This window comes from Salvelinus fontinalis, unplaced genomic scaffold (genome assembly GCF_029448725.1).
Source record: "Salvelinus fontinalis isolate EN_2023a unplaced genomic scaffold, ASM2944872v1 scaffold_0007, whole genome shotgun sequence".
In the NCBI taxonomy this organism is placed as follows: Eukaryota; Metazoa; Chordata; class Actinopteri; order Salmoniformes; family Salmonidae; genus Salvelinus; species Salvelinus fontinalis.
Window position 1 is genome coordinate 1,385,881 of NW_026600216.1, and position 58,712 is coordinate 1,444,592.

Consider the following 58,712-nt stretch of genomic DNA (forward strand, 5'->3'; position numbering starts at 1 on the left):
TATGGTGGGGGTTAACATTAGGGTTATGGTGGGGGTTAACATTAGGGTTATGGTAGGGGTTAACATTAGGGTTATGGTGGGGGTTAACATTAGGGTTATGGTGGGGGTTAACATTAGGGTTATGGTGGGGGTTATGGTGGGGGTTAACATTAGGGTTATGGTGGGGGTTATGGTGGGGGTTAACATTAGGGTTATGGTAGGGGTTAACATTAGGGTTATGGTGGGGGTTAACATTAGGGTTATGGTAGGGGTTAACATTAGGGTTATGGTGGGGGTTATGTTGGGGGTTAACATTAGGGTTATGGTGGGGGTTATGGTGGGGGTTAACATTAGGGTTATGGTGGGGGTTAACATTAGGGTCATGGTGGGGGTTAACATTAGGGTTATGGTGGGGGTTAACATTAGGGTTATGGTGGGGGTTAACATTAGGGTTATGGTTGGGGTTAACATTAGGGTTATGGTGGGGGTTATGGTGGGGGTTAACACTAGGGTTATGGTGGGGGTTAACATTAGGGTTTTGGTGGGGGTTAACATTAGGGTTATGGTGGGGGTTAACATTAGGGTTATGGTAGGGGTTAACATTAGGGTTATGGTGGGGGTTAACATTAGGGTTATAGGTGGGGGTTAACGTTAGAGCCCCATCTGCCACATTTCAAGCTAGCTGTGGAGTGAGTTTACGTCACGTTCTGACCTCCGTGAGCTTGAACAGGATTGGATTGCACCACCGGTAATATGACTACAATCTGTAACCCAAGGATGGAACTCAGTACGATCAGCAGTAGAATTGAACTCGGGTTTATTATTGAAGGAATGAACACGTGTACACAGAACAGAAATGTGATTGGATGAAAATTGTAAACGTTAAAACATACTTCATATAGACTGTGGCACAGGGATGCAAAAGTTGGAGGATATGTGAAATGAATTACAGAACTATATTTAGTAATAGTTAGAGGATATTTAGCAATTTGGACAGTGTGACTGGATATGAGTATAGAATACAGACTGCTCAAAATTATAATGTAGCATTATTCAGTACACAGTATAACATTTTAATACACTGGAGTATAATCAGATATGTGAACATTAACATCCAATTTGACAATATACATTGAGGACCTTATTGATTCGATTTCACAAAAAACATTTCTTCAAGAATTCCCTGAAAATAAAACATGGACTCACATACAGCCGTCAGTCACACACAGCCGTCAGTCACACACAGCCGTCAGTCACACACAGCCGTCAGTCACACACAGCCGTCAGTCACACACAGCCGTCAGTCACACACAGCCGTCAGTCACACACAGCCGTCAGTCACACACAGCCGTCAGTCACACACAGCCGTCAGGGACACACAGCCGTCAGTCACACACAGCCGTCAGTCACACACAGCCGTCAGTCACACACAGCCGTCAGTCACACACAGCCGTCAGTCACACACAGCCGTCAGTCACACACAGCCGTCAGTCACACACAGCCGTCAGTCACACACAGCCGTCAGTCACACACAGCCGTCAGTCACACACAGCCGTCAGTCACACACAGCCGTCAGTCACACACAGCCATCAGTCACATACGCACTCACACACACACACTCAGCTGCACAAACTCACAGATGCACAAACCATCTCCCTTACACTATACCTGTAAATGACTATGGTCCCTCACACTATACCTGTAAATGTATATGGTCCCTCAAACTATACCGGTAAATAAATGTGGTCCCTCACTATTATCTGTAAATTAATATGGTCCCTCACTACTATCTGTAAATGAATATGGTCCCTCACTACTATCTGTAAATTAATATGGTCCCTCACTACTATCTGTAAATTAATATGGTCCCTCACACTATACCTGTAAATTAATATGGTCCCTCACCACTATACCTGTACATTTATATGGTCCCTCACACTATACCGGTAAATAAATATGGTCCCTCACTATTATCTGTAAATTAATATGGTCCCTCACTATTATCTGTAAATTAATATGGTCCCTCACTATTATCTGTAAATTAATATGGTCCCTCACTATTATCTGTAAATTAATATGGTCCCTCACTATTATCTGTAAATTAATATGGTCCCTCACTATTATCTGTAAATTAATATGGTCCCTCACTATTATCTGTAAATTAATATGGTCCCTCACACTATACCTGTAAATTAATATGGTCCCTCACTACTATCTGTAAATTAATATGGTCCCTCACTACTATCTGTAAATTAATATGGTCCCTCACCACTATACAAAGTTAGAAACATTGTCAGGCAAAGCAGCAAAAAGCAACAGTCATAATTACTAGAGAACATCATTGAAGAAAAAGGTAAACATACACATTCACTAAGAAGAAAAATAAATATATAATTTAAATAAATGTATATAACATTTATATTAAATGCCAATGTTAACTGTTGATTGTCTGATCAAAATAGTTGGTGAAATGGTGGGCACTGTGGGAGGGGAAGGCTTCTGGTTGGTTGGTACTGGAGAGGGTTGTTATGGTGACCAGCCGTGCTGAGCTGTGATTGGTTGACAGTCATTGACCACGCTCAGATTAGTCCTTGCCGGCATCGATCTTCTCCTGTCGTCGTCTCATGATCTCTTGGAGCTCTGAATCCCCACTGCTCTTCTGGAAATAGATTTTTAGGGTTGAGTATTTTTATATCTCTAAACATCAAAAAGGCTCTAAACGTGTGGCATGTCAACCTGTTGGACAACTATTTCAGTCTTAACAACATCAGACTAAGTTCTTTCCTTGAGTGAATAAAGTGATAAAGTTATAAATAAAGTTATTAAAGTTATAAAGTTATAAATTAAGTTACTTACCTTAAAATGCTTGAATAACGTGTCTGTGTGTGTGTGTGTGTGTGTGTGTGTGTGTGTGTGTGTGTGTGTGTACATTGGTTCGTCTGTCAGTATGTATGCATGTGATACAGACCTCTAGCTGGGCTTTCTGCACGGTGGTCTGGCTGTAGACCCTGGCTCCCTCGTCTCCACACACTGCCTTCAGTTCCTCCTTGTTCAGAGAGAAGAGCTGAGCACCCGTCAGGTTCCCCAGGCACTCCACCGTCCTGTAGGGAACAGAGACTACGTTACCCATAATGCTCTATACCCAGGCAATCCACTGTGCTGTAGGGAACAGAGACTGCATTACCCATCAGACCTGGGCAGGAAATAGTTGTATTTTGTAGTTTATTTTAAAATACCAACTTTTGAAATACTCTAGGTAGTTTAATAACGAGTTAGATATGTAGCATTTTCAAAGGCAAATATTTTATGTGATATTCAAATACAGGTCTCAGAAAAACGAATACTATTTTAATGTATTTGAATATATGCAAGTTATTTGAAAACAAAATCAAAAAATTGTATTTAATGGCTACCCAAAATGTAATGAAGAACCAAAAACGACAACAAGTAGCGTGTGTTAATGAAACATGTGAGGGACATGGAATCATCTCAAGATCAACCGCTTTTCCAACCTCAAAATGACTTACACATATTTTCATAACGAGTGAGACATAACGTACCACTTGACATCACGTCATTATACATGTGTAGTAACTTTGTGATCATTACAATAGCAACAATACTGTTGCATAAGATAATTCCAGAATAACAGAGTTATTACATAAGTGGAATAAGGAACAGTCACTATTCCTCTTGTGTACTGTAGTTACAAAAACTCTTACTCTTACAATTAAAATGCAAATTACTGTCACGCCCTGGCCTTAGTATTCTTTGTTTTCTTAATAATTTTTTAGTTAGGTCAGGGTGTGATATGGGGAATGTATGTGTTTTTTGTAGTGTCTAGGGTGGTTATATGGTAAAGGGGGTGTTGGGTGTAGTGTATGGGTTTGTGTTGAGTGAATGTGTCTAGCTGTGTCTATGGTTGAGTGTAGGTATCTAGGAAAGTCTATGGTTGCCTGAATGGGTTCTCAATTAGAGACAGCTGGTTTCGGTTGTCTCTGATTGGGAGCCATATTTAAGGCAACCATAGGCTTTAGCTGTTTGTGGGGAATTGTCTATGTCGAAGTGTTTTGTGTCAGCACTGATGTTTGTATAGCTTCACGGTTGTCTGTTCTGTTTGCTGTTTTGTTTTTTCCTTCTTTAAAAATAAAGAAGATGTACTTTCCACGCGCTGCGCCTTGGTCCTCTCTCAGTCCCGTTGACGATCGTGACATTTACTCAAGAAATATTTAACAACATACTAATTCCGGCTCCTGAAGTAATTACAGTTTAACTACGCTGGCACAAGGACACTTTAACGTTACATCGTTTTAAATATGTCTATTAGGTTAATAAAAATATTTAAAAAAATATCCATTTGGTTTGACTTGATTACGGTAGAAATGGACATCGTGGGGCAATGGACACTCAGGAGAAAGTTCAGATAGAAATGTATGATCTACTGTCAGATAGATGGGAATAGTGTCGGAGATTGTGTGCTCTATTCATTCTGTTTCTATCTTCAACATGCAGTTCTAGATACAGCCCTGTCATTAGTAAGAAGAAAGGAAGACTATAGAGCATAATACCATGAGCTAACGGAAGACCATAGAGCATAATACCATGAGCTAACGGAAGACCATAGAGCATAATACCATGAGCTAACGGAAGACCATAGAGCATAATACCATGAGCTAACGGAAGACTATAGAGCATAATACCATGAGCTAACGGAAGACCATAGAGCATAATACCATGAGCTAACGGAAGACTATAGAGCATAATACCATGAGCTAACTGAAGACCATAGAGCATACTACCATGAGCTAACGGAAGACCATAGAGCATAATACCATGAGCTAACGGAAGACCATAGAGCATAATACCATGAGCTAACGGAAGACCATAGAGCATCATACCATGAGCTAACGGAAGACCATAGAGCATAATACCATGAGCTAACGGAAGACCATAGAGCATAATACCATGAGCTAACGGAAGACCATAGAGCATAATACCATGAGCTAACTGAAGACAGGCATGATAATACCATGAGCTAACTGAAGACTATATAGCATGATAATACCATGAGCTAACGGAAGACCATAGAGCATAATACCATGAGCTAACGGAAGACCATAGAGCATAATACCATGAGCTAACTGAAGGCAGGCATGATAATACCATGAGCTAACTGAAGACAGGCATGATAATACCATGAGCTAACTGAAGACTATATAGCATGCTAATACCATGAGCTAACTGAAGACAGGCATGATAATACCATGAGCTAACTGAAGACAGCACTTTGTCAATTATCTCTTTATCAAGATTGTAAAAGTATATAACCTTAACTGATATCTGTCTGCCTGTGTGTGTTTACGTGTGTTTTATGTTTGTGTACGCAAGTATATCATGTCTTCTTAACACACAGCCAAGTATGGTGACTCACGGTTTAGAGAATCCCTTGGCATTGAGCCAGGCGGTGACCTGCGGTGGGCTGGAGTCTAATGTGAGAGGAGGAGAGGAGCTGCTGTCTGAGGGGCGTTCCACCCTGAAGTTACGGCCCGGAGGATTGGACTTATTAGTAGTGATCCTCTTCAACAACTCATCATTCACCTCATCCATCTGGTGTGTCCGAGCTGGGGGAAGGGAGGGAGAAGTAACGTGAGAACGGAGAGACAGTGACAGGGAAGTAACGTGAGAACAGAGAGACAGAGAAGTAACGTGAGAACGGAGAGACAGAGAGAGAGAATTAACGTGAGAACGGAGAGACAGAGAGAGAGAATTAACATGAGAACGGAGAGACAGAGAGAGAGAATTAACATGAGAACGGAGAGACAGAGACAGGGAAGTAACGTGAGAACAGAGAGACAGAGAAGTAACGTGAGAACGGAGAGACAGAGAGAGAGAATTAACATGAGAACGGAGAGGCAGAGAGAGAGAAGTAACGTGAGAACGGAGAGACAGAGACAGGGAAGTAACGTGAGAACGGAGAGACAGAGAAGTAACGTGAGAACGGAGAGACAGAGATAGAGAAGTAACGTGAGAACGGAGAGACAGAGACAGAGAAGTAACGTGACAACGGAGAGACAGGGACAGAGAAGTAACGTGAGAACGGAGAGACAGAGACAGAGAAGTAACGTGAGAACGGAGAGACAGAGACAGAGAAGTAACGTGAGAACGGAGAGACAGAGACAGAGAAGTAACGTGAGAACGGAGAGACAGAGAAGTAACGTGAGAACGGAGAGACAGAAGTAACGTGAGAACGGAGAGACAGAGAGAGAGAAGTAACGTGAGAACGGAGAGACAGAGACAGAGAAGTAACGTGACAACGGAGAGACAGGGACAGAGAAGTAACGTGAGAACGGAGAGACAGAGAAAGTAACTGTTGAAGCGGTATTCCTGCTCATCTATAGCCAAGATGAGGAAACTCGTAAAAACTTTGATCTCAGATAGCTCAGATAAGCAGTTATCTAGATTGTGCAGTAGTAAATGAAAGCTATGAGACTCACATTCTTTGAAGCGGCCCAGGTCAAAGCTCTCCCCTCTACCTAGAGAGCTGGAGGGAGAGGTCGGGCTGTAGGGCTGGCCAACCAGAGGTGACACAGACACACACACACACAGAGACAAAAGAAAGACACATGAAAGGATGGTTAACAATTAATGAATAGATTGGATTTATATAGTGCTTATTCAGATGCTCTTACATAATGTCAAATGTGGAAGGATGTTGCCAGGGAGAACAGGTTAATCTTTCCAAACATGTTTGACAATGTGTTCAACTGGTTTCCCGGATGTATTGGTAGGTGGGTACAGGGCTTGTAAAGTACGGAGGTGGGGGGTGGTATCATGAAGATGATGTGTGTGTGTGTATGCTAGATACATGTGTGTGCATATCATATTGTGTGCATGTGTGTGTGTGCATGATAGTGTGTGTGTGTTTGTGTGTGTGCGTTTATGATAGTGTGTGTGTGTTTATGATAGTGTGTGTGTGTGCGTTTGTGTGTCTGTGCGCGTACGTGCGTTCTAATGTGTGTGTGAGGTCGGGTGTGTTTATGTGTAATGTTACCTGGCTATAGAGAGGTTCAGCCATGCCGTGTGGTTCCTCTAGTATGACCACATCCAGGATGTAATGTTACCTGGCTATAGAGAGGTTCAGCCATGCCGTGTGGTTCCTCTAGTGTGACCACATCCAGGATGTAATATTACCTGGCTATAGAGAGGTTCAGCCATGCCGTGTGGTTCCTCTAGTATGACCACATCCAGGATGTTGTGGGGGACGTATCCTGACTGGCCACTCCTGTTCCTCAGTTTCCACCACTGTTTATCGTCCTCTATCACCTGCAGGGCCACAATGACACAACCATGACCTTTAACCCTTGTTGAATTGTATTGACTCCACTGTTTATCGTCCTCTATCACCTGCAGGGCCACAGTGACATGTCACAACCATGACCTTTAACCCTTGTTGAATTGTATTGACTCCACTGTTTATCGTCCTCTATCACCTGCAGGGCCACAGTGACATGTGACAACCATGACCTTTAACCCTTGTTGACTTGTATTGACTCCACTGTTTATCGTCCTCTATCACCTGCAGGGCCACAGTCACATGTCACAACCATGACCTTTAACCCTTGTTGACTTGTATTGACTCCACTGTTTATCGTCCTCTATCACCTGCAGGGCCACAGTCACATGTCACAACCATGACCTTTAACCCTTGTTGACTTGTATTGACTCCACTGTTTATCGTCCTCTATCACCTGCAGGGCCACAATGTCACAACCATGACCTTTAACCCTTGTTGACTTGTATTGACTCTACTGTCTATCGTCCTCTATCACCCGCAGGGCCACAGTGACATGTCACAACCATGACCTTTAACCCTTGTTGACTTGTATTGACTCCACTGTCTATCGTCCTCTATCACCTGCAGGGCCACAGTCACATGTCACAACCATGACCTTTAACCCTTGTTGACTTGTATTGACTCCACTGTTTATCGTCCCCTATCACCTGCAGGGCCACAGTGACATGTCACAACCATGACCTTTAACCCTTGTTGACTTGTATTGACTCCACTGTTTATCGTCCTCTATCACCTGCAGGGCCACAGTCACATGTCACAACCATGACCTTTAACCCTTGTTGACTTGTATTGACTCCACTGTTTATCGCCCTCTATCACCTGCAGGGCCACAGTCACATGTCACAACCATGACCTTTAACCCTTGTTGACTTGTATTGACTCCACTGTTTATCGTCCTCTATCACCTGCAGGGCCACAATGTCACAACCATGACCTTTAACCCTTGTTGACTTGTATTGACTATATACTATCAGCACCAGACTATATACTATCAGCACCAGACTATATACTATCAGCACCAGTCTATATACTATCAGCACCAGACTATATACTATCAGCACCAGACTATATACTATCAGCACCAGACTATATACTATCAGCACCAGACTATATACTATCAGCACCAGACTATATACTCTCAGCACCAGTCTATATACTATCAGCATCAGACTATATACTGTCAGCACCAGACTATATACTATCAGCACCAGACTATATACTATCAGCACCAGACTATATACTATCATACTATCAGCACCAGACTATATACTATCAGCACCAGACTATATACTCTCAGCACCAGTCTATATACTATCAGCATCAGACTATATACTGTCAGCACCAGACTATATACTATCAGCACCAGACTATATACTATCAGCACCAGACTATATACTATCATACTATCAGCACCAGACTATATACTATCAGCACCAGACTATATACTCTCAGCATCATACTATATACTGTCATACTATCAGCACCAGACTATATACTGTCATACTATCAGCACCATACTATATACTGTCATACTATCAGCACCATACTATATACTGTCATACTATCAGCACCAGACTATATACTGTCATACTATCAGCACCATACTATATACTGTCATACTATCAGCACCATACTATATACTGTCATACTATCAGCACCATACTATATACTGTCATACTATCAGCACCAGACTATATACTGTCATACTATCAGCACCATACTATATACTGTCATACTATCAGCACCATACTATATACTGTCATACTATCAGCACCAGACTATATACTGTCATACTATCAGCACCAGACTATATACTATCAGCACCAGACTATATACTATCAGCACCAGACTATATACTATCAGCACCAGACTATATACTATCAGCACCAGACTATATACTATCATACTATCAGCACCAGACTACATACTATCATACTATCAGCACCAGACTATATACTATCAGCACTAGACTATATACTATCAGCACTAGACTATATACTATCAGCACCAGACTATATACTATCAGCACCAGACTATATACTATCAGCACTAGACTATATACTATCATACTATCAGCACTAGACTATATACTATCATACTATCAGCACTAGACTATATACTATCAGCACTAGACTATATACTATCAGCACTAGACTATATACTATCAGCACCAGACTATATACTATCAGCACCAGACTATATACTGTCAGCACCAGACTATATACTATCAGCACTAGACTATATACTATCAGCACTAGACTATATACTATCATACTATCAGCACTAGACTATATACTATAAGCACTAGACTATATACTATCAGCACTAGACTATATACTATCAGCACCAGACTATATACTATCAGCACCAGACTATATACTGTCAGCACCAGACTATATACTATCAGCACCAGACTATATACTATCAGCACCATACTATATACTATCAGCACCAGACTATATACTATAAGCACCAGACTATATACTATCAGCACCAGACTATATACTATATACTATCAGCACCAGACTATATACTATCAGCACCAGACTATATACTATCAGCACTAGACTATATACTATCAGCACCAGACTATATACTATCAGCACCAGACTATATACTATCAGCACCAGACTATATACTATCAGCACCAGACTATATACTATCAGCACCAGACTATAAACTATCAGCACCAGACTATATACTATCATACTATCAGCACCAGACTATATACTATCAGCACCAGACTATATACTATCGTACTATCAGCACCAGACTATAAACTATCAGCACCAGACTATAAACTATCAGCACCAGACTATATACTATCATACTATCAGCACCAGACTATATACTATCAGCACCAGACTATAAACTATCAGCACCAGACTATATACTATCATACTATCAGCACCAGACTATAAACTATCATACTATCAGCACCAGACTATATACTATCAGCACCAGACTATAAACTATCAGCACCAGACTATATACTATCATACTATCAGCACCAGACTATATACTATCATACTATCAGCACCAGACTATATACTATCAGCACCAGACTATATACTATCAGCACCAGACTATAAACTATCATACTATCAGCACCAGACTATATACTATCAGCACTAGACTATATACTATCAGCACCAGACTATATACTATATACTATCAGCACCAGACTATATACTATCAGCACTAGACTATATACTATCAGCACCAGACTATATACTATCAGCACCAGACTATATACTATCAGCACTAGACTATATACTATCAGCACCAGACTATATACTATATACTATCAGCACCAGACTATATACTATATACTATCAGCACCAGACTATATACTATATACTATCAGCACCAGACTATCATACTATCAGCACCAGACTATATACTATCAGCACTAGACTATATACTATCAGCACCAGACTATATACTATATACTATCAGCACCAGACTATATACTATCAGCACTAGACTATATACTATCAGCACCAGACTATATACTATATACTATCAGCACCAGACTATCATACTATCAGCACCAGACTATATACTATCAGCACTAGACTATATACTATCAGCACCAGACTATATACTATATACTATCAGCACCAGACTCTATACCATATATACTATCAGCACCAGACTATATACTGTCATACTATCAGCAGCAGACTATATACTATCAGCACCAGACTATATACTATCAGCACCAGACTATATACTATCAGCACCAGACTATATACTATCAGCACCAGATTATATACTATCAGCACCAGACTATATACTATCAGCACCAGACTATATACTATCAGCACCAGACTATATACTATCAGCACCAAACTATATACTATCAGCACCAGACTATATACTATCAGCACCAGACTATATACTATCAGCACCAGACTATATACTATCATACTATCAGCACCAGACTATATACTATCAGCACCAGACTATATACTATCAGCACCAGACTATATACTATCATACTATCAGCACCAGACTATATACTATCAGCACTAGACTATATACTATCAGCACTAGACTATATACTATCATACTATCAGCACCAGACTATATACTATCATACTATCAGCACCAGACTATATACTATCAGCACCAGACTATATACTATCAGCACCAGACTATATACTATCAGCACCAGACTATATACTGTCATACTATCAGCACCAGACTATATACTATCAGCACCAGACTATATACTATCAGCACCAGACTATATACTATCAGCACCAGACTATATACTATCAGCACCAGACTATATACTATCAGCACCAGACTATATACTATCAGCACCAGACTATATACTATCAGCACCAGACTATATACTATCATACTATCAGCACCAGACTATATACTATCAGCACCAGACTATATACTATCAGCACCAGACTATATACTATCATACTATCAGCACCAGACTATATACTATCATACTATCAGCACCAGACTATATACTATCAGCACCAGACTATATACTATCAGCACCAGACTATATACTATCAGCACCAGACTACATACTATCAGCACCAGACTATATACTATCAGCACCAGACTATATACTATCAGCACCAGTCTATATACTATATACTATCAGCACTAGACTACATACTATCAGCACCAGACTATATACTATCATACTATCAGCACCAGACTATATACTATCAGCACCAGTCTATATACTATCAGCACCAGGCTATATACTATATACTATCAGCACCAGACTATATACTATCAGCACCAGACTATATACTATCAGCACCAGGCTATATACTATATACTATCAGCACCAGACTATATACTATCAGCACCAGACTATATACTATCAGCACCAGTCTATATACTATCAGCACCAGGCTATATACTATATACTATCAGCACCAGACTATATACCATCAGCACCAGGCTATATACTATATACTATCAGCACCAGACTATATACTATCAGCACCAGACTATATACTATCAGCACCAGACTATATACTATCAGCACCAGACTATATACTATCAGCACCAGACTATATACTATCAGCACCAGACTATATACTGTCAGCACCAGACTATATACTGTCAGCACCAGACTATATACTGTCAGCACCAGACTATATACTATCAGCACCAGACTATATACTATCATACTATCAGCACCAGACTATATACTATCAGCACCAGACTATATACTATCAGCACCAGACTATATACTATCAGCACCAGACTATATACTATCAGCACCAGACTATATACTATCAGCACCAGACTATATACTATCAGCACCAGACTATATACTATCAGCACCAGACTATATACTATCAGCACCAGACTATATACTATCAGCACCAGACTATATACTATCAGCACCAGACTATATACTATCAGCACCAGACTATATACTATCATACTATCAGCACCAGACTATATACTATCAGCACCAGTCTATATACTATCAGCACCAGACTATATACTATCAGCACCAGACTATATACTATCAGCACCAGACTATATACTATCAGCACCAGACTATATACTGTCATACTATCAGCACCAGACTATATACTATCATACTATCAGCACCAGACTAAATACTGTCATACTATCAGCACCAGACTATATACTATCAGCACCAGACTATATACTGTCATACTATCAGCACCAGACTATATACTATCATACTATCAGCACCAGACTATATACTATCAGCACCAGACTATATACTATCAGCACCAGACTATATACTATCAGCACCAGTCTATATACTATCAGCACCAGACTACATACTATCAGCACCAGACTACATACTATCAGCACCAGACTATATACTATCAGCACCAGACTAAATACTGTCATATTATCAGCACCAGACTATATACTGTCATACTATCAGCACCAGACTATATACTATCAGCACCAGACTATATACTATCAGCACCTGACTAAATACTGTCATACTATCAGCACCAGACTATATACTGTCATACTATCAGCACCAGACTATATACTATCAGCACCAGACTATATACTATCAGCACCTGACTATATACTATCAGCACCAGACTATATACTATCAGCACCAGACTATATACTATCAGCACCAGACTTTATACTATCATACTATCAGCACCAGACTACATACTATCAGCACCAGACTAAATACTGTCATACTATCAGCACCAGACTATATACTGTCATACTATCAGCACCAGACTATATACTATCAGCACCAGACTATATACTATCAGCACCTGACTATATACTATCAGCACCAGACTATATACTATCAGCACCAGACTATATACTATCAGCACCAGACTATAAGCTATCAGCACCAGACTATATACTATCATACTATCAGCACCAGACTATATACTATCAGCACCAGACTATATACTATCAGCACCAGACTATATACTATCAGCACCAGACTATATACTATCAGCACTAGACTATATACTATCAGCACCAGACTATATACTATCAGCACCAGACTACATACTATCAGCACCAGACTATATACTATCAGCACCAGACTATATACTATCAGCAGCAGACTATATACTATCAGCACCAGACTATATACTATCAGCACCAGACTATATACTATCAGCACCAGACTATATACTATCATACTATCAGCACCAGACTATATACTATCAGCACCAGACTATATACTATCAGCACCAGACTACATACTATCATACTATCAGTACCAGAATATATACTATCAGCACTAGACTATATACTATCAGCACCAGACTATATACTGTCATACTATCAGCACCAGACTTTATACTATCAGCACTAGACTATATACTATCATACTATCAGTACCAGACTATATACTATCATACTATCAGTACCAGACTATATACTATCAGCACCAGACTATATACTATCAGCACCAGACTATATACTATCAGCACCAGACTATATACTATCAGTACCAGACTATATACTATCAGCACCAGACTATATACTATCATACTATCAGCACCAGACTATTTACTATCATACTATCAGCACCAGACTATATACTATCAGCACTAGACTATATACTATCATACTATCAGCACCAGACTATATACTATCAGCACCAGACTATATACTATCAGCACCAGACTATATACTATCAGCACCAGACTACATACTATCAGCACCAGACTACATACTATCAGCACTAGACTATATACTATCATACTATCAGCACCAGACTACATACTATCAGCACCAGACTATATACTATCAGCACCAGACTATATACTATCAGCACCAGACTACATACTATCATACTATCAGCACCAGACTATATACTATCAGCACCAGACTACATACTATCAGCACCAGACTACATACTATCAGCACCAGACTATATACTATCATACTATCAGCACCAGACTATATACTATCAGCACCAGACTATATACTATCAGCACCAGACTACATACTATCATACTATCAGTACCAGACTATATACTATCAGCACTAGACTATATACTATCAGCACCAGACTATATACTGTCATACTATCAGCACCAGACTTTATACTATCAGCACTAGACTATATACTATCAGCACCAGACTACATACTATCATACTATCAGCACCAGACTATATACTATCAGCACCAGACTATATACTATCAGCACCAGACTATATACTATCAGCACCAGACTATATACTATCAGTACCAGACTATATACTATCAGCACCAGACTATATACTATCATACCATCAGCACCAGACTATATACTATCATACCATCAGCACCAGACTATATACTATCAGCACTAGACTATATACTATCATACTATCAGCACCAGACTATATACTATCAGCACCAGACTATATACTATCAGCACCAGACTATATACTATCAGCACTAGACTATATACTATCATACTATCAGCACCAGACTATATACTACCAGCACCAGACTACATACTATCAGCACTAGACTATATACTATCATACTATCAGCACCAGACTACATACTATCAGCACCAGACTATATACTATCAGCACCAGACTATATACTATCAGCACCAGACTACATACTATCATACTATCAGCACCAGACTATATACTATCATACTATCAGCACCAGACTATATACTATCATACTATCAGCACCAGACTATATACTATCAGCACCAGACTATATACTATCAGCACCAGACTACATACTATCAGCACCAGACTACATACTATCAGCACCAGACTATATACTATCAGCACCAGACTATATACTATCATACTATCAGCACCAGACTATATACTATCAGCACCAGACTATATACTATCAGCACCAGACTACATACTATCATACTATCAGCACCAGACTATATACTATCATACTATCAGCACCAGACTATATACTATCATACTATCAGCACCAGACTATATACTATCAGCACCAGACTATATACTATCAGCACCAGACTACATACTATCAGCACCAGACTACATACTATCAGCACCAGACTATATACTATCAGCACCAGACTATATACTATCAGCACCAGACTACATACTATCAGCACCAGACTACATACTATCAGCACCAGACTATATACTATCAGCACCAGACTATATACTATCAGCACCAGACTATATACTATCAGCACCAGACTACATACTATCAGCACCAGACTACATACTATCAGCACCAGACTATATACTATCAGCACCAGACTATATACTATCAGCACCAGACTATATACTATCAGCACCAGACTATATACTATCAGCATCAGACTATATACTATCAGCACCAGACTATATACTATCAGCACTAGACTATATACTATCAGCACTAGACTATATACTATCAGCATCAGACTATATACTATCAGCACCAGACTATATACTATCAGCACCAGACTATATACTATCAGCACCAGACTATATACTATCAGCACCAGACTATATACTATCAGCACCAGACTACATACTATCAGCATCAGACTACATACTATCAGCACCAGACTATATACTATCATACTATCAGCACCAGACTATATACTATCAGCACCAGACTATATACTATCAGCACCAGACTATATACTATCAGCACCAGACTATATACTATCATACTATCAGCACCAGACTACATACTATCATACTATCAGCACCAGACTACATACTATCATACTATCAGCACCATACTATATACTATCATACTATCAGCACCAGACTACATACTATCAGCACCAGACTATATACTATCATACTATCAGCACCAGACTACATACTATCAGCACCAGACTATATACTATCAGCACCAGACTATATACTATCAGCACCAGACTATATACTATCAGCACCAGACTATATACTATCAGCACTAGACTATATACTATCAGCACCAGACTATATACTATCAGTACCAGACTATATACTATCAGCACTAGACTATATACTATCAGTACCAGACTATATACTATCAGCACCAGTCTATATACTATCAGCATCAGACTATATACTATCAGCACCAGACTATATACTATCAGCACCAGACTATATACTATCAGCACCAGACTATATACTATCAGCACCAGACTATATACTATCAGCACCAGTCTATATACTATCAGTACCAGACTATATACTATCAGCACCAGACTACATACTATCAGCCCCAGACTATATACTATATACTATCAGCACCAGACTACATACTATCAGCACCAGACTATATACTACATACTATCAGCACCAGACTATATACTATATACTATCAGTACCAGACTATATACTATCAGCACCAGACTATATACTATCAGCACCAGACTATATACTATCAGCATCAGACTATATACTATCAGCATCAGACTATATACTATCAGCACCAGACTATATACTATCAGCACCAGACTATATACTATCAGCACCAGACTATATACTATCAGCACCAGACTATATACTATCAGTAAAAGACTATATACTATCAGCACCAGACTATATACTATCAGCACCAGACTATATACTATCAGCACCAGACTACATACTATCATACTATCAGCACCAGACTATATACTATCAGCACCAGACTATATACTATCAGCACCAGACTATATACTATCAGCACCAGACTATATACTATCAGCACCAGACTATATACTATCAGCACCAGACTATATACTATCATACTATCAGCACCAGACTATATACTATATACTATCAGCACTAGACTATATACTATCAGCACCAGACTATATACTATCAGCACCAGACTATATACTATCAGCACCAGACTATATACTATATACTATCAGCACTAGACAATATATACTATCAGCACTAGACTATATACTATCAGCACCAGTCTATATACTATCAGCACCAGACTATATACTATCATACTATCAGCACCAGACTATATACTGTCATACTATCAGCACCAGACTATATACTATCAGCACCAGACTATATACTATCAGCACCAGACTATATACTATCAGCACCAGACTATATACTATCAGCACTAGACTATATACTATCAGCACCAGACTATATACTATCAGCACCAGACTATGTACTATCAGCACCAGACTATATACTATCATACTATCAGCACCAGACTATATACTATCAGTAACAGACTATATACTATCAGCACCAGACTATATACTATCAGCACCAGACTATATACTATCAGCACCAGACTATATACTATCATACTATCAGCACCAGACTATATACTATCAGTAACAGACTATATACTATCAGCACCAGACTATATACTATCAGCACCAGACTATATACTATCAGCAACAGACTATATACTATCAGCACCAGACTATATACTATCAGCACCAGACTATATACTATCAGCACCAGACTATATACTATCAGCACCAGACTACATATTATCATACTATCAGCACCAGACTATATACTATCAGCACCAGACTATATACTATCAGCACCAGACTATATACTATCAGCACCAGACTATATACTATCAGCACCAGACTATATACTATCAGCACCAGACTATATACTATCAGTACCAGACTATATACTATCAGCACCAGACTATATACTATCAGCACCAGACTATATACTATCAGCACCAGACTACATACTATCAGCACCAGACTACATACTATCAGCACCAGACTATATACTATCAGCACCAGTCTATATACTATCATACTATCAGCACCAGACTAAATACTATCAGCACCAGTCTATATACTATCATACTATCAGCACCAGACTATATACTATCAGCACCAGACTATATACTATCAGCACCAGTCTATATACTATCATACTATCAGCACCAGACTATATACTATCAGCACCAGACTATATACTATCAGCAACAGACTATATACTGTCATACTATCAGCACCAGACTATATACTATCATACTATCAGCACCAGACTACATACTATCATACTATCAGCACCAGACTATATACTATCAGCACCAGACTATATACTATCAGTCGTACCTCAAGCACCTCGTCCTGCAGTACTGACAGTTCGTTGGCATTGCGGGCCACAAAGTGGTAGCGGATCTTGGCATATTTACGGGACAAGGAGGTCAGCCCATTGTTGGACCTGGGACAGGAGAGAAATGTATGAGTTATTTCTCATGGATCATGCACGAGAAATATTGGCCCAGATTTAGCTGTACCTCAGTTACATGGTCTGTATAAACACTACAACAGTGTATACGTTTTATAGCAGCTGAAGAAATAACAATTTGAGAAACATTATTGTTTAGTAATAGTAGTAGCAGCATGTAATGTAGAATCACAGTAGTAGTAATCTGGGAAATATAATCCATTTACCCATTCGATGAGTTTAAAGACTGGGTTCCAAAAATCTGAAAGAGAGAGAAAATTTCATAGGGCGGTACACAATTTGCCCAGCGTCGTCCGGGGTAGGGGAGAGTTTGGCCGGGGTAGGCCGTCATTGAAAATGTGTTCTTAACTGGCTTGCCTAGTTAAATAATAAAAATGTGTTCTGGACTAGTTTCTGTCTGTAACACACTGAACTAGTATGTAACACAAAGTATTTCAAACCTGCATCAATGAAGAAATGTAAACAAACAAATGAAGAACTAACAATGGATGGCTGGGAGAATTCTACTAGAATGACTCAAATGGACAGCAGTCTAAAGATTTATGAGTATAAAACGTGTGTGTGTGTGTGTGTGTGTGTGCGTGTTTGTGTGTGTACACACCTCATCTGACTTGAAGGGGGACATGAGGTTGGATATGGGGGACCTGGGAGGTTCCCCTGATCCCTCTGTCTCCCACGGGGAGGTCCTGAACAGCTCAGCTGGGGGCTCCCACCCGTTCCTGAATTTAGGGAAGTAAGTAGGAGCACACTGGTCCCGCGGCCAGTCCGCCCTGCAGGGATCAGGGGTCAGGGGGAGGTTGTTAATGCTGATACAGAGAGAACAAGTGTATAACAACTTATAAAGAATTAGAACAGCAGGCTGAACCGTTTAACAGCAGGCTGAACAGTTTAAGAGCAGGCTGAAAAGTATAAAAGCAGGCTGAACAGTTTAACAGCAGGCTGAAACGTTTAACAGCAGGCTGAACAGTTTAACAGCAGGCTGAACAGCAGGCTGAAACGTTTAACAGCAGGCTGAACAGTATAACAGCAGGCTGAACAGTATAACAGCAGGCTGAACAGCAGGCTGAAACGTTTAACAGCAGGCTGAACAGTTTAACAGCAGGCTGAACAGTATAACAGCAGGCTGAACAGTTTACCAGCAGGCTGAACAGCAGGCTGAAACGTTTAACAGCAGGCTGAACAGTTTAACAGCAGGCTGAACAGTATAACAGCAGGCTGAACAGTTTAACAGCAGGCTGAACAGTTTAACAGCAGGCTGAACAGTTTAACAGCAGGCTGAACAGTTTAACAGCAGGCTGAACAGTTTAACAGCAGGCTGAACAGTTTAACAGCAGGCTGAACAGCAGGCTGAAACGTTTAACAGCAGGCTGAACAGTTTAACAGCAGGCTGAACAGTTTAACAGCAGGCTGAAACGTTTAACAGCAGGCTGAACAGTATAACAGCAGGCTGAACAGTTTAACAGCAGGCTGAACAGTTTAACAGCAGGCTGAACAGCAGGCTGAACAGTTTAACAGCAGGCTGAACAGTTTAACAGCAGGCTGAACAGCAGGCTGAAACGTTTAACAGCAGGCTGAACAGTATAACAGCAGGCTGAACAGTTTAACAGCAGGCTGAACAGCAGGCTGAACAGTTTAACAGCAGGCTGAACAGCAGGCTGAAACGTTTAACAGCAGGCTGAACAGTATAACAGCAGGCTGAACAGTATAACAGCAGGCTGAACAGTATAACAGCAGGCTGAACAGTTTAACAGCAGGCTGAACAGTTTAACAGCAGGCTGAACAGTATAACAGCAGGCTGAACAGTTTAACAGCAGGCTGAACAGTATAACAGCAGGCTGAACAGTATAACAGCAGGCTGAACAGTTTAACAGCAGGCTGAACAGTATAACAGCAGGCTGAACAGTATAACAGCAGGCTGAACAGTTTAACAGCAGGCTGAACAGTATAACAGCAGGCTGAACAGTTTAACAGCAGGCTGAACAGTTTAACAGCAGGCTGAACAGTTTAACAGCAGGCTGAACAGTATAACAGCAGGCTGAACAGCAGGCTGAACAGTTTAACAGCAGGCTGAACAGTTTAACAGCAGGCTGAACAGTATAACAGCAGGCTGAACAGTTTAATGGGCAATGCCAAGCATCGGCTGAAGTGGTGAAAAGCTTGCCGCCATTGGACTCTCGAGCAGTGGAAACTCGTTCTCTGGAGTGATGAATCACATTTCACCCTCTGGCAGTCAAACGGACTAATCTGGGTTTGGCGGATGCCAGGAGACGCTCCCTGCCCCAATGCGTAGTGCCAACTGTAAAGTTTGGTGGAGGAGGATTAATGGTCTGGAGCTGTTTTTTCATGATTGGGGCTAGGCCCCTTAGTTCCAGTTAACGGAAATCTTAATGCTACAGCATGCAATGACATTATAGACGATTCTGTGCTTCCAACTTTGTGGCAACAGTTTGGGGAAGCCCTTTCATGTTTCAGCATGACAAAGCCCCTGTGCACAAAGCGAGGTCCATACAAAAATGGTTTGTCGAGATCGGTGTGGAAGAACTTGACTTTCCTGCACAGAGCCCTGACCTCAACCCCACCAGCACCTTTGGAATGAATTGGAACGCCGACTGCGAGCCAGGCCTAATCGCCCAACATCAGTGCCCGACCTCGCTAATGCTCTTATGGCTGAATGGAAGCAAGTCCCCGCAGCAATGTTCCAACATCTAGTGGAAAGCCTTCTCAGAAGAGTGGAGGCTGTTATAGCAGCAAAGGGGGGACCAACTCTACATTAATGCCCATGATTTTGGAATGAGATGTTCGACGAGCAGGTGTCCACATACTTTTTGGTAATGTATAGGGCCGTGGCGGGCACTAAATTTCGTCAGCCGGTGATTGTCAAGAAAATAACTGATGGTATCATGATAATTGACCGTTAATTAACATAAACACATGTAGCGTCTCCTGGCTTCCACACACAGACTACAAGCCACTGATGCAGACCTTTGGAACATCTACATTTGAAAAAGTTTAATAAATCCATGTAACATAGCCTACACCTTCACAATAAATCCATTATCCATTAACAAATCCATTATTTATTTTAGACAGGCCTAAAGAAGCATTATGATATGAAGAAAATGTAGTCTATTTCAGAGGAACTAAATATAATTTAGCAGATAACATTTGGTTAGAATTCTGTGGCTTTATTTTTAATTATTTTATAGTATGAAGAATACAATGGAACAAAGCTGAATAAAACAGAAAATACATTTTCCCCAAACGATTTGAGGGAGTGATCAGATCCCAAATGAATACAACCACTAGCATCAAAAATAAGTTTTACGCAATGAGCATGACGCAACAGATCACAACGTTCAGCTTGAAATGTTGATAAACTATGAAACAATTTCTTCCCATTTCAAGTGCAGCACACATGGCAGTATCAGAAAGAAAGATATCAGAAAAGATATCAGAAAGATATCAGAAAGAATATTCCATTAGTGGGAAAACACCATGAACAAAAGTGACCGCAAATGTGATTATTCTAGCATTGCTTTTGTTATAAAGGTGTATTTTAAATGGTGAAAATGATCTTCCCCAAACTCACACGTTCTGTATATATGCCAGTTAGGCTCTACACCCCTTGTAAAGCGGATTAATGTGCTTCATTTTAAGGAGTTATTTGTTATTAGTTATTATTTTAGTTGTGCTACAAACCTTATCAAAGCCTGTTGGCCAATGGGCTAAATGAGGTGTGGGACTACGATTTGAAAAAGTCACACAAAAAAAGGTATTGCTTTTTGCCTTATGTTGGGCATGATTCACAAGTGATAATATATCATTCACAAGTGAGAAGCTAATATTGTATCCCATCACATTATTCTTGATTTAACCTGTCTTTATATATACTAAATAATATGTGTGTGAAATTTGTTTTAATTTAGAATGGACCATTATCATGCACCTGTATCGAAACAGGGGCGGTGGAAAAGATACATAGAGTATTGAGGACACTTTCCAATTGTTAATTTTCATGCCAGCCAGGTAGGCTATATTCCTGTTGTAAAGAGAAGCAATGTGCTTAATATTAGGAAAGTTAAGAAATAAATACAGTAGGCCTAGCCTATAGAAAGCTGATGGGATCCTCCTCTTTTTAATAGAGGCCATCACTCAGTTGTCTAGTGCAATTACATAGCCTATAGAAATGTTGGGCTCTCATGAAGTGTTTGATTAGATTTTTGATTACATTCGCATTGATATCAGAGTGATTAGAGGGACAATAGAGTGCTGAGGTCCAGGCAGTTAGCACGTTTGGTAGGCTACTAATGACCATCAGCAGCATCAGAGCTTAGAGAAGCCTAATTAAAGTGACTAAACGGTCACGTGGAATTTGACTGCCTTCATGACTCGTGGCCGTCGGTGTGGCGGTAATGCGGTCACCACAACTTCCCTAGTCATGTAGTGTATCTTGAAGATGTTGAATGCGCGGCGTAGTACCTTCCAGAAAAAGTTTTGCTCGACAAAAAGAAACACAAGTATCATACATCTAATATTTCAAAAAACAGCACACCTGCAACCACACACACACGAACACCGGCACACGCACAACTCCCACACACAAGCATCCCTCCCACACACACAAACCCCAAAGACTCACCTAGGTCGTGTCCACCCGTCTCCCAGCAGTTCAAAGATGGTCATCTCCTTAGGCGACAGGTGACCTCTCAGGAAGTCTACTGCATCTCTGGACAGGTGAGGGGAGACCACGGAGCGTGGCAGCTCTGGACTACCACAGGACTGGAGAACCTAGAGGTCAGAGGGTAGAGGTCACAGGTCATACACTGGAGCACCTGGAAGTAATCAGGTGCACTATAAGGCTATGTTGCCATGAGACAGTAACCAGGTGTACTATAAGGCTATGTTGCCATGAGACAGTAACCAGGTGTACTATCAGGCTATGTTGACATGAGACATTAACCAGGTGTACTATCAGGCTATGTTGCCATGAGGAAGTATCATAGGGCAGTTACCAGGTGTGTCTGTCAGGGTTGGGTAAATCTAGTTACCAGGTGTGTCTGTCTCAATAATACACGTCAGGTCAGGTAAATCTAGTTACTAGGTGTGTCTGTCTCAATAATACACGTCAGGTCAGGTAAATCTAGTTACTAGGTGTGTCTGTCTCAATAATACACGTCAGGGTTAGGTAAATCTAGTTACCAGGTGTGTCTGTCTCAATAATACACGTCAGGGTTGGGTAAATCTAGTTACCAGGTGTGTCTGTCTCAATAATACACGTCAGGTTAGGTAAATCTAGTTACCAGGTGTGTCTGTGTGAATATTACACATCAGGGTTGGGTAAATCTAGTTACCAGGTGTGTCTGTGTGAATATTACACATCAGGTTTGGGTAAATCTAGTTACCAGGTGTGTCTGTGTGAATATTACACATCAGGGTTGGGTAAATCTAGTTACCAGGTGTGTCTGTCTCAATAATACACGTCAGGTTAGGTAAATCTAGTTACCAGGTGTGTCTGTGTGAATATTACACGTCAGGTTAGGTAAATCTAGTTACCAGGTGTGTCTGTGTGAATATTACACGTCAGGTTAGGTAAATCTAGTTACCAGGTGTGTCTGTGTGAATATTACACATCAGGGTTAGGTAAATCTAGTTACCAGGTGTGTCTGCCTCAATAATACACGTCAGGGTTGGGTAAATCTAGTTACCAGGTGTGTCTGCCTCAATAATACACGTCAGGTTAGGTAAATCTAGCATTCATCCTTATGCAATTGTGGTGGCTGCACCTGATGTGGTAAGGCTTTAACCACACGTATCCGGTCTGCTTAGTTCCATGATGGAAGTGTGTGTGTGTGTGTGTGTGTGTGTGTGTGTGTGTGTGTGTGTGTGTGTGTGTGTGTGTGTGTGTGTGTGTGTGTGTGTGTGTGTGTGTGTGTGTGTGTGTGTGTGTGTGTGTGTGTGTGTGTGTGTATGCTAGATACATCACTCATTAGACTCCCCCCCCCCCCCCCCCCCTGCAGGAAAGCTACCACACAGAAGACAATAGAGGGTATGGCATGTTGGTGTGTGTGTGTGTGTGTGTGTGTGTGTGTGTGTGTGTGTGTGTGTGTGTGTGTGTGTGTGTGTGTGTGTGTGTGTGTGCGTGTGTGTGTGTGTATGTGTGTGTGTATGTGCGCATGTTGATGACTAGGACAATACAAACATTGAACTGTTCTCCTCCCCACTTCAGTAGATGATTGGTTGTGTGTGGCGAATCTACGATAACAGTGGTTTAGTCAACATTGTGGGGAAGACTGCTTCCTAAAACACACAGTGTTCTGATTGGCTGGCCAGACATAGTTGAGTAGAAGGCGAAAAGATACAAACGTCATGTCCATTGAGATTTTAGTTGCTGTCACTGGCATTTGTTCCATTTAAAATAAAAAAATCTGAATAATGGTTAGAAACACTCTCCTACCTGACCTGATGTAGTCAACAGTAAGACGTATTTTCTCTGCAGGGACAGAGTATGACACCCAACAATCCCTATCTAACTAGAGGCTGGATGATCAATCTCTATCTAACTAGAGGCTGGATGATCAATCCCTATCTAACTAGAGGCTGGATGATCAATCCCTAACTAACTAGAGGCTGGATGATCAATCTCTATCTAACTAGAGGCTGGATGATCAATCCCTATCTAACTAGAGGCTGGATGATCAATCCCTAACTAACTAGAGGCTGGATGATCAAGCTCTATCTAACTAGAGGCTGGATGATCAATCTCTATCTAACTAGAGGCTGGATGATCAATCCCTATCTAACTAGAGGCTGGATGATCAATCTCTATCTAACTAGAGGCTGGATGATCAATCTCTATCTAACTAGAGGCTGGATGATCAATCTCTATCTAACTAGAGGCTGGATGATCAATCCCTATCTAACTAGAGGCTGGATGATCAATCCCTATCTAACTAGAGGCTGGATGATCAATCCCTATGTAAATAGAGGCTGGATGATCAATCTCTATCTAACTAGAGGCTGGATGATCAATCCCTATGTAAATAGAGGCTGGATGATCAATCCCTATCTAACTAGAGGCTGGATGATCAATCCCTATGTAAATAGAGGCTGGATGATCAATCCCTATCTAACTAGAGGCTGGATGATCAATCCCTATCTAACTAGAGGCTGGATGATCAATCCCTATGTAAATAGAGGCTGGATGATCAATCTCTATCTAACTAGAGGCTGGATGATCAATCCCTATGTAAATAGAGGCTGGATGATCAATCCCTATCTAACTAGAGGCTGGATGATCAATCCCTATGTAAATAGAGGCTGGATGATCAATCCCTATCTAACTAGAGGCTGGATGATCAATCCCTATCTAACTAGAGGCTGGATGATCAATCCCTATGTAAATAGAGGCTGGATGATCAATCTCTATCTAACTAGAGGCTGGATGATCAATCCCTATCTAACTAGAGGCTGGATGATCAATCCCTATCTAACTAGAGGCTGGATGATCAATCCCTATGTAAATAGAGGCTGGATGATCAATCTCTATCTAACTAGAGGCTGGATGATCAATACCTATCTAACTAGAGGCTGGATGATCAATCCCTATCTAACTAGAGGCTGGATGATCAATCCCTATCTAACTAGAGGCTGGATGATCAATCCCTATGTAAATAGAGGCTGGATGATCAATACCTATCTAACTAGAGGCTGGATGATCAATCCCTATGTAAATACAGGCTGGATGATGTCATTATCGCAACCAGATTTGAAACATTTCAGGTTGTGATCTGGCTGTTATCATGTCTTTTCAAACAACTTTGGCTGCTATGAATGCACTCCCTAAGAAACATATATATTTATGTGTGTATCAGTCGGGTTCTTACCAAATCCAGGGGGCCAAAGAGGAAGTGCACCAGTTCAGAAGCACTGGGATTCTGGATGTGCTTCTTCAGTTTGGCCTGCAGGGGGCAGAGTGACACACTGTTAGAGACAGTTCACCACAGCACCGCTGCCGTATAGGAAAATAGCAGCAAGGTTTCTATTTCAATTCAGTCCATTGGAGAATTAAACTAAAAGATGTCTGTCCCAATTCCCTTCAAAATCCCCTTGGTCCTTCCATGTTTCCATGTTTATAGATGTAAGAAACATGGTGGAGGCTCCACCACTAGCTTGATTAAACCTATAAATATCCCTTTAAATCTGTCAACATCAAAGGTGTAGGACCAAAGTAAAGGGTTAGGACCAAAGTAAAGGGGTAGGACCAAAGTAAAGGGGTAGGACCAAAGTAAAGGGGTAGGACCAAAGTAAAGGGGTAGGACCAAAGTAAAGGGGTAGGACCAAAGTAAAGGGGTAGGACCAAAGTAAAGGGGTAGGACCAAAGTAAAGGGGTAGGACCAAAGTAAAGGGGTAGGACCAAAGTAAAGGGGTAGGACCAAAGTAAAGGGGTAGGACCAAAGTAAAAGGGTAGGACCAGAGTAAATGGTTAGGGAGCGGTTTGGTCTCCACTGGTACTATGGGTTAAGAACATTGGGCCAGTAAGCAAAAGGATCAGAGAGTCTGCTAAATGACTCACTACTGTAGTGGCTCTGGATCAGAGAGTCTGCTAAATGACTCACTACTGTAGTGGCTCTGGATCAGAGAGTCTGCTAAATGACTCACTACTGTAGTGGCTCTGGATCAGAGAGTCTGATAAATGACTCACTACTGTAGTGGCTCTGGATCAGAGAGTCTGCTAAATGACTCACTACTGCAGTGGCTCTGGATAAGAGAGTCTGTTAAATGACTCACTACTGTAGTGGCTCTGGATCAGAGAGTCTGCTAAATGACTCACTACTGTAGTGGCTCTGGATCAGAGAGTCTGCTAAATGACTCACTACTGCAGTGGCTCTGGATCAGAGAGTCTGCTAAATGACTCACTACTGTAGTGGCTCTGGATCAGAGAGTCTGCTAAATGACTCACTACTGTAGTGGCTCTGGATCAGAGAGTCTGCTAAATGACTCACTACTGTAGTGGCTCTGGATCAGAGAGTCTGCTAAATGACTCACTACTGTAATGGCTCTGGATCAGAGAGTCTGCTAAATGACTCACTACTGTAGTGGCTCTGGATCAGAGAGTCTGCTAAATGACTCACTACTGTAGTGGCTCTGGATAAGAGTGTCTGTTAAATGACTCACTACTGTAGTGGCTCTGGATCAGAGAGTCTGCTAAATGACTCACTACTGTAGTGGCTCTGGATCAGAGAGTCTGCTAAATGACTCACTACTGTAGTGGCTCTGGATCAGAGAGTCTGCTAAATGACTCCCTACTGTAGTGGCTCTGGATCAGAGAGTCTGCTAAATGACTCCCTACTGTAGTGGCTCTGGATCAGAGAGTCTGCTAAATGACTCACTACTGTAGTGACTCTGGATCAGAGAGTCTGCTAAATGACTCACTACTGTAGTGGCTCTGGATCAGAGAGTCTGCTAAATGACTCACTACTGTAGTGACTCTGGATCAGAGAGTCTGCTAAATGACTCACTACTGTAGTGGCTCTGGATCAGAGAGTCTGCTAAATGACTCACTACTGTAGTGACTCTGGATCAGAGAGTCTGCTAAATGACTCCCTACTGTAGTGGCTCTGGATCAGAGAGTCTGCTAAATGACTCCCTACTGTAGTGGCTCTGGATCAGAGAGTCTGCTAAATGACTCACTACTGTAGTGGCTCTGGATCAGAGTCTGTTAAATGACTCACTACTGTAGTGGCTCTGGATCAGAGAGTCTGCTAAATGACTCACTACTGTAGTGACTCTGGATCAGAGAGTCTGCTAAATGACTCACTACTGTAGTGGCTCTGGATCAGAGAGTCTGCTAAATGACTCCCTACTGTAGTGGCTCTGGATCAGAGAGTCTGCTAAATGACTCACTACTGTAGTGGCTCTGGATCAGAGAGTCTGCTAAATGACTCACTACTGTACTGTACATCGGCATAATGGAGGTTAGTGGCAGGAGGAAGTCCACTCACCAGTAGGTTGAAGGCGAGCTTCAGTTTCTGTAGGCTATCAATGAACTCTGCCTCGGAGGGGGGCTTCGCTCTCAGGGTCAGCATGCCGTCTGTCAACAAGGAGACAGACAGGCGAGAGAGACAGACATGCCATGACCACACACAGACTGCTATGGAGTTAATATACAGGCTTCACACAGGGCAGGGGAGAGAGGTCAGATGGCAGAGTCAACATAACACTCCTATCTAGCTGTGCTGATTGTGTCCGCGAAGAATCATCTGTTCAGATTTTTCTCAGTCTCATTCCCGAAATCAGAACTGTATATAGCCAGGTCAAAAAAGTAAATCTGACAAGATCAAGATCAATATTGAATGAATTATTGCTAATTCCATCCACACAGACTCATCTGAGAAATTGTAGACTCGTTCCAACTGATTTTAGTCAAGATTTGACTAAATGATAAATGGAACACTTTGATAAATGGAACACTAGTCACTTTAATAATGCCACTTTTAATAATGTTTACATATCTTACATTACTCATCTCATTTGTACTGTATTTTATACCATCTATTGCATATATATATATATATATTCTGATTCCATTCCTTTACTTAGATTTGTGTGTATAAGGTAGTTGTTGTGGAATTGTTAGGTTAGATTACTTGTTAGATATTACTGCATTGTCGGAACTAGAAGCACAAGCATTTCGCTACACTCGCATTAACATCTGCTAACCATGTGTATGTGACCAATAACATTTGATTTGATTTGAATACAGGTCATGGTAACAACGAGATGAGTTAGCTCTCCACAGCTATAGATTACATCATAGATAGTGGACAATACCACCATTGAAGATACACACAGTTCAGGTGATGAAAGAGTTAAAAGAGAAATGTACAACACAAGAGAACATAGAAAGTGTTAGTGGACAATATGTGTCATATTGTCAGTTGATCAGAAGAAGAAGAGACGACAGACCTGCTGGGCCTTTCTTCTTACTCTTCTTACTCTTGTTGCGCTGGTGGAGCTGAGAGAAGGCCTCTGCAGCCTTCTGCAGCCGAGACACAAACACCTCAATGTCATCCAGGGAACAGTTCAGGATTTGCTAAAAGAAAAGGACAGAGAAAGAAAGAAAGTCTAATGAGAGATGGCTGACCACCAAGCTAGCATGATCAAATGGTTTAGTTGTGAATGGCCTGCAGGGGGAAAGCCTAATGAGTGATTTATCGACCAACAATACACACAGCAGAGAATAACTACTAATAGTAGTAGAATAACTACTAATGGTAGTAGAATAACTACTAATGGTAGTAGAATAACTACTAATAGCAGTAGAATAACTACTAATAGCAGTAGAATAACTACTAATAGTAGTAGAATAACTACTAATAGTAGTAGAATAACTACTAATAGTAGCAGAATAACTACTAATAGTAGTAGAATAACTACTAATGTAGTAGAATAACTACTAATAGTAGTAGAATAACTACTAATAGCAGTAGAATAACTACTAATGGTAGTAGAATAACTACTAATAGCAGTAGAATAACTACTAATAGTAGTAGAATAACTACTAATAGTAGTAGAATAACTACTAATAGTAGTAGAATAACTACTAATAGTAGTAGAATAACTACTAATAGTAGTAGAATAACTACTTATGTAGTAGAATAACTACTAATAGCAGTAGAATAACTACTAATGTAGTAGAATAATAACTACTAATGTAGTAGAATAATAACTACTAATGTAGTAGAATAATAACTACTAATGTAGTAGAATAATAACTACTAATGTAGTAGAATAATAACTACTAATAGTAGTAGAATAACTACTAATAGTAGTAGAATAACTACTAATAGTAGTAGAATAACTACTAATAGTAGTAGAATAACTACTAATAGTAGAATAACTACTAATAGCAGTAGAATAACTACTAATAGCAGTAGAATAACTACTAATAGCAGTAGAATAACTACTAATAGTAGTAGAATAACTACTAATGTAGTAGAATAACTACTAATAGTAGTAGAATAACTACTAATAGTAGTAGAATAACTACTAATAGTAGTAGAATAACTACTAATAGTAGAATAACTACTAATAGTAGAATAACTACTAATAGTAGTAGAATAACTACTAATAGCAGTAGAATAACTACTAATGAAGTAGAATAACTACTAATGTAGTAGAATAACTACTAATAGTAATAGAATATGTACTAATGTAGTAGAATAACTACTAATAGTAGAATAACTACTAATAGTAGAATAACTACTAATAGTAGAATAACTACTAATAGTAGAATAACTACTAATGTAGTAGAATAACAATAATAGACAGGCACTAGGCTAGTAACAGAAATTACTACACTGAAATAAAAATATAAAATCAACATTTAAGAGTAATGTGTTGGTCCCATGTTTCATGAGCTGAAATAAAAGATCCCAGAAATGTTCCATACACACAAAAAGTTATTTCTCTCAAATTCTGTGCACAAATGTGTTTACTTCCCTGTTAGTGGGCATTTCTCCTTTGCCAAGATAATCCATCCACCTGACAGGTGTGGCATATCAAGAAGCTGATTAAACAGCACGATCATTACACAGGTGCACCTTGTGCTGGGGACAATAAAAAGCCACTCAAAAAATGTGCAGTTTTGTCAGACAACACAACGCCACAGATGTCACTAACAGGGATGTAAACAAATTTGCCACAGTTTTGAGGGAGCAGCAACTGGCATGCTGACTGCAGGAATTTCCACCAGAGCTGTGGCCAGATAATTTAATGTGAATTTCTCTACCATAAGCCGCCTCCAACGTCGTTTTAGAGAATTTGGCAGTACGTCCAACCGGCCTCACAACCGCAGTGGGGTGGGGTTATGGTATGGACACACATAAGCTACGGACAATTGTATTTTATCGATTGCGATTTGAATGTAGAGAAATACAATGACGAGATCTTGAGGCCCATTGTGGTGCCATTCATCCGCCGCCATCATCTCATGTTTCAGTATGATAACGCACAGCCCCCATGTTGCAAGGATCTGTACACAATTCCTGGAAGCTGAAAATGTTCCACAGGCCACAATCAACAGCCTGATCAACTCTATGTGAAGGAGATGTGTCACACTGCATGAGGCAAATGGTCACACCAGATACTGACTGGATTTCAGATCCACGCCCATACCTTTTTTTTAAGATATGTGACCGAGAGTCATGTGAAGTCCATAGATTAGGGCCTAATTTATTTATTTAAATTGACTGATTTCCTTTTATGAACTGTTAACTGTTGTGTTTCTATTTTTTGTTCAGTATAGATTAGAAAGGTAAGGTAAGAGGTAAAAGAGATTTAAAAAAAGGGAGGCAGTAATGAGGGACTTTCGGCAGGACGACAGAGACGTCTCAGGACGACAGAGACCGTCGCAAGACGACAGAGACCGTCGCAGGACGACAGAGACCGTCGCAGGACGACAGAGACCGTCGCAGGACGACAGAGACCGTCGCAGGACGACAGAGACGTGTCTCAGCGAGGAAGTACATCAGTATGTAGGTTACTCACCACGTCCTTCTCAATGCGCTGGGCCAGCTTCTCGTGGGACTCTGGGTCCTGCTGCGCGGAACCTCGTCTTTCCACATCTAACAGACAGAGCTTTATTCATTCATATTCAACCACAACAACGATAACACTTAATCAGGGTTATAATAATATGTGTGTGTGTGTGTGTGTGTGTGTGTGTGTGTGTGTGTGTGTGTGTGTGTGTGTGTGTGTGTGTGTGTGTGTGTGTGTGTGTGTGTGTGTGTGTGTGTGTGTGTGTGTGTGTGTGTGTGTGTGTGTGTGTATATCGGTGCGTCAGTGTGAAGGCCCTTGCGGAGTGGTGCCAGGCAAACAACCTCTCCCTCAATGTCAACAAACAAAGGAGCTGATTGTGGACTTTAGGAGACAGTAGAGGGAGCACGCCCCCATCCACCTCGACGGGGCCGCAGTGGAGAAGGTGAAAAGCTTTAAGTTCCTTCGGTGTACACATCACTGACAAACTGAAATGATCCACCCACACAGACAGTGTGGTGAAGAAGGCGCAACAGCGCCTTTTCAACCTCAGGAGGCTGAAGAAATTCGACTTGGCCCATAGGACCCTCACAAATTTTACAGATGCACAATTGAAGGCATCCTTTCAGTATCACAGCCTGGTACGGCAACTGCACCGCCCACAACCACAGGGCTCTCCAGAGGGTAGTGAGGTCGGCAGAACGCATCACCGGGGGCAAACTACCTGCCCTCCAGGACACCTACAGCACCCGATGTCACAGGAAGGACAAAAAGATCAAGGACAACAACCACCCGAGCCACTGCCTGTTCACCCCGCTATCATCCAGAAGGTGAGGTCAGTACAGGTGCATCAAACCTGGGACCGAGAGACTGAAAAACAGCTTCTATCTCAAGGCCATCAGACTGTTAAATAGCCATCACTAGCCAGATAGCACCCGGTTACTCAACCCTGCACCTTAGAGGTTGCTGCCCTCTATACATAGACATGGAATCACTGGCCACTTTAATAATGTTACTCAACCCTGCACCTTAGAGGCTGCTGCCCTCTATACATAGACATGGAATCACTGGCCACTTTAATAATGTTACTCCACCCTGCACCTTAGAGGTTGCTGCCCTTTATACATAGACATGGAATCACACTTTAATAATGTTACTCCACCCTCCACCTTAGAGGCTGCTGCCCTCTATACATAGACATGGAATCACTGGCCACTTTAATAATGTTACTCCACCCTGCATCTTAAAGGTTGCTGCCCTTTATACATAGACATGGAATCACTGGCCACTTTAATAATGGAACACTAGTCACTTTAATAATGTTTACATACTGTTTACTCATCTCATATGTATATACTGTATTCTATTCTACTGTATTTTAGTCAATGCCACGCCGACATTGCTTGCCCTAATATTTATATATTTCTTAATTCCATTCTTTTACTTTAGATGTGTGTGTGTATTGTTGTGTATTGTTAAATATTACTGCACTGCTGGAGCTAGGAAACACAAGCATTTCGCTACACCCAAAATAACATCTGCTAAATACAGAAACTTGCGAATGTATTCACCCCCCTTGCCATTTTTCCTATTTTGTTGCCTTACAACCTGGAATTAAAATAGATTTTGGAGGGGTTTGTATCATTTGATGCAACATCTTTTTTATTGTGAAACAAACAAGAAACAAGACAAAAAAACAGAAAACTTAAACGTGCGTAACTATTCACCCCCCCAAAGACAGTACTTTGTAGAGCCACCTTTTGCAGCAATTACAGCTGCAAGTCTCTTGGGGTATGTCTCTATAAGCTTGGCACATCTAGCCACTGGGATTTTTGCCCAATCTTCAAGGCAAAACTGCTCCAGCTCCTTCAAGTTGGATGGGTTCCGCTGGTGTACAGCAATCTTTAAGTCATACCACAGATTCTCAATTGGATTGAGGTCTGGGCTTTGACTAGGCCATTCCAAGACATTTAAATGTTTCCCCTTAATAACTTCTTATGGCTGCAAGGCAAAGTGTTGAGTAGCCAGTGAAATCGTGCCCATTTCAAACGGCCTCCTACTCAAATCTTGCTCGTACAATATGAATATTATTATTCTTTTTGGATAGAAAACACTTTCTAGTTTCTAAAAGAGTTGGAATTATTTCTCTGAGTGAAACAGAAGTCCTTCTGCAGCACTTTTCCTGACCAGGAAGTGAAATGTCAGAAATCGATGCTCTTTTCAACCTGATGCCTATACATGGTCTTAACACTTAGGAGTCTGCTGACACTCTATACGCCTTCCTATTGGTGTAAAGAGGATGTCAGAGGAGAATTTTTTTTGCTCCTCTTGGTCTGTGGTGGAAAAAAAACTATTTCTTTGACGTGACGGTCCACTTCCGGTACTCTGAAGGAAGTGGGATTGATTTCTGTTTTGCCTTGGTAACGAACGGCTAACGTCTCCGGCTTGAATTTTTTTTTATACATGTGACCATATCATCGTAATGTATGTTTTTTCAATATAGTTTAATCAGATTATTGAAACTTTATTCGGGAGTTTTGCCGTGTTCTGTCCTCTGACTGTGTTTACGTTGGAGAAATTTATGCCACTCGGCTAGTGCCAATGCTAATTGAAGAGGGGATTTGCCATTCTGAATCGAAACAACGACTCATCTGGACAGAGGACACCTTCTTCAACATTCTGATGAAAGATCAGCAAAAGTAAGACCCATTTTATGATGTTATTTCATATATCTGTCGTGCATGTGAACTGGCCGTGGGCGCCCAATTATTTCTGTCTGTTGTAGCTACGCTAATATAGCGATTCATTTTGTTTGCGCTGTAAAACATTTAATAAATCGGAAATATTGTTAGGCATCTTGTGATTCCAATCTTTCAATTGCTGCAGACTATGTATTTTTCAGAAATGTTTTATGATGAGTAATTAGCTATTTGACGTTGGTGTCTGTAAATATTATGGCTGCTTTCGGTGCAATTTCGGATTGTAGCTGAAATGTAAACTATGGTTTATACATGAAATATGCAAATTTTTCTAACAAAACATATGCTATACAATAAATATGTTATCAGCCTGTCATCTGATGAATTTGTTTCTTGGTTAGTGGCTATTTATATCTTTATTTGGTCGAATTTGTGATAGCACCTGATGGAGTAAGAAACTGATGGAGTTAGAAAAAGTTGTGTCTTTTGCTAACGTGGTTAGCTAATAGATTTACATATTTTGTCTTCCCTGTAAAACATTTTAAAAATCGGACATGTTGGCTTGATTCACAAGATGTGCACCTTTCATCTGGTGTCTTGGACTTGTTAATGTGTGAAAGTTAAATATTTAAAAAAAATAGATTTTGAATTTCGCGCCCTGCACTTTGAGTTGGATGTTGTCATAAGTGTACCGGTGTCGGGCTGCCCCCGTAAAAGATAATGTGTGAAAGTTAAATATTTAAAAAAAATAGATTTTGAATTTCGCGCCCTGCACTTTGAGCTGGATGTTGTCATAAGTGTACCGGTGTCGGGCTGCCCCCGTAAAAGGTTAAACCACTCAAGTGTTGCTTCAGCAGTATGCCTAGGGTCATTGTCCTGCTGGAAGGTGAACCTTCGTCCCAGTCTCAAATCTCTGGAAGACTGAAGCAAGTTTCCCTCAAGAATTTCCCTGTATTTAGCGCCATCCATCATTCCTTCAATTCTGACCAGTTTCTCAGTCCCTGCCGATGACAAAACATCCCCACAGCATGATGCTGCCACCACCATGCTTCACTGTGGGGATGGTGTTCTCGGGGTGATGAGAGGTGTTGGGTTTGTGCCAGACATAGCATTTTCCTTGATGGCCAAAAATATACATTTTAGTCTCATCTGACAAGAGTACCTTCTTCCATATGTTTGGAGAATCTCCCACATGCCTTTTGACAAACACCAAACGTGTTTGCTAATTTTCTTCTTTAAGCAATGGCTTTTTTTCTGGCCACTCGTCCGTAAAGCCCAGCTCTGTGGAGTGTACGGCTTAAAGTGGTCCTATGGACAGATACTCCAATCTCCGCTGTGGAACTTTGCAGCTCCTTCAGGGTTATCGTTGGTCCCTTTGTTGCCTCTCTGATTAATGCCCTCCTTGCCTGGTCCGTGAGTTTTGGTGGGCGGCTCTCTCTTGGCAGGTTTGTTGTGGTGCAAATTTTTTTTTGCCCCTTTTTCTCCCCAATTCCGTGGTATCCAATTGTTAGTAATCACTATCTTGTCTCATCGCTACAACTTCCGTACGGGCTCGGGAGAGACGAAGGTCGAGAGCCATGCGTCCTCCGAAGCACAACCCAACCAAGCCGCACTGCTTCTTAACACAGCGCGCCTCCAACCCGGAAGCCAGCCGCACCAATGTGTCGGAGGAAACACCGTCCCCCTGAACCCAGAGTCTCTGGTGGCACAGCTAGCGCTGCGATGCAGTGCCCTAGACCACTGCGCCACCCGGGAAGCCCCATTCTTTCCATTTTTTAATAATGGATTTAATGGTGCTCCGTGGGATGTTCAAAGTTTCTGATATTTTTTTATAACCCAACCCTGATCTGTACTTCTCCACAACTGTGTCCCTGACCTGTTTGGAGAGCTCCTTGGTCTTCATGGTGACGCTTGCTTAGTGGTGTTGGAGACTCTGGGGCCTTTCATAACAGATGTAAATATACTGAGATCATGTGACACTTAAATAAAGTCCACCTGTGTGCAATCTAACTCATTATGTGACATCTGAAGGTAATTGGTTGCACCAGATCTTATTTAGGGACTTCATAGCAAAGTGGTGAATACATATACATTTATTTTTATTTTTTTAAAGAAGTTATTTTATTCACTTCACCAATTTGGACTATTTTGTGTATGCCCATTACACGAAATCCAAATAAAAATAAATTTAAATGACAGGTTGTAATGCAATAAAATAGGAAAAACGCCAAGGGGGATGAATACTTTTCAAGGCACTGTATGTGTATGTGACCAATAAAATTGTATTTTTTTTAAATTGGATTATGCTGTGTGTGTGTATGTCTCTCTCTCTCTGTGTGTGTGTGTGTGTGTGTGTGTGTGTGTGTGTGTGTGTGTGTGTGTGTGTGTGTGTGTGTGTGTGTGTGTGTGTGTGTGTGTGTGTGTGTGTGTGTGTGTCTCTCTCTCTGTGTGTAATGTGTGTGTATGTGTGTCTCTGTGTGTAATGTGTGTATGTGTGTGTGTCTCTGTGTGTAATGTGTGTGTGTGTGTGTGTCTTTCTCTCTCTCTCTCTGTGTAATGTGTGTGTGGTATAGGTCTTACCCTGCATGTTCATGGCAGCCACGCGGCCTCCTGGGGTCGGGCCTTTAGGGGCCGAGGAGGCGGGGATGATGGTCTCTCTGTGGCGCTTCATCTTCTCCTGGTTCACCCTGAAAGGAGGAGGGTTTTAATCACGGTGGTTAGGGGGGGGGGCACCCCCCGTTAGAAATAAGGGTTCTTACTTCAAGGTCTGTGGTCGCATCTTCTTCCCATGTTTGTTGTCACCCAGGGCACTGTCGATGTCTGCATGGACCATCTCTGCCTGCACAGAGAGACAGAGAGAGAGAGAGAGAGAGAGAGAGAGAGAGAGAGAGAGAGAGAGAGACAGAGAGACAGAGAGACAGAGAGACAGAGAGACAGAGAGACAGAGAGACAGAGAGACAGAGAGACAGAGAGACAGAGAGACAGAGAGACAGAGAGACAGAGAGACAGAGAGACAGAGAGAGACAGAGACAGAGAGACAGAGAGAGACAGAGAGAGACAGAGAGACAGAGAGAGACAGAGAGAGACAGAGAGACACAGAGCTTAGTCAGTATAAACATGTGTTGTCACCCAGGGCACTGTCGATGTCTGCATGGAGCATCTTTGCCTGTAGGGGGTGTGTGTACGGTTACAGAGGGCATGGTCAGTGCTGAATAACAATTGTATAGGACTACAGAACCACAACAAATTTTTCTGGGAACAATCCCTGCCAAAAGTGTCACCAAATCATGATTTGTCAAAAAATGACTTCAAGAAAAAGAAGGTCACTGGTAATTCAAGATGGTATGTCTGATTATTTAGCAAATAAAGGGCAACTATTGATGACATAGCAAACGGACAGCCCCTTGGATGAGTGAAGAAACTAATCAAGAGAAAGTCCATTATGATATTTTGAGAGAGCAACTTGGCATATAAAACAAGGTCATTAGAAATGCCAGACGGGCTCATTTTACTAAATTAATCACTATTAATCTCTTCTCGACCATTTTGAGATATCAGCTGATGTAAGAAGGGCTATATAAATACATTTGATTACTACCATACCCCCGTTCAAAGACACTGAAATATATTGTCTTGCCCATTCACCCTCTGAATGGCACACACACTATCCACGTCTCAAGACTTAAAAATCCTTCTTTAACCCGTCTCCTCCCCTTCATCTACACTGATTAAAGTGGATTTCACAGGGGACATTAATAAGGGATCATAGCTTTCACCTGGTCAGTCTCTGTCATGGAAAGAGCAGGTGTTTATAATGTTTTGTGCACTCGGTGTATACGTTAACCCCTTGGCAGCGTTATCAGAAAGCACAACATTGATTTCCACTGCTATGCAGACGATACACAACTTTACATTTCTGTGTCACCAGAGGATTTCAGCTCCACAGATAAATTATTAGACTTTATAAGTGATTTAAAGAGTTGTATGGCGCACAACTAGCTAAATCAAGACAAGACCGAAGCATTAATTGTTGGAACCAAAAGCACAGAGAGAGAATCTGACTGCACATTTTAATTCACAGGCAATAAAGATAAAAACCTAGGTGACATTTTAGATTCTGAACTTAATTTCTAATCCCACATTAGGAATGTGACCAAGATAGCTTTTTACCACCTGAGGAACATTACCAAGGTGTGGCCGTTTCTCTCTCAGGCTGATACAGAGAGACTCATCCATGCTTTTATTACAAGAAGGCTTGTCTACTGTAATGCTCTCCTGTCTGGTCTACCCAAGAAAGCCATTGGTCAACTGTAAAACATACAGAATGCTGAAGGGTACTGACCCAGACCAGACAGAGAACACATTACACCGGTTTTAAGGTCTCTGTACTGTAAAACATACAGAATACTGCAGGGTACTGACCCAGACCAGACGGAGAACACATTACACCGGTTTTAAGGTCTCTGTACTGTAAAACATACAGAATACTGCAGGTTACTGACCCAGACCAGACGGAGAACACATTACACCGGTTTTAAGGTTTCTGCACTGGCTGTCTGTGAGTTGTAGAATACATTTTAAGATTATTCTATTGAACTTTAAATCAGACATGCTTTAAGTTATGTACCCATTAGGTCCCTCAGGTCCTCTGGCCTTTTAACTATCCCAAAGCCTAGGACCAAGAGGCATGGAGAGACAGCCTTTTAACTATCCCAAAGCCCAGGACCAAGAGGCATGGAGAGACAGCCTTTTAACTATCCCAAAGCCCAGGACCAAGAGGCATGGAGAGACAGCCTTTTAACTATCCCAAAGCCTAGGACCAAGAGGCATGGAGAGACAGCCTTTTAACTATCCCAAAGCCTAGGACCAAGAGGCATGGAGAGACAGCCTTTTAACTATCCCAAAGCCTAGGACCAAGAGACATGGAGAGACAGCTTTTTAACTATCCCAAAGCCCAGGACCAAGAGGCATGGAGAGACAGCCTTATAACTATCCCAAAGCCCAGGACCAAGAGGCATGGAGAGACAGCCTTATAACTAGCCCAAAGCCTAGGGACCAAGAGGCATGGAGAGACAGCCTTATAACTAGCCCAAAGCCTAGGACCAAGAGGCATGGAGAGACAGCCTTTTAACTATCCCAAAGCCCAGGACCAAGAGGCATGGAGAGAAAGCCTTTTAACTATCCCAAAGCCTAGGACCAAGAGGCATGGAGAGACAGCCTTCTAACTATCCCAAAGCCCAGGACCAAGAGGCATGGAGAGACAGCCTTATAACTAGCCCAAAGCCCAGTACCAAGAGGCATGGACAGACAGCCTTTTAACTATCCCAAAGCCCAGGACCAAGAGGCATGGAGAGAGAGCCTTTTAACTATCCCAAAGCCTAGGACCAGGAGGCATGGAGAGACAGCCTTATAACTACCCCAAAGCCTAGGACCAAAAAGGCATGGAGAGACAGCCTTATAACTATCCCAAAGCCTAGGACCAAGAGGCATGGAGAGGCAGCCTTATAACTATCCCAAAGCCTAGGGACCAGGAGGCATGGAGAGACAGCCTTATAACTATCCCAAAGCCTAGGACCAAGAGGCATGGAGAGGCAGCCTTATAACTATCCCAAAGCCTAGGACCAAGAGGCATGGAGAGACAGCCTTATAACTATCCCAAAGACTAGGACCAAGAGACATGGAGAGACAGCCTTTTAACTATCCCAAAGCCTAGGACCAAGAGGCATGGAGAGACAGCCTTTTAACTATCCCAAAGCCTAGGACCAAGAGGCATGGAGAGACAGCCTTATAACTATCCCAAAGCCCAGGACCAAGAGGTATGGAGAGACAGCCTTATAACTATCCCAAAGCCCAGGACCAGGAGACATGGAGAGACAGCCTTTTAACTATCCCAAAGCCTAGGACCAAGAGGCATGGAGAGACAGCCTTTTAACTATCCCAAAGCCCAGGACCAAGAGGCATGGAGAAGCAGTCTTATAACTATCCCAAAGCCTAGGACCAAGAGGCATGGAGAGACAGCCTTCTAACTATCCCAAAGCCTAGGACCAAGAGACATGGAGAGACAGCCTTTTAACTTTCCCAAAGCCTAGGGACCAAGAGGCATGGAGAGACAGCCCTATAACTATCCCAAAGCCTAGGACCAAGAGGAATGGAGATACAGCCTTATAACTATCCCAAAGCCTAGGACCAAGAGGCATGGAGAGACAGCCTTTTAACTATCCCAAAGCCTAGGACCAAGAGGCCTGGAGAGACAGCCTTATAACTATCCCAAAGCCCGGGACCAAGAGGCATGGAGAGACAGCCTTATAACTATCCCAAAGCCAAGGACCCGGAGGCATGGAGAGACAGCCTTATAACTATCCCAAAGCCCAGGACCAAGAGGCATGGAGAGACAGCCTTATAACTAGCCCAAAGCCTAGGGACCAAGAGGCATGGAGAGACAGCCTTATAACTAGCCCAAAGCCTAGGACCAAGAGGCATGGAGAGACAGCCTTTTAACTATCCCAAAGCCTAGGACCAAGAGGCATGGAGAGACAGCCTTCTAACTATCCCAAAGCCTAGGACCAAGAGACATGGAGAGACAGCCTTTTAACTTTCCCAAAGCCTAGGGACCAAGAGGCATGGAGAGACAGCCCTATAACTATCCCAAAGCCTAGGACCAAGAGGAATGGAGATACATCCTCATAACTATCCCAAAGCCTAGGACCAAGAGGCATGGAGAGACAGCCTTTTAACTATCCCAAAGCCTAGGACCAAGAGGCCTGGAGAGACAGCCTTATAACTATCCCAAAGCCCGGGACCAAGAGGCATGGAGAGACAGCCTTTTAACTATCCCAAAGCCAAGGACCCGGAGGCATGGAGAGACAGCCTTATAACTATCCCAAAGCCCAGGACCAAGAGGCATGGAGAGACAGCCTTATAACTAGCCCAAAGCCTAGGGACCAAGAGGCATGGAGAGACAGCCTTATAACTAGCCCAAAGCCTAGGACCAAGAGGCATGGAGAGACAGCCTTTTAACTATCCCAAAGCCCAGGACCAAGAGGCATGGAGAGAAAGCCTTTTAACTATCCCAAAGCCTAGGACCAAGAGGCATGGAGAGACAGCCTTCTAACTATCCCAAAGCCTAGGACCAAGAGGCATGGACAGGCAGCCTTATAACTATCCCAAAGCCCAGGACCAAGAGGCATGGAGAGACAGCCTTATAACTATCCCAAAGCCTAGGACCAAGAGGCATGGAGAGACAGCCTTATAACTATCCCAAAGCCTAGGACCAAGAGGCATGGAGAGACAGCCTTATAACTATCCCAAAGCCTAGGACCAAGAGGCATGGAGAGACAGCCTTATAACTATCCCAAAGCATAGGACCAAGAGGCATGGAGAGAAAGCCTTTTAACTATCCCAAAGCCTAGGACCAAGAGGCATGGAGAGACAGCCTTCTAACTATCCCAAAGCCCAGGACCAAGAGGCATGGAGAGACAGCCTTATAACTAGCCCAAAGCCCAGTACCAAGAGGCATGGACAGACAGCCTTTTAACTATCCCAAAGCCCAGGACCAAGAGGCATGGAGAGACAGCCTTATAACTACCCCAAAGCCTAGGACCAAAAAGGCATGGAGAGACAGCCTTATAACTATCCCAAAGCCTAGGACCAAGAGGCATGGAGAGGCAGCCTTATAACTATCCCAAAGCCTAGGGACCAGGAGGCATGGAGAGACAGCCTTATAACTATCCCAAAGCCTAGGACCAAGAGGCATGGAGAGGCAGCCTTATAACTATCCCAAAGCCTAGGACCAAGAGGCATGGAGAGACAGCCTTATAACTATCCCAAAGACTAGGACCAAGAGACATGGAGAGACAGCCTTTTAACTATCCCAAAGCCTAGGACCAAGAGGCATGGAGAGACAGCCTTTTAACTATCCCAAAGCCTAGGACCAAGAGGCATGGAGAGACAGCCTTATAACTATCCCAAAGCCCAGGACCAAGAGGTATGGAGAGACAGCCTTATAACTATCCCAAAGCCCAGGACCAGGAGACATGGAGAGACAGCCTTTTAACTATCCCAAAGCCTAGGACCAAGAGGCATGGAGAGACAGCCTTTTAACTATCCCAAAGCCCAGGACCAAGAGGCATGGAGAAGCAGTCTTATAACTATCCCAAAGCCTAGGACCAAGAGGCATGGAGAGACAGCCTTCTAACTATCCCAAAGCCTAGGACCAAGAGACATGGAGAGACAGCCTTTTAACTTTCCCAAAGCCTAGGGACCAAGAGGCATGGAGAGACAGCCCTATAACTATCCCAAAGCCTAGGACCAAGAGGAATGGAGATACAGCCTTATAACTATCCCAAAGCCTAGGACCAAGAGGCATGGAGAGACAGCCTTTTAACTATCCCAAAGCCTAGGACCAAGAGGCCTGGAGAGACAGCCTTATAACTATCCCAAAGCCCGGGACCAAGAGGCATGGAGAGACAGCCTTATAACTATCCCAAAGCCAAGGACCCGGAGGCATGGAGAGACAGCCTTATAACTATCCCAAAGCCCAGGACCAAGAGGCATGGAGAGACAGCCTTATAACTAGCCCAAAGCCTAGGGACCAAGAGGCATGGAGAGACAGCCTTATAACTAGCCCAAAGCCTAGGACCAAGAGGCATGGAGAGACAGCCTTTTAACTATCCCAAAGCCTAGGACCAAGAGGCATGGAGAGACAGCCTTCTAACTATCCCAAAGCCTAGGACCAAGAGACATGGAGAGACAGCCTTTTAACTTTCCCAAAGCCTAGGGACCAAGAGTCATGGAGAGACAGCCTTATAACTATCCCAAAGCCTAGGACCAAGAGGCCTGGAGAGACAGCCTTATAACTATCCCAAAGCCTAGGACCAAGAGGCATGGAGAGACAGCCTTTTAACTATCCCAAAGCCTAGGACCAAGAGGCCTGGAGAGACAGCCTTATAACTATCCCAAAGCCCGGGACCAAGAGGCATGGAGAGACAGCCTTATAACTATCCCAAAGCCAAGGACCCGGAGGCATGGAGAGACAGCCTTATAACTATCCCAAAGCCCAGGACCAAGAGGCATGGAGAGACAGCCTTATAACTAGCCCAAAGCCTAGGGACCAAGAGGCATGGAGAGACAGCCTTATAACTAGCCCAAAGCCTAGGACCAAGAGGCATGGAGAGACAGCCTTTTAACTATCCCAAAGCCCAGGACCAAGAGGCATGGAGAGAAAGCCTTTTAACTATCCCAAAGCCTAGGACCAAGAGGCATGGAGAGACAGCCTTCTAACTATCCCAAAGCCTAGGACCAAGAGGCATGGACAGGCAGCCTTATAACTATCCCAAAGCCCAGGACCAAGAGGCATGGAGAGACAGCCTTATAACTATCCCAAAGCCTAGGACCAAGAGGCATGGAGAGACAGCCTTATAACTATCCCAAAGCCTAGGACCAAGAGGCATGGAGAGACAGCCTTATAACTATCCCAAAGCCTAGGACCAAGAGGCATGGAGAGACAGCCTTATAACTATCCCAAAGCCTAGGACCAAGAGGCATGGAGAGAAAGCCTTTTAACTATCCCAAAGCCTAGGACCAAGAGGCATGGAGAGACAGCCTTCTAACTATCCCAAAGCCCAGGACCAAGAGGCATGGAGAGACAGCCTTATAACTAGCCCAAAGCCCAGTACCAAGAGGCATGGACAGACAGCCTTTTAACTATCCCAAAGCCCAGGACCAAGAGGCATGGAGAGAGAGCCTTTTAACTATCCCAAAGCCTAGGACCAGGAGGCATGGAGAGACAGCCTTATAACTATCCCAAAGCCTAGGACCAAGAGGCATGGAGAGACAGCCTTATAACTATCCCAAAGCCTAGGACCAAGAGGCATGGAGAGGCAGCCTTATAACTATCCCAAAGCCTAGGGACCAGGAGGCATGGAGAGACAGCCTTATAACTATCCCAAAGCCTAGGACCAAGAGTCATGGAGAGACAGCCTTATAACTATCCCAAAGCCTAGGACCAAGAGGCCTGGAGAGACAGCCTTATAACTATCCCAAAGCCCGGGACCAAGAGGCATGGAGAGACAGCCTTATAACTATCCCAAAGCCAAGGACCCGGAGGCATGGAGAGACAGCCTTATAACTATCCCAAAGCCCAGGACCAAGAGGCATGGAGAGACAGCCTTATAACTAGCCCAAAGCCTAGGGACCAAGAGGCATGGAGAGACAGCCTTATAACTAGCCCAAAGCCTAGGACCAAGAGGCATGGAGAGACAGCCTTTTAACTATCCCAAAGCCTAGGACCAAGAGGCATGGAGAGACAGCCTTCTAACTATCCCAAAGCCTAGGACCAAGAGACATGGAGAGACAGCCTTATAACTAGCCCAAAGCCTAGGGACCAAGAGGCATGGAGAGACAGCCTTATAACTAGCCCAAAGCCTAGGACCAAGAGGCATGGAGAGACAGCCTTTTAACTATCCCAAAGCCTAGGACCAAGAGGCATGGAGAGACAGCCTTCTAACTATCCCAAAGCCTAGGACCAAGAGACATGGAGAGACAGCCTTTTAACTTTCCCAAAGCCTAGGGACCAAGAGGCATGGAGAGACAGCCCTATAACTATCCCAAAGCCTAGGACCAAGAGGAATGGAGATACAGCCTTATAACTATCCCAAAGCCTAGGACCAAGAGGCATGGAGAGACAGCCTTTTAACTATCCCAAAGCCTAGGACCAAGAGGCCTGGAGAGACAGCCTTATAACTATCCCAAAGCCCGGGACCAAGAGGCATGGAGAGACAGCCTTATAACTATCCCAAAGCCAAGGACCCGGAGGCATGGAGAGACAGCCTTATAACTATCCCAAAGCCCAGGACCAAGAGGCATGGAGAGACAGCCTTATAACTAGCCCAAAGCCTAGGGACCAAGAGGCATGGAGAGACAGCCTTATAACTAGCCCAAAGCCTAGGACCAAGAGGCATGGAGAGACAGCCTTTTAACTATCCCAAAGCCCAGGACCAAGAGGCATGGAGAGAAAGCCTTTTAACTATCCCAAAGCCTAGGACCAAGAGGCATGGAGAGACAGCCTTCTAACTATCCCAAAGCCTAGGACCAAGAGGCATGGACAGGCAGCCTTATAACTATCCCAAAGCCCAGGACCAAGAGGCATGGAGAGACAGCCTTATAACTATCCCAAAGCCTAGGACCAAGAGGCATGGAGAGACAGCCTTATAACTATCCCAAAGCCTAGGACCAAGAGGCATGGAGAGACAGCCTTATAACTATCCCAAAGCCTAGGACCAAGAGGCATGGAGAGACAGCCTTATAACTATCCCAAAGCCTAGGACCAAGAGGCATGGAGAGAAAGCCTTTTAACTATCCCAAAGCCTAGGACCAAGAGGCATGGAGAGACAGCCTTCTAACTATCCCAAAGCCCAGGACCAAGAGGCATGGAGAGACAGCCTTATAACTAGCCCAAAGCCCAGTACCAAGAGGCATGGACAGACAGCCTTTTAACTATCCCAAAGCCCAGGACCAAGAGGCATGGAGAGAGAGCCTTTTAACTATCCCAAAGCCTAGGACCAGGAGGCATGGAGAGACAGCCTTATAACTATCCCAAAGCCTAGGACCAAGAGGCATGGAGAGACAGCCTTATAACTATCCCAAAGCCTAGGACCAAGAGGCATGGAGAGGCAGCCTTATAACTATCCCAAAGCCTAGGGACCAGGAGGCATGGAGAGACAGCCTTATAACTATCCCAAAGCCTAGGACCAAGAGTCATGGAGAGACAGCCTTATAACTATCCCAAAGCCTAGGACCAAGAGGCCTGGAGAGACAGCCTTATAACTATCCCAAAGCCCGGGACCAAGAGGCATGGAGAGACAGCCTTATAACTATCCCAAAGCCAAGGACCCGGAGGCATGGAGAGACAGCCTTATAACTATCCCAAAGCCCAGGACCAAGAGGCATGGAGAGACAGCCTTATAACTAGCCCAAAGCCTAGGGACCAAGAGGCATGGAGAGACAGCCTTATAACTAGCCCAAAGCCTAGGACCAAGAGGCATGGAGAGACTGCCTTTTAACTATCCCAAAGCCTAGGACCAAGAGGCATGGAGAGACAGCCTTCTAACTATCCCAAAGCCTAGGACCAAGAGACATGGAGAGACAGCCTTTTAACTTTCCCAAAGCCTAGGGACCAAAAGGCATGGAGAGACAGCCCTATAACTATCCCAAAGCCTAGGACCAAGAGGAATGGAGATACAGCCTTATAACTATCCCAAAGCCTAGGACCAAGAGGCATGGAGAGACAGCCTTTTAACTATCCCAAAGCCTAGGACCAAGAGGCCTGGAGAGACAGCCTTATAACTATCCCAAAGCCCGGGACCAAGAGGCATGGAGAGACAGCCTTATAACTATCCCAAAGCCAAGGACCCGGAGGCATGGAGAGACAGCCTTATAACTATCCCAAAGCCCAGGACCAAGAGGCATGGAGAGACAGCCTTATAACTAGCCCAAAGCCTAGGGACCAAGAGGCATGGAGAGACAGCCTTATAACTAGCCCAAAGCCTAGGACCAAGAGGCATGGAGAGACAGCCTTATAACTATCCCAAAGCCCAGGACCAAGAGGCATGGAGAGACAGCCTTATAACTATCCCAAAGCCTAGGACCAAGAGGCATGGAGAGACAGCCTTATAACTATCCCAAAGCCTAGGACCAAGAGGCATGGAGAGACAGCCTTATAACTATCCCAAAGCCCAGGACCAAGAGGCATGGAGAGACAGCCTTTAGTTATTATGCCCCCAGCCTCTGGAATAGCCTGCCAGAGAACCTGAGGGGGGACGAAACTATGGACATATTGAAAAGAGATATTAAAACACACATTTTTAGTTTTGCTTTTCCTCAGGGTGTTTTTAATCCTTCAGTTATTGTTGTTAATCTTTAGTTTGTTGTGTGCCTAATTTTAATGGTTTTATCTTTATTTGTTTATCTATGTTTTTACCTGGGAAGCACATTGCGTTGCATCCATGTCTGAAATGTACTGTATAAATAAAGCTTGATTTAATTTGTTTTGACAGATGGTTAACATGACATTGTCAGGATCCCAAAAGGCCCCCTATTCCCTATATAGTGACCTGCTATTAACCAGGGTCCATTCCCTATATAGTGACCTGCCAGGGTCCATTCCCTATATAGTGACCTGCTAGGGTCCATTCCCTATATAGTGACCTGCTATTAACCAGGGTCCATTCCCTATATAGTGACCTGCTAGGGTCCATTCCCTATATAGTGACCTGCTAGGGTCCATTCCCTATATAGTGACCTGCTAGGGTCCATTCCCTATATAGTGACCTGCTAGGGTCCATTCCCTATATAGTGACCTGCTAGGGTCCATTCCCTATATAGTGACCTGCTAGGGTTCATTCCCTATATAGTGACCTGCTAGGGTCCATTCCCTATATAGTGACCTGCTATTAACTAGGGTCCATTCCCTATATAGTGACCTGCTATTAACCAGGGTCCATTCCCTATATAGTGACCTGCTAGGGTCCATTCCCTATATAGTGACCTGCTAGGGTCCATTCCCTATATAGTGACCTGCTAGGGTCCATTCCCTATATAGTGACCTGCTAGGGTCCATTCCCTATATAGTGACCTGCTAGGGTCCATTCCCTATATAGTGACCTGCTAGGGTCCATTCCCTATATAGTGACCTGCTAGGGTCCATTCCCTATATAGTGACCTGCTAGGGTCCATTCCCTATATAGTGACCTGCTATTAACCAGGGTCCATTCCCTATATAGTGACCTGCTAGGGTCCATTCCCTATATAGTGACCTGCTAGGGTCCATTCCCTATATAGTGACCTGCTAGGGTCCATTCCCTATATAGTGACCTGCTATTAACTAGGGTCCATTCCCTATATAGTGACCTGCTAGGGTCCATTCCCTATATAGTGGCCTGCTAGGGTCCATTCCCTATATAGTGACCTGGTAGGGTCCATTCCCTATATAGTGACCTGCTAGGGTCCATTCCCTATATAGTGACCTGCTAGGGTCCATTCCCTATATAGTGACCTGCTATTAACCAGGGTCCATTCCCTATATAGTGACCTGCTAGGGTCCATTCCCTATATAGTGACCTGCTAGGGTCCATTCCCTATATAGTGACCTGCTAGGGTCCATTCCCTATATAGTGACCTGCTAGGGTCCATTCCCTATATAGTGACCTGCTAGGGTCCATTCCCTATATAGTGACCTGCTACTAACCAGGGTCCATTCCCTATATAGTGACCTGCTAGGGTCCATTCCCTATATAGTGACCTGCTAGGGTCCATTCCCTATATAGTGACCTGCTAGGGTCCATTCCCTATATAGTGACCTGCTAGGGTCCATTCCCTATATAGTGACCTGCTACTAACCAGGGTCCATTCCCTATATAGTGACCTGCTAGGGTCCATTCCCTATATAGTGACCTGCTAGGGTCCATTCCCTATATAGTGACCTGCTAGGGTCCATTCCCTATATAGTGACCTGCTAGGGTCCATTCCCTATATAGTGACCTGCTAGGGTCCATTCCCTATATAGTGACCTGCTAGGGTCCATTCCCTATATAGTGACCTGCTAGGGTCCATTCCCTATATAGTGACCTGCTAGGGTCCATTCCCTATATAGTGACCTGCTAGGGTCCATTCCCTATATAGTGACCTGCTAGGGTCCATTCCCTATATAGTGACCTGCTAGGGTCCATTCCCTATATAGTGACCTGCTAGGGTCCATTCCCTATATAGTGACCTGCTAGGGTCCATTCCCTATATAGTGACCTGCTAGGGTCCATTCCCTATATAGTGACCTGCTAGGGTCCATTCCCTATATAGTGACCTGCTAGGGTCCATTCCCTATATAGTGACCTGCTAGGGTCCATTCCCTATATAGTGACCTGCTAGGGTCCATTCCCTATATAGTGACCTGCTATTAACCAGGGTCCATTCCCTATATAGTGACCTGCCAGGGTCCATTCCCTATATAGTGACCTGCTAGGGTCCATTCCCTATATAGTGACCTGCTAGGGTCCATTCCCTATATAGTGACCTGCTAGGGTCCATTCCCTATATAGTGACCTGCTACTAACCAGGGTCCATTCCCTATATAGTGACCTGCTAGGGTCCATTCCCTATATAGTGACCTGCTAGGGTCCATTCCCTATATAGTGACCTGCTAGGGTCCATTCCCTATATAGTGACCTGCTAGGGTCCATTCCCTATATAGTGACCTGCTAGGGTCCATTCCCTATATAGTGACCTGCTAGGGTCCATTCCCTATATAGTGACCTGCTATTAACCAGGGTTCATTCCCTATATAGTGACCTGCTATTAACCAGGGTCCATTCCCTATATAGTGACCTGCTAGGGTCCATTCCCTATATAGTGACCTGCTAGGGTCCATTCCCTATATAGTGACCTGCTAGGGTCCATTCCCTATATAGTGACCTGCTACTAACCAGGGTCCATTCCCTATATAGTGACCTGCTAGGGTCCATTCCCTATATAGTGACCTGCTAGGGTCCATTCCCTATATAGTGACCTGCTAGGGTCCATTCCCTATATAGTGACCTGCTAGGGTCCATTCCCTATATAGTGACCTGCTAGGGTCCATTCCCTATATAGTGACCTGCTAGGGTCCATTCCCTATATAGTGACCTGCTAGGGTCCATTCCCTATATAGTGACCTGCTAGGGTCCATTCCCTATATAGTGACCTGCTAGGGTCCATTCCCTATATAGTGACCTGCTAGGGTCCATTCCCTATATAGTGACCTGCTAGGGTTCATTCCCTATATAGTGACCTGCTATTAACCAGGGTCCATTCCCTATATAGTGACCTGCTAGGGTCCATTCCCTATATAGTGACCTGCTAGGGTCCATTCCCTATATAGTGACCTGCTAGGGTCCATTCCCTATATAGTGACCTGCTAGGGTCCATTCCCTATATAGTGACCTGCTAGGGTCCATTCCCTATATAGTGACCTGCTATTAATCAGGGTACATTCCCTATATAGTGCACTACTTGGGGTGATTACGTAGATAGAAGTGACCCACCTCGACCTCGTCACAGTAGAAGAAGTGTATGTCAGGTCTGTGCTGTTCGGTGTCTTGACACACCAGCAGAAGGACAGATGGATACCTGGTCTGATTCAACACTGTCTGACAGTGGTGGATCGTAGGCAGGGGGAAGTTCTCCAACTCTTCCTGTGATGGAGGGAGGGAGGGAGGGAGGGAGGAGAGAAAGGTAGAGAGGTAGAGAGGGAGGCAGGAGGGAGGGAGGGAGGGAGGGAGGGAGGGAGGGAGGGAGGGAGGGAGGGAGGAGGGAGGGAGGGGGGAGGGAGGTAGGAGGGAGGGAGGGAGGGAGGGAGGGAGGGAGGGAGGGAGGGAGGGAGGGAGGAGAGAAAGGTAGAGAGGTAGAGAGGGAGGCAGGAGGGAGGGAGGGAGGGAGGGAGGGAGGGAGGGAGGGAGGGAGGGAGGGAGGGAGGGAGGGAGGGAGGGAGGGAGGGAGGGAGGGGAGATTATTTCATATCAAATGTGTCAGTTCATCAGTAATCTCACCATAATGGCTAACACACACACACACACACACACACACACACACACACACACACACACACACACACACACACACACACACACACACACACACACACACACACACACACACACACACAAATATAAAAAAAAACTGAGAGACTGAAGACTTGGATGGGCATAATCACAGCGCTATATATACACATCTTTCCCGTCAGAGGTTTCTCTTTAGAGTCAACACACTGTTTTATTTTACACCAGCAGGTTATTACAGGTGTGTCTTATTAAATAGATCTCAATAAGAATAACCTGAATACATAATGTTAAATAAAATTCACTGGCAATGAATCAGAATCCCCTTTTATTCGCTCAGTACATCTACATGTACCAGGACTTTGACTGTGGAAGTTGAAGTACCTGTGTATCAACGTCCAGTAGCCGTACAGCCTTGTCGCTGACCTGAAGCAGCATCTCCTGGGTCCAGATCTTGTCTTTAGAGTTCAGTAGCACCAGCTTCTTAATGGCATCGTCCACTGTAGCAATGGACTCTGTCTTGTCCATCATGAAGGTGGACAGGTGCTGTGGGGGAGAGGGGGGGGGGGGGGTGGGTTCATAACATAGAGGACTGTCACTGTTTTATAAAAAAGAAGATCATGATTCAGTTTAAAATTAACCAGAATAAGAAGACGACCAATAAGAAGATCAGGATTCGGTTTAAAATTAACCAGAAGAAGAGGACGACCAATAAGATGATCGGGATTCACTTTAAAATAAACCAGAAGAAGAAGACGACCAATAAGAAGATCAGGATTCAGTTTAAAATAAACCAGAAGAAGAAGACGACCAATAAGAAGATCAGGATTCAGTTTAAAATAAACCAGAAGAAGAAGACGACCAATAAGAAGATCAGGATTCAGTTTAAATTAACCATGTTCTGATAACTGATAAACTTCTTCCTCTTGGTGTTATTCTTCTGGTTTATTTTAAACTGAATCCTGACCTTATTGGTCGTCTTCATCTTCTGGTTTATTTTAAACTGAATCCGGATCTTCTGATTGGTCGTCTTCTTCTTCTGGTTAATTTAATACTGAATCCTGATCATCTTATTGGTCGTCTTCTTCTTCTGGGAACATGTCTTCCTGGGTCTCAGATTGGCATGACGTAACCATGATGCTCAGTGTAATTTATCCAATACACTACCGAGTTACTCATTATGTTCATCAGGGATGATTCAGGCCAGTTGTTCACCAATCAACAACCACTTAGGCTCTTACTAGAACTCATGTAGCTATTTTTGAGGAAGGGTTTTATGTATAGTGATTATGATGTGGGTTGTTGCACCTACTTTGGTTGAGTGTAATCCACTCTGAATAAGAGCGTCAGTCTATAAAGAAATGCTAAGCTCCAGCTGTACTCTTAATGTTAGGTTTATAATATAGGTATATATATATGTTAGGTATAGAATATAGGTATATATATATATATATGTTAGGTATATAATATAGGTATGTAGGTATATATATATATTAGGTATATAATATAGGTATATATATATGTTAGGTATATAATATAGGTATATACATGTATATATGTTTGGTATATAATATAGGTATATACATGTATATATGTTTGGTATATAATATAGGTATGTAGGTATATATATATATATATATATATATATATATATATATATTACGTATATAATAGTAAATCATTGTGATCTCAACCCTGAGTTTGATACCTGCATTCAATCTGAACCCTCTAGCTGAGGTGAGAGAGAGAACCTCTGGTGGTAACTTAACCATGGACTGTGTGTGTGTGTGTGTGTGTGTGTGTGTGTGTGTGTGTGTGTGTGTGTGTGTGTGTGTGTGTGTGTGTGTGTGTGTGTGTGTGTGTGTGTGTGCGCACGCGCGCGCGGTGGCTAGTATAACTATAAGACATCTAAGATGTGTTAATAAGTTATATCCAGCTCAGGGCTCCAGTTATGCATTTGGTTTGCTAACTTGCTAAGTGGCAAGATGTCAAGATCAAGAATCTTGGTTACAGCAGAGACGTTCAACCCCCTCCTGGATCTTGGTTACAGCAGAGATGTTCAACCCCCTCCTGGATCAACATCCCTGTTGCCTAAACTGTTTCATGCACATTTTGTTGTGTTACTTCCTGAATTCTAAACAGTTTAAATAAATAAAAAATCCTCACCCATCTACACACAATACCCCATAAAGACAGTGAAAACATGTTTTTAGACATTTTTACAAACGTATTGAAAATTAAATACAGAAATATCTTATTCTACATATGTACTCACACCCCTGAGTCAATACTTTGTAGTAGTACCTTTGACAGTGATTACAGCTGTGAGTCTTTTTGGGGAAGTCTTTAAGAGCTTTCCACACCTGGATTGCGAAACATTTGCCCATTATTCTTTTCTAAATTCTTCAAGCTCTGTCAAATAGTTTTTTGATCATTGTTCGACAACCATTTACAAGTCTTGCCATAGCTTTTGCAAGCAGATTTAAGCCAAAACTGTAACTCGGCCAACACGGAACATTCACTGTCTTCTTGGAAAGCAACTCCAGTGTAGATTTGGCCGTGTGTTTTAGGTTATTGTCCTGCTGAAAGGTGAATTCTCCCAGTGTCTGGTGGAAAGCAGACTGAACCAGGTTTTCCTATAGAATTTTGCCTGAGCTTATCTCCATTCCGTTTCTTTTTTATCCTGAAAAACTCCCCAGTCCTTAACGATTACAAGCATGCCCATAACATGATGCAGCCACAACTATGCTTGAAAATATGGAAATAAGATATTGGATTGGATTTGCCCCAAACATAACACTTTGTATTCAGGACAAAAAGTGAATTTATTTGCCACATGTTTTGCAGTATTACTTTAGTGCCTTGATGCAAACAGGATGCATGTTGTAGAATATTTGTATTATGTTGAGGCTTTCTTCTTTTCACTCTGTCATTTAGGTTACGGAGTAACTACAATGTTGTTGATCCATCCTCAGTTCTCTATCACAGCCATTCAACTCTGTAACTGTTTTAAAGGTCACCATTGGCCTCATGGTGAAATCAAATCAAATTGCATTTGTCACATGCGCCAAATACAACAGGTGTAGACCTTACAGTGAATTGTTAACTTACAAGCCCTTAACCAAAAATGCAGTTTGTGTAAAAAAGAAAAAAGAAAAGTGTTATTATACACAGCCGGAAATAACTTTTGGTTCTCAGAGCGGCGGTAACTCACCAGCATTACGACCAGGAATACAACTTTCCCGAATTGTGTTCTTCGTTCGTACCCCCAAGGGCAATTGAACTTATTCCAGAGGCTGCTCCAAAACACTGCCGGCGGAGAAGCGGTATTCGGAGTGGACTTCTAGTCTGACTCAGGAGGCATGCACACCAGTATATTACTATCTAATGTTCAGTCTCTGGATAATAAAGTAGACGAGCTCAGGACGAGGATCTCCTTCCAGAGAGGCATCTCTTCTCCCTTCCTATAGGCAGAAGTTCAAACTCAACACTGGTTTGACCAATCGGAATCCATGCTTCAAGATTGTTTTGATCACGTGGACTGGGATATGTTCCGGGTAGCCTCTGAGAATGACATCGACGAATAAACGGATACAGTGACGGAGTTCATCAGCAAGTGTTTAGGAGATGTTGTACCCACTGTGACTATTAAAACCTAACCAGAAACCGTGAATAGATGGCAGCATTTGAGCAAAACTGAAAGCGCGAACCATCACAATAAACCATGACAAGGTGACTGGGAATATGGCCAAATACAAACAGAGTAGTTATTCCCTCCATAAGGCAATCAAACAGGCAAAATGTCAGTATAGAGACAAAGTGGAGTCACATTTCAATGGCTCAGACACAGGACTTATGTGGCAGGGTCTACACGGGGGTCGGAACCAAAAATCTCAAATTTGGACTCATCAGATCAAAGGACAGATTTCCACCGGTCTAATGTCCATTGCTCGTGTTTCTTGGCCCAAGCAAGTCTCTTCTTGTTATTGGTGTCCTTTAGTAGCGGTTTCTTTGCAGCAATTTGACCATGAACAGTTGATGTTGAGATGTGTCTGTTACTTGAACTTTATTTGTGCTGCAATCTGAGGCTGGTAACTCTAATGAATTTATCCTCTGCAGCAGAGGATAACTCTGGGTCTTCCTCTCCTGTGGCGGTCCTCATGAGAGCCAGTTTCATCATAACGCTTGATGGTTTTTGCGACTGCACTTGAAGAACCTTTCAAAGTTCTTGGAATTTTCCGAATTGACTGACCTTCATGTCTTAAAGTATTAATGGACTGTTGTTTCTCTTTGTATATTTGAGCTGTTTTTGTCATAATATGGAATTGGTCGTTTACCAAATAGGGCTATCTTCTGTATACCACCCTTACTTTGTCACAACACAACTGATTGGCTCAAACGCATTAAGAAGGAAAGAAATTTCACAAATTAACTTTTAACAAGGCACACCTGTTAATTGAAATGCATTCCAGGTGACTACCTTCTGAAGCTGGTTGAGAGAATACCAAGAGTGTGCAAAGCTGTCATCAAAGCAAAGGGTGGCTACTTTGAAGAATATAAAATATAAAATATATTTTGATTTGTTCAAAACTTTTTTGGTTACTACATGATTCCATATGTTATTTCATAGTTTTGATGTCATCACTATTATTCTACAATGTAGAAAATAGTAAAAAATATATAGAAAAACCCTTGAATGAGTAGGTGTGTCCAAACTTTTGACTGGTACTGCATATATTTGTTTAAAATAGCACCCCGGTTTAACCCCATCAAAACACAAAATATGTTTGTAAAATGTTGTTTACAAACACTGTATAGCTTAAAAATATAGTTACAGCTATTATTTTGATATCATGGACTGTGCACAATAGCTCAATCTATGAATGTGAGAGTGGTTCAATTTCAGATATTATAACTGTGGACGGTGCCTCTGACTCACCTCGGTACTCTGCCCACATTAGATAAATGTCGCTCTGTGATCACCTGGCCTGATTGCCTTATTACGGTGCCATTAAATGGTATACCATCAGATATGAACCATGTAGGGGCCAATCAACCTTTGTGTTTTAGGGAAGGGACCATTACACCTACTGGTAGTAAAGTTTAGAGCTTTTATAAATACATACTGCCCCATTTAAGTGGAAGATACACAGACACTACATACGATTTTAGGGTTTGACAACCTGTTTATAAAGGAGAGAGAAAGGGAAAGAGAGAGAGGAGAGAGAGGAGAGAGAGGAGAGAGAGGAGAGAGAGGAGAGAGAGGAGAGAGAGGAGAGAGAGGAGAGAGAGGAGAGAGAGGAGAGAGAGGAGAGAGAGGAGAGAGAGGAGAGAGAGGGAGAGAGAGAGAGAGAGAGAGATAACAGAGCAGATTTGAGATTCTAGGAGAGAGAGAGAAGGAACGAGAGGAAAAGGAGAGGTCCAAGTCTTACCTCCACATGATACTGAGACGTCTCCTGCATTATAACATTGGAGTATTTCTTCCGTTGCTCTGTAAAGTAAAACACAGAGAGGTCTAAGAGTGAGCAGGCCTGCTAATAAAAACCAAACACACCCACTGTTGAGTGGTAGAAAGGCTATATTCATAGTATGTGTAACCTGCCCTGGTTAATCACTGACTTCTGGTCCACATATTATGTTGCTCTGAGCCCTGCTCTGACCCCTGCTATGAGCCCTGCTCTGACCCCTGCTCTGACCCCTGCTCTGACCCCTGCTCTGACCCCTGCTCTGACCCCTGCTATGACCCCTGCTCTGACCCCTGCTATGAGCCCCACTATAACCCCTGCTATGAGCCCTGCTATGAGCCCTGCTCTGACCCCTGCTCTGACCCATGCTATGAGCCCTGCTATGAGCCCAGTATGAGCCCTGCTCTGACCCCTGCTCTGACCCCTGCTATGAGCCCTGCTATGAGCCCTGCTATGAGCCCAGTATGACCCCTGCTATGACCCCTGCTCTGACCCCTGCTCTGACCCCTGCTATGACCCCTGCTATGACCCCTGCTATGACCCCTGCTATGACCCCTGCTATGACCCCTGCTCTGACCCCTGCTATGACCCCTGCTATGACCCCTGCTATGACCCCTGCTATGACCCCTGCCATGACCCCTGCTATGACCCCTGCCATGACCCCTGCTATGACCCCTGCTATGACCCCTGCTATGGCCCCTGCTATGACCCCTGCTATGGCCCCTGCTCTGACCCCTGCTATGAGCCCCACTATAACCCCTGCTATGAGCCCTGCTATGAGCCCTGCTATGACCCCTGCTATGACCCCTGCTCTGACCCCTGCTCTGACCCCTGCTCTGACCCCTGCTATGAGCCCTGCTATGACCCCTGCTCTGAGCCCAGTATGAGCCCTGCTATGAGCCCAGTATGAGCCCTGCTATGAGCCCTGCTATGACCCCTGCTATGACCCCTGCTATGAGCCCTACTATGACCCCTGCTATGAGCCCAGTATGAGCCCTGCTATGAGCCCTGCTCTGACCCCTGCTATGAGCCCTGCTATGAGCCCTGCTATGAGCCCAGTATGACCCCTGCTATGACCCCTGTTCTGAGCCCTGCTATGAGCCCTGCTCTGACCCCTGCTCTGACCCCTGCTCTGACCCCTGCTATGACCCCTGCTATGACCCCTGCTATGACCCCTGCTATGACCCCTGCTCTGAGCCCTGCTATGAGCCCTGCTATGACCCCTGCTCTGACCCCTGCTCTGACCCCTGCTATGACCCCTGCTATGACCCCTGCTATGACCCCCGCTATGACCCCCGCTATGACCCCCGCTATGACCCCCGCTATGAGCCCTGCTATGAGCCCTGCTCTGAGCCCTGCTATGACCCCTGCTATGACCCCCGCTATGACCCCCGCTATGACCCCTGCTATGATTACTTGACACATTGGAAAAACAGTGCAAACTAGAATGCTATTTGGCCCTAAACAG

The 58,712-nt window shown here is 43.0% G+C and overlaps 1 protein-coding gene across 2 annotated transcripts; it reads right to left on the bottom strand.

Moving 5' to 3' along the window:
* Positions 1-779: 779 nt before the first annotated feature.
* On the bottom strand, positions 780-57,270 carry LOC129842022 (epidermal growth factor receptor kinase substrate 8-like protein 2; the record flags this gene model as incomplete). 2 transcript variants are annotated; one of them, XM_055910397.1, is given in 18 exon segments in its annotated part: positions 780-2,638; positions 2,948-3,080; positions 5,411-5,600; positions 6,474-6,556; positions 7,172-7,302; positions 18,826-18,934; positions 19,168-19,202; positions 19,563-19,731; positions 23,601-23,749; positions 26,845-26,919; positions 28,963-29,051; positions 29,927-30,053; positions 32,510-32,586; positions 37,777-37,883; positions 37,956-38,035; positions 51,267-51,416; positions 52,164-52,325; positions 57,212-57,270. In XM_055910397.1, coding segments are annotated over 18 exon segments (2,000 nt in total), but the record flags the coding sequence as incomplete, so codon positions are not given.
* Positions 57,271-58,712: the final 1,442 nt, after the last annotated feature.